This window comes from Oryza glaberrima, chromosome 1 (assembly GCF_000147395.1).
Source record: "Oryza glaberrima chromosome 1, OglaRS2, whole genome shotgun sequence".
Lineage (NCBI taxonomy): Eukaryota > Viridiplantae > Streptophyta > Magnoliopsida > Poales > Poaceae > Oryza > Oryza glaberrima.
Window position 1 is genome coordinate 3,315,464 of NC_068326.1, and position 58,938 is coordinate 3,374,401.

The 58,938-nt window shown below is 43.4% G+C and overlaps 9 protein-coding genes across 22 annotated transcripts; 2 read left to right on the plus strand and 7 right to left on the minus strand.

The window, feature by feature from the left end:
• Positions 1-1,582: 1,582 nt before the first annotated feature.
• LOC127774382 (ABC transporter C family member 3-like) lies at positions 1,583-7,835 on the plus strand. Its single transcript, XM_052300615.1, has 10 exons — positions 1,583-4,222; positions 4,342-4,428; positions 4,513-5,151; positions 5,234-5,398; positions 5,479-5,773; positions 5,855-6,069; positions 6,240-6,545; positions 6,654-6,717; positions 6,848-7,087; positions 7,265-7,835. Exons 1-10 carry the CDS (start codon positions 1,823-1,825, stop codon positions 7,366-7,368), a joined length of 4,515 nt encoding a protein of 1,504 aa, XP_052156575.1. The 5' UTR covers positions 1,583-1,822; the 3' UTR covers positions 7,369-7,835.
• A 332-nt stretch (positions 7,836-8,167) lies between these two features.
• Positions 8,168-9,548, minus strand: LOC127774391 (transcription factor HY5-like). The gene is made up of 3 exons (XM_052300626.1): positions 9,124-9,548; positions 8,632-9,017; positions 8,168-8,539 (listed from the first exon to the last, which is right to left on the minus strand). The coding sequence occupies exons 1-3, from the start codon at positions 9,242-9,244 to the stop codon at positions 8,432-8,434; spliced, it is 615 nt and encodes a 204-aa protein (XP_052156586.1). The 5' UTR covers positions 9,245-9,548; the 3' UTR covers positions 8,168-8,431.
• An 8,373-nt stretch (positions 9,549-17,921) lies between these two features.
• On the minus strand, positions 17,922-22,214 carry LOC127779610 (NADH-cytochrome b5 reductase-like protein). The gene is made up of 13 exons (XM_052306438.1): positions 21,913-22,214; positions 21,791-21,833; positions 21,050-21,125; positions 20,553-20,612; positions 20,037-20,087; positions 19,881-19,935; positions 19,686-19,756; positions 19,550-19,601; positions 19,335-19,412; positions 18,999-19,088; positions 18,795-18,908; positions 18,535-18,603; positions 17,922-18,209 (listed from the first exon to the last, which is right to left on the minus strand). The coding sequence occupies exons 1-13, from the start codon at positions 22,030-22,032 to the stop codon at positions 18,153-18,155; spliced, it is 936 nt and encodes a 311-aa protein (XP_052162398.1). The 5' UTR covers positions 22,033-22,214; the 3' UTR covers positions 17,922-18,152.
• Positions 22,215-24,769: 2,555 nt separating this feature from the next.
• Positions 24,770-27,615, minus strand: LOC127767150 (probable prolyl 4-hydroxylase 6). The gene is made up of 7 exons (XM_052292395.1): positions 27,457-27,615; positions 26,525-26,638; positions 26,276-26,333; positions 26,120-26,191; positions 25,686-25,743; positions 25,452-25,612; positions 24,770-25,309 (listed from the first exon to the last, which is right to left on the minus strand). The coding sequence occupies exons 1-7, from the start codon at positions 27,540-27,542 to the stop codon at positions 24,950-24,952; spliced, it is 909 nt and encodes a 302-aa protein (XP_052148355.1). The 5' UTR covers positions 27,543-27,615; the 3' UTR covers positions 24,770-24,949.
• A 416-nt stretch (positions 27,616-28,031) lies between these two features.
• Positions 28,032-29,033, minus strand: LOC127784123 (zinc finger CCCH domain-containing protein 1). Its single transcript, XM_052311318.1, has 2 exons — positions 28,535-29,033; positions 28,032-28,381 (listed from the first exon to the last, which is right to left on the minus strand). Exons 1-2 carry the CDS (start codon positions 29,031-29,033, stop codon positions 28,032-28,034), a joined length of 849 nt encoding a protein of 282 aa, XP_052167278.1.
• A 5,576-nt stretch (positions 29,034-34,609) lies between these two features.
• On the minus strand, positions 34,610-41,970 carry LOC127784055 (protein kinase PINOID 2). 11 transcript variants are annotated; one of them, XM_052311288.1, is made up of 6 exons: positions 41,783-41,970; positions 39,396-39,444; positions 37,401-39,302; positions 37,008-37,110; positions 36,168-36,763; positions 34,610-35,625 (listed from the first exon to the last, which is right to left on the minus strand). In XM_052311288.1, exons 5-6 carry the CDS (start codon positions 36,752-36,754, stop codon positions 34,734-34,736), a joined length of 1,479 nt encoding a protein of 492 aa, XP_052167248.1. In that variant the 5' UTR covers positions 36,755-36,763; positions 37,008-37,110; positions 37,401-39,302; positions 39,396-39,444; positions 41,783-41,970; the 3' UTR covers positions 34,610-34,733. The 11 variants fall into 11 exon arrangements, with proteins under 11 accessions (XP_052167248.1, XP_052167233.1, XP_052167269.1 ...); XM_052311273.1 differs by having other exon boundaries at positions 39,980-41,970; XM_052311309.1 differs by lacking the exon at positions 39,396-39,444 and having other exon boundaries at positions 37,401-37,781.
• Positions 41,971-42,033: 63 nt separating this feature from the next.
• On the plus strand, positions 42,034-44,757 carry LOC127784146 (monothiol glutaredoxin-S1, mitochondrial). Of its 3 annotated transcripts, none has more exons than XM_052311356.1 (7): positions 42,034-42,169; positions 42,314-42,389; positions 43,156-43,316; positions 43,457-43,556; positions 43,650-43,716; positions 44,167-44,245; positions 44,350-44,755. In XM_052311356.1, the coding sequence occupies exons 3-7, from the start codon at positions 43,290-43,292 to the stop codon at positions 44,413-44,415; spliced, it is 339 nt and encodes a 112-aa protein (XP_052167316.1). In that variant the 5' UTR covers positions 42,034-42,169; positions 42,314-42,389; positions 43,156-43,289; the 3' UTR covers positions 44,416-44,755. The 3 variants fall into 3 exon arrangements, with proteins under 3 accessions (XP_052167316.1, XP_052167309.1, XP_052167304.1); XM_052311349.1 differs by having other exon boundaries at positions 42,043-42,169; positions 42,314-42,393; positions 44,350-44,757; XM_052311344.1 differs by having other exon boundaries at positions 42,045-42,169; positions 43,140-43,316; positions 44,350-44,756.
• Positions 44,758-45,192: 435 nt separating this feature from the next.
• Positions 45,193-49,164, minus strand: LOC127784133 (uncharacterized). Of its 2 annotated transcripts, none has more exons than XM_052311329.1 (10): positions 48,989-49,164; positions 48,362-48,478; positions 48,097-48,199; positions 47,487-47,523; positions 47,299-47,368; positions 47,066-47,170; positions 46,504-46,654; positions 46,332-46,414; positions 45,711-45,804; positions 45,193-45,634 (listed from the first exon to the last, which is right to left on the minus strand). In XM_052311329.1, exons 2-10 carry the CDS (start codon positions 48,399-48,401, stop codon positions 45,544-45,546), a joined length of 774 nt encoding a protein of 257 aa, XP_052167289.1. In that variant the 5' UTR covers positions 48,402-48,478; positions 48,989-49,164; the 3' UTR covers positions 45,193-45,543. The 2 variants fall into 2 exon arrangements, with proteins under 2 accessions (XP_052167289.1, XP_052167296.1); XM_052311336.1 differs by lacking the exon at positions 48,989-49,164 and adding an exon at positions 48,566-48,908.
• Positions 49,165-55,726: 6,562 nt separating this feature from the next.
• On the minus strand, positions 55,727-56,654 carry LOC127767350 (protein THYLAKOID RHODANESE-LIKE, chloroplastic-like). Its single transcript, XM_052292667.1, has one exon. The coding sequence runs from the start codon at positions 56,492-56,494 to the stop codon at positions 56,078-56,080; it is 417 nt and encodes a 138-aa protein (XP_052148627.1). The 5' UTR covers positions 56,495-56,654; the 3' UTR covers positions 55,727-56,077.
• Between the last annotated feature and the right edge of the window lie 2,284 nt (positions 56,655-58,938).

Sequence of the window (58,938 nt, forward strand, 5' to 3'; positions counted from 1 at the left end):
TTAAAATCATATTAAATTAAAGACATGCATGCATCGCAGTAGAAAAATAAAGCATTACGGCCATGAAACATTTCCAGGTTGTTCCTTTTTAAAAATAAGATGGTGCTATATGTGTAAGTTTGTATTACTAATATATTTAGATTGGTACAGGATGAATTATATACGCAGTATAGGTATATTTTTTAATAAGTAGTTTTCATAAGCAATACATTAAAGGTAGTAGTCAATACTGTATTTTGGACATTTGGTATTCAAAAGACATCAAATCATTCAAACAGGTAGGCCATTTTACTTGCACACACATGTCTTGTGAAGTGGTATCTAGAGGACAAATGCTACATCCATCGATCCATATACTATCCTGTATTTTATTAAGGAAGAATACAAAAGAGCAACCATATTAACTATTGCTAGGTTAAAAGATTGTTTTGAAAAGATACTTAAGCAATTTATGTATAGAAAGTTTTTATAAAAAACCGTACCGTTTAGAAGAATAGGAAACGAGTTCATGATAATTTATAAGAGGGGAGGAAATAGGGGCTTAAATGTACTAATTGAATTAAAAAAAATACACTATTCAATTATATTACAATGAGATTAGACTATGACGATGTTGAGCGATCGACATAGTTGCATATAAAATTCAGTTATGTTCGAGGAAGAAAATACTCCATAACTTTTGCAAAACTAATAGTACTACTACATAACTTTTGCAAGAATCTCTTCCCGTGTAAAAGTTGGGACAATCTCACCAGCTTATGTAATCTACCAGTGTGCATTTTTAAGTTGCGCACAAACCGAAAGTTGCCCTTCCTTTTGTAAAATAATAATAATAAAAAAAATCAAAAAACAAGTGGAGCAGCACAAAAAACATACTAGGAACAAACAAAACCTGAATTTATCTAACTAATCTCGCATCTACGTCTCGATCTTCTCCGAACGACGTGCATAAACACAATCAACACCCCCAGATTTACATTTACTAAACCTTCGATCGAGAATCCACCCCACGTCGTCTCCCCCACTAATTATATTTTTTATTTTATCTCCACGGTAAAATCAAGAGATATATTTAACTAGTTACAATTGAAAATTTATCACCGAACCCGCACGTCATAGGCCGTGTTTAGTTCCTTTTCAAAAATTATTTTAAGTATATAGATACACATTTGAAGTATTAAACGTAAAATAATAACAAAACAAATTACAAATTCCACCTGTAAACTGCAAGACGAATCTATTAAGTCTAATTAATCCATCATTAGTAAATATTTACTGTAGCATCATATTGTGTAATTAGGCTCAAAAGATTCGTCTCGTAATTTACATGCAAACTATGCAATTGTTTTTTTCGTCCACATTTGATGCTCCATGCATGTGTCCAAACATTTGATGTGACAGAATTTTTATAAATTTAAAGGGAACTAAACACTGCCATATAGATAATTTAGGATCATGTATTATAGACTGTGAGATTGGTAAGTTCTTAATTGTCCCATTTAAAATTGGAAAAGAAATCGAGTCGTCTGCCCTCCCCGAGGTGTGAAAAAACAAAATAAAATCCCCAATTCGCCGTCGCGGGCCGGCGGTAAAAAGGATGCGGCGGGTGGTGGTTGCCATCCTCTCGCGGTGAAACGTGGGGACGAGACGACGAGTCGACGGCGGTGGCGGTGTCTCCCTCCCTCCCGCTGCCTTGCACCGCAAGGAGCCCCCCTCGCCGCCCGCCGCCTTTGACCGCCGCGCGCGCGCGCCTACTACTATATCACAACCCCCTCTTAATTGGCCCATCTGTTGCAAAGCTACACTGAGCCACTCACTCCCCATGCCCTTGGCCGCCGCGCCGATGCCGCTCGCGGCGATGGCGGCGAGTGGGCGAGACGACGGCGACGACGTGCCCTTGTTCTTCCTCCACGCGGTCGGCGCCGCGGCGCACCTCGTCGTCGCGGTCGCGGTCGCCGCGCGGATGGTGTTCGGCTGGTGGTGCCGCCGCGGCAAGGATGGGGAGGTGCGGGGAGGAGGAGGAGGAGGAGGCGGCGGGTTTCGGTGGCGTTGGGTCGCGGCCTCCGCGACGTGGGTTCTCGGCGGGTTTGGGGTCATCCTCGCGGCGTACGAGGGGTACCTGGGCGGTGGCGGTGGTGGTGGGTGGTCGCGTGGCGCGGTGGTGGAGGAGGCGGACGCCGCGGCGCGCGCGGTGGCGTGGCTGCTGCTCGCGGCGTACCTGCAGTTCCGGTTCGGGCGGCGCCGCGAGGAGCGGTTCCCCGCACCGCTGCGGCTCTGGTGGGCGCTCTTCCTGCTCCTCTCCCTCCTCGCCGTCGCCGTCCACGCCGTGACGGGACTCGACGGGCGCCCCGTGCCCGCGCATTCGTGGGCGCTCGACGCCGTGTCGGTCCTCGCTGCCGTGGCGCTGCTCTTCGCCGGGTTCCTGGGAAGGAGGGAGCCGGGCGGCTCTGCTATCGAGGAGCCTCTCCTGAATGGTGGTGCAAGCGCGACGGCCGCCGGTGAGAACAACAGTAACAATTGCGCCGCCGATGCGTCGATGTTCACCGGCGCCGGCTTCCTCAGCGTCCTCACCTTCTCGTGGATGGGTCCCCTCCTCGCCGTCGGACACAGGAAGACCCTCGACCTCGACGACGTCCCGGGCCTCGACCCCGGCGACAGAGTCGCCGGTCTGCTCCCGCCGTTCAAGACCAACCTCGAGGCGCTCGCCGGCGACTGCTCTGGCCGGAAGGTCACGGCGTTCACGCTCTCCAAGGCACTGGTGCGCACCGTGTGGTGGCACGTCGCGGTGACCGCGTTCTACGCGCTGGTCTACAACGTCTCCACCTACGTCGGCCCTTACCTCATCGACTCGCTCGTGCAATACCTCAACGGCGACGAGAGGTACGCGAGCAAGGGGCAGCTGCTTGTCCTCGCCTTCATCGTCGCCAAGGTGTTCGAGTGTTTGTCCCAACGGCACTGGTTCTTCCGGCTGCAGCAGGCCGGGATACGCGCGCGGTCGGCGCTCGTCGCCGTCGTCTACCAGAAGGGGCTCGTGCTGTCTAGCCAATCCAGGCAGAGCCGCACGAGCGGCGAGATGATCAACATCATCAGCGTCGACGCCGACCGCGTCGGCCTCTTCTCGTGGTACATGCACGACCTCTGGTTGGTGCCACTCCAAGTAGGCATGGCATTGTTCATCCTGTACTCCACCCTCGGGCTTGCCTCGCTCGCTGCGCTTGCTGCCACTGTTGTTGTCATGCTTGCCAATGTGCCTCCAGGGCAAATGCAGGAAAAGTTCCAGCAGAAGCTGATGGATTGCAAGGATGTCAGGATGAAAGCAACATCTGAGATCCTACGCAACATGAGGATTCTTAAACTGCAGGGGTGGGAGATGAAGTTCTTGTCCAAGATCATCGACCTGAGGAAGACGGAGACGAACTGGCTCAAGAAATATCTCTACACATCGACCATTGTTACCTTTGTGTTCTGGGGAGCCCCAACATTTGTGGCAGTGGTGACCTTCATAGCTTGCATGCTCATGGGGATACCATTGGAGTCAGGGAAGGTGCTATCTGCACTGGCCACATTCCGCGTGCTGCAAGAACCGATATACAATCTTCCCGACACGATCTCAATGTTGATTCAGACCAAGGTGTCTCTTGACAGGATAGCATCCTTTTTATGCCTCGAGGAGTTGCCGACTGATGCTGTGCTGAAACTTCCAAGTGGTAGCTCAGATGTTGCAATTGAGGTCAGAAATGGGTGCTTTTCTTGGGATGCCTCACCTGAAGTGCCAACGTTGAAGGATCTGAACTTTCAAGCTCGACAAGGTATGCGTATTGCAGTCTGCGGGACTGTCGGCTCTGGAAAATCAAGCTTGTTGTCTTGCATTCTTGGTGAGATTCCAAAGCTATCAGGAGAGGTCAAGACCTGTGGGACGATGGCGTATGTGAGCCAGTCGGCGTGGATACAGAGTGGTAAGATTCAGGACAACATACTGTTTGGCAAGCAGATGGATAATGAGAAGTATGACAGGGTCCTCGAGTCATGCTCGCTGAAGAAAGACTTGGAGATATTGCCGTTTGGTGACCAGACCGTCATTGGAGAGAGAGGCATCAACCTTAGTGGTGGTCAGAAGCAAAGGATTCAGATAGCCCGAGCTCTGTATCAGGATGCAGACATCTATTTGTTTGATGATCCTTTCAGTGCAGTCGATGCTCATACAGGATCCCACTTGTTCAAGGTATGATATGATCTTCTATTTTCAATAGCATTTCATGATTTATTCCCTACAATATCAACAAGTGCATAACCTTTGGCATGTTTGCTCGTAAATTGCTTAAGGTTTTATACCCTTTGTAGGAATGCTTGCTTGGAGAATTGGCTTCAAAAACAGTTGTTTATGTCACTCATCAGATTGAATTCCTACCTGCTGCTGATCTTATTCTGGTAATGATTTCATTGGAAAAGTTTTCATCTATATTTATTGCCATGAAATGTATGTACATGCCTAATTGACTAAGTATAATGTAGGTCATGAAAGGTGGGAGAATAGCACAGGCAGGCAAATATGACGAAATACTTGGATCAGGGGAAGAGTTCATGGAACTGGTTGGTGCTCACAAGGATGCTCTTACTGCATTGGATGCGATAGATGTCACAAATGGAGGCAACGAGGCTTCCTCTTCTAGTAAGACAGCAAGCCTGGCCAGGTCAGTGTCAGTTGAGAAGAAAGATAAACAGAATGGAAAAGAAGACGATGCCAATGCTCAGAGTGGGCAGCTGGTGCAGGAAGAGGAAAGGGAGAAAGGAAGGGTGGGGTTCTGGGTCTACTGGAAGTACCTCACCTTAGCTTACAGGGGAGCTCTTGTGCCATTCATCTTGCTGGCCCAAATACTTTTCCAAGTACTTCAGATTGCTAGCAATTACTGGATGGCCTGGGCTGCTCCTGTCTCAAAGGACGTTGAGCCTCCAGTAAGCATGTCAACCCTGATCTACGTCTATGTCGCACTGGCTTTTGGAAGCTCTCTGTGCATCCTCGTAAGAGCACTCATTCTTGTCACAGCTGCATACAAGACAGCAACTCTGTTGTTCAACAAGATGCATATGTCCATATTCAGAGCTCCAATGTCATTCTTTGATTCCACTCCTAGTGGGCGCATTTTGAATAGAGTAAGTCATGTTCATTTGCACAAATTTTCTAGAAAGCTTGGTTTATTTTCTGCGCTCGTGCTAACAGGTTTAAATTGTCTAGGCTTCAACGGATCAAAGCGAAGTGGACACCAGCATTGCTTACCAGATGGGATCTGTTGCATTTTCCATCATACAACTTGTTGGAATTATTGCTGTGATGTCTCAGGTTGCATGGCAGGTTTTTGTTGTTTTTATTCCTGTGCTTGCTGCCTGCTTCTGGTATCAGGTACTTTTGCTTTGTTCTTCTTGCCGTTTCAACTGCAAGATCAACACTCTTCAATCCTCATCGCGCTTATGGTTTTGCAGCGTTACTACATCGATACAGCCAGAGAGTTGCAAAGACTAGTAGGGGTTTGCAAAGCTCCCATCATACAGCATTTTGCAGAATCAATAACAGGATCAACAACCATCAGAAGTTTTGGCAAAGAAAACCAGTTTGTATCAACTAATAGCCATTTAATGGATGCATTTTCTAGACCAAAATTTTATAATGCTGCAGCAATGGAATGGCTTTGCTTCCGCCTGGATATGCTGTCATCCCTTACATTTGCCTTCTCTTTGATATTTTTGGTCAATCTTCCGACTGGTCTCATCGATCCAGGTATGGTGACACTATATGTACTGAAGATGATTCCAACTTTGTTAATATGAGCTTGCAGCTAATGTTGCATCTTGTTTTCAGGAATTTCTGGTCTAGCAGTCACATACGGGCTTAATCTGAACATGCTGCAAGCATGGGTTGTATGGAGCATGTGCAATCTGGAGAACAAGATCATATCAGTAGAGAGAATTCTGCAATACATGAGCATTCCTGCAGAGCCCCCTCTTTCTGTACAAGATGATAAATTGACGCAGGACTGGCCATCAGAAGGAGAAATTATGCTCAATAACGTCCATGTAATAGCTCACTCATCTTATCCTCCCATTTTATTTATTAATATTTTCCCTTTTTTGAATAAGCTGCATCGTTTCCCACTGCCAATAAGATGAACAGGAGTTCAGGTCCAATAATATGTCAAATTCAAAACCTGGTAGTACATATTTCTGAACATTTCAATTTGATGCAGGTGAGATATGCTCCACATTTGCCATTTGTTCTTAAGGGCCTTACTGTCACATTCCCTGGAGGCATGAAGACCGGTATCGTTGGAAGAACCGGCAGTGGTAAATCAACTCTCATACAGGCCCTTTTCCGTATAGTAGACCCTACCATTGGTCAGATACTCGTAGACAGTATCGACATCTGCACCATCGGGCTACATGATCTGAGATCCAGGCTAAGCATCATCCCGCAAGAGCCAACCATGTTTGAGGGTACCGTGAGAACCAACCTTGATCCTATCGGAGAGTACACTGATAGCCAAATCTGGGAGGTAGTTCCAGTCTTCACATGCTTCACCATTGTCAGCTGCCACATACTATTTGTGGACTTGCAGTGAAGTTCTATTATGATTTATGAATATCTTGCCCTTCCTTTTCAGGCCTTGGATCGCTGTCAGCTAGGAGATGAAGTTAGGAGGAAGGAGCTGCGACTTGATTCACCAGGTCCGTTCGGTTCTCTGCATCTGGACTCATTTCTTTTCCTGTTCAGAATCATGCAGTTCAAAGTCTACACTTGGTAATTCTTGGTGAATATTCTCCCGATTTGGCTTGGCTTGGCTTGGCTTGGTTGCAGTGATAGAGAACGGCGAGAACTGGAGCGTGGGTCAGCGTCAGCTGGTGTGCCTTGGGAGGGTGATCCTGAAACGGAGCAAGATCCTGGTGCTCGACGAGGCCACGGCCTCCGTCGACACCGCCACGGACAACCTCATCCAGAAAACTCTCAGGCAGCAGTTTTCCGACGCGACGGTCATCACAATCGCGCACAGGATCACCTCCGTCCTTGACAGCGACATGGTCTTGCTCCTTGACAACGGTGAGTTTAGTTCGCCTTCCAAGTCCCAAACCAATCGCAGATGCCACTAATCAAATCTCCAATTTTCTAATGACAATAACCACAGTTCCAACTAACCAATCCCAATTTATCTTACATATTCTATGGGTTTGTCGCGTCTGTCTGACGAACGAAACACCGGTGCCGATGCTGGTGCAGGTGTGGCCGTGGAGCGCGACACGCCGACCAGGCTACTGGAGGACAAGTCGTCTCTCTTCTCCAAGCTCGTAGCGGAATACACGATGAGATCGACGCACACGTAGCAGAGAAGGTCAGTGCTCCTGTTGACGCGATGGCCGTTTTGAGGCTAGCTGACACGTCGATAATGCCGAAAAATCACACTTACTAGTAGTGGATGAGATTTTAAGTAGCGAGCTGGAAAGTACCCAGTGTTAGTGCTCACAATACAGAGTGCTAGTTCTTCGCACGATCTGAAATGAAGCTCATGTTCAAGAGGGGAAAGATGCTTTTAGAGGACAACAGTAGTAGTAGTATTAAACTAGCGTTGATGTCTGAATAAAGGGTGTAAGCTGCTGATCATTAGGGGAACAACCAGATCCTGATCAGTGATCACTACTAGTACGTCGTAGAAAGGGGACTATTACACGAAAGGGAATTAGAATTTTCAGGATAATACCGTGTAACCCGATTGACGGGCAGCAGAGACTGATGCCTGGTATATAAACATGTTGACAATAATCTGAATAAAATAGTGGTGTTTGCGTGGAAACGGACATCTTGATTATTCTCATGGATCCTGATTACTCTTACAGGTTCGTGCTTTCAAGTTTCAACTTCCTGCTTCGTGTTAAGATGGTTTTATATTGTGCTTTCTGTTGATTCCTCTAAAAAAACTAATCGCGTCATGGCAGAATTTACTTCTGCTTAACGTTGACAGTCTACAGTTTGAAACGCAGGAATGAGCTGCAATTCCTACCAGAACTGTAGATAAATTCCTTGTTATTATATTATGTTAATAACCAGTTTTTTTTTTTGCGGGGAATGTTAATAACCAGTTAATCCTAGAAAAGGTTTTCTTTTGGTTTGCAAAGCTTCGATAGGTAGACTGTAAAAACACATCTAATAAAATACAAGACACAATGTTCAGCAACAGTAATTGCAACCATCACCGAAGCAGACGACGAAGCGTAGAGTAGAACAGGGAAGAAGAAGAAAAAAAAAGAAAAAGAAAAACGTCAACAACAACAACAACAACAACAACAACATCGATGATGTTTCCTAATAACAATGGTCAGATCAGATGAACAATTCAATTCCTACCACAACCCTGCCTCCGCCTCCGCCGCCGTCACCGCACTCCCTCTCCTAGCTCTTGGTGAAATGGTGCTTCTTCCCGCCGCCGCCGCCGTCGCCGCCCTTGCCTCCTCCGCCGCCGCCCCTCTTGCCGGCGTGCGCCGTCGTGTTCTTGAGTATCTAGAGGAGAGTAAGAGGAGAAATCACCATGAGAGATGATTGAGATTGAGAGGAGAATGGTGAAGCAAAGCTCTCGAGACAGGGGGTTTTACCTGGCGGAGCGTGTTGTTCTCGTTCTGGAGGGTGGAGACGCGCTGCTCGAGCTCGGCATTGCGGAGCTCGAGGTCCTTGGCCTTGGCCTCCAGCTCCGTCATGTACGCCTTCTTCCGCTCCCGCGCCTGCTGCGCCGACACGCGGTTCCGCAGCAGCCGCTTCAGCCGGTTCTGCTCCTTGTCGCCGGCGCTCCGCCCTCGCTTCCTCGCCGGCGGCGCCTGCTCCTGCCCGCCCCCCGCCGCCGCCCCGCCACCACCACCACCACCGCCCTGCTGCTTCCCGTCCTCCTTCCCCTGCCGCTCGTCCGCCCCCGCCCCCGACGACGCCGACCCGCCGCCCCCGCCCATCTCCGGCACCCGCCGTATCTCCTCGTCGCTCTCCACCCCTGCCGCCACCGAATTAATCGCTCGCTCAATTCAGCAGCAAACAACAACAAAACAAGCAGAGGAAATCCGGCGTACGGACGGCCGGAGAACGTGACGTGACGTTACCTCCTCCTTCCTTGAGGTTGTTGGGGGCCGAGCTGGAGGAGCGCTCGCTGCTCGACGGCAGCGAGCTCGTCGTGCTCGTCTTCGCCTGCTGCTTCTCCTGCTCCTGCTCCTGCGCCGCCATCTCCAACGACGACCAGATCAAGATCTCCCCCACCAACCACCTAACCACACCACACTCCACCTCCCCCCTCACCGCCGAGAAAAGGGAAGGAAAAAAAAAGAAAATCAAATCTAGAAGAAGAAGAAGAAAGAAACAAGAGACCACGACGAACACGAAGCACAAGTGTGGAAAGGAGAAGCAGATGCAGATCGGATGAGAGGAGAGAGAAATCGAGAGAGCGGAGGAGAGAGAAAACGAGTCTGTGTGCTCTGCTGCGGGATGGGAGGAGAGAGAGAGATGGGGGAAATGGGTAGGAGAGGTCGGTGGGGTTGGGGGGAGGTTTTGGAGGGCGACGTGGCCGTCATCCGGGCCGTCCACTCCGGAGCCATCCGACGGAGGGGATGCGGGGAGCGTGGCGTGCGAAGGCACCATACACGCATCCACCGCATCTGACGGTGACCTCCCCGGAAGCGTAGCGGCATCCCCATCCATCCGATTTCGTAAAAGCGTAAAACCACTTGCCTTTCTCGGACGGAACGGAAGCTGTGAGCCATGTGAGCACGCTGCGTGTAGAGAGGATTCGAGTAATATACTGGTACTTTTTTTTTTCGAAAAAAAATGGATTGTTACTCCTACCCGTGTAGAGACAAAAATGTTCTTCGAGATCGAATGGGACAAACAAATCATGGGCATTTTTAAATAAATAAAAAGGCGACCGGGCTCTCCCTTTTTTTTTTATCTCCTTTACCGTGTACCACTCAACAAGAGGACATGCCTAATATCTACGAGTGCCATCCACCCGTACTATGCTCCCCGTTCTTTCACGTGTCAATTGTGCCATACATGATTTGTAAATAATGTATATTACTCTTTCTGCATCGCATAATATAAGAAATTTTTATTCGATATAACATATCCAAATAATACGATTACTAGAATGCATTTTATTAAACCAAAATCATTTATATTTTAAAACAGGAGAATACTATGCTCCACTTTATTGATGGGAGCCATATCCACTGATAATGTGACGACTAATGCTAACTTTATCAATCTTCATCATATATTAAACTGAGTCTTCGGACATACTTACAATAGTAGGATGTGTGTTTATAGAGGTGAACGTGCACGCGTGTATACAAGTGCCTATGTATGTACCCTTTTTTGGAAAAAAAAAACACTATACTCTACCTCTTAAAATTAAAACATGCAAGTTTGTCAATTCGAAATGGTTAACCTTTAACTGAAGTTTTATATTACAAACTTTGAATTTTACAAACTAACTTTAAAATTAATTTAGTGGTTTATCATCGCCTTTTATTTTTCTAGCCATGATTTTTCGGACCGGTAAAAGTAGAAATATAAAGATCATACCCTGAATTATTGTAATTACTAAATTCAAAAAAATATTGTAATTACGTGTTTTGGTTCATATAGATACAATAAAAATGGCTCAAGTACATTGTTCAATTATAGTAAGGCATGTAGATAACGAGAGCAAGTTCAATGTAGATGACTTAACAAACTATAAGGAATTCTACATGCAGAGGAGTATTTGGTATCCACTAACAATAATTAGAAGTTAAAGCTCAACGTGCAAGCATGCCACATCATCACCCACCACTAGCAATTACTATTCTAGCCCATTTAAAATCCCATGCAAGCATGCGACATCTTTACTCACTAGTAATGACTATTCTAGTCTATTTTAAATCCCATGTAAACATGACACATCGTCTATAATATTATATTACATAGATTAACAAGTATGTGTCAAATCATCTTTCTCACATTATTTTCTCAACATTTCAACTTTTATCATTTCGACAATATTTCACATATACTCATCCATGAATTCCGCAGCAAAGCGCATGGTATCACCTAGTTTGTACTATAAATAAGTCTTTTCTACCTTATCAGAAACTGACTACCAACCAACCACTAATCAGAATGTTACGCTCCCTAATCGGATCCTTAGGGTGTGTTTAGTTCACGCCAAAATTGGAAGTTTAGTTGATATTGGAACGATGTGATGGAAAAGTTGGAAGTTTATGTGTGTAGAAAAATTTTGATGTGACGGAAAAGTTGGAAGTTTGAAAAAAAGGTTAACCAACCACTAATCAGAATGTTACGCTCCCCAATCGGATCCTTAGGGTGTGTTTAGTTCACGCTAAAATTGGAAGTTTAGTTGATATTGGAACGATGTGATGGAAAAGTTGGAAGTTTATATATGTAGAAAAGTTTTGATGTGACGGAAAAGTTGGAAGTTTGAAAAAAACGTTTGGAACTAAACAAGGCTTAGTAGCATATGATTATTGTACAAGCTAGCATTAGTTATAGCTGACATAAACTTGTGCTATAACTAAACTAACACTTGTCCTTCATCTAACTAGGAACGAAAACGGTTGGAATTGTGATCGGTAGCATTTTTTTCAAAATGATTATCTGTCGGTCAAAAATTTATCATATTTATTGATTTAACTATTTGGTATCACTAACAATACAACGTTAAAAGAAATTTTAAAAAAATTCATATATTTTCAAAATAAAAACAGTCGGTAATAGTGCCATTTATACGAAAATCACTAGGTCGGTCAAGAATTTTCGTGACCATTTTTTTCGTAGATCTAATAGCGAAGAGACCTGTTCGTCAGTCCGTCGATAGCTTGTGCTGTCTAGAAGCCACACCACATCATGTTTTTTTTTTTCATGGATGTCCATGAGAGGGGCTTGAGCTTGAGCCATAATAGTGCCAAAATGATGACAAAATATATTGGACACCCTTGCATTGACTGCCACTACCAGCTACTCCCTCCATCAAAAAAAAGAAAAAGCCAACCTTAATATGGATATGACGGGCTGGTTTGGTTTGAGACCTAAATTTGGCTTATCAATATTTGGCAATTTTAATAGTGTTTAGTATCTATTTGGTTTGAAGCCAAATTTTGGCATGCCTACGAAAATAGGCCATTTCAATAGTTAATTTAAACTATTTTGGCTTCAATCCAAATACAACTTTGTCTTCCCAAAATTTGTCATGCCAAAACTTACCAAAATTTGGCATTGTCAAAAATTGGTAAGGCCAATTTAGATCACAAACCAAACTGGCCCGACACTTTCTTATGTCCAAATTTGTTTTACTAGGAAATATCCCATCCATACCAAGGTTAGCTTTTTTTTTTGGGGGGGACGGAGGGAGTATGTGTTGCAGTGGTACTATCGGTTAACCGTCTCTCTCCCTTCTTTCCTTCTTGGAAGGCCATCTGGTAATCCAACCCATTTTCCAGTCACACGTCTCATGTCACAATACCACAACCCCTCACAAGTCACAACCACAAGAATTAGAGATAATTGTGTTTAATTAAGAAGATTTAGGTGTTAAGACATGCTCTTGGTAGACCCAAGCAACAATTAGAATGTGTCCACAGATAACTAATGGAAAACAGAAGTCTGTTTTCCAGAAGGATCCCCTTGTGTTAATGATGAGACAGCAACTTATTCCTGTAATCCGGACCCTACTGCCCTTTCCCTTTTGAATGGCTGCAAAATTAATCATGGAGCGTGCAGCTACACATATTGCTTTGACAATTTAGATAGTGCTTCAACATCACTGCTACTCAAGTAGTAGTACTTCCCAACTAATCTGATACTCCTACCTATGCTTAGCAAGTCAAGCAAAGAACTCCAATGAAACTAAACAAATATTTATATGGCCCAGAATGTCATGTCATATATTAAAGCCCAAAATAAACACGAAATTCTTCAGCGCTGAAGTTACGAGTGCCACCAGATATGTCCTTTAATGATTAGTACGAAGTACTCCCTCCGTTAAAAAAAAAAAAAAACCTAGGTTTCCGTGTCCCGTCCATCTTATTTAAAAAAATTATGATAAAAATTAAAAAGACAAGTCACACATAAAGTATTAATCATGTTTTATCATCTAACAACAATGAAAATACTAATTATAAAAAATTTCATATAAGACAGACAGTCAAACGTTAGACACGGAAACCTAGAGTTTGTCTTTTTGACGGAGGAGGGGGTACTAGACCACAGGCAGCAGCTCACCAGATAGACACAACAGTATGAGATTACAGGTTAGAAGGAGAACACAATCTGATCTGCAATTAACTTCAGCACGTACCAACACTAAAATATTGAATAAATGACCAATAATTACATAGCAATAGACCCTAATAAGATATTCCTGGTCGCAATTGATTGATTGACTCCAACAAAGCAGCAACTCAGCGATTAAAAGAAAAGGTTCACTTCTGCCTTGTCCAAAAGAAAATAGAGATGTTCTTCACAGCAAAAGTCGAAAATTATAATAAGAGCAATCTGTACAGACAGTAACTTTATAACATGATTGTATTTCCTTTCATTTTGTGCATTCACATCTTTCTCCACAAAACCTGCTTCTTTTAATCAAACAAGATCACATATTTGCATGTCCTCACTGAAGCCAATCATCACCATCAATCATAAAGTAATGCTAACATAGCCAATGCAGATTGGCACTCAAAAATTCACAAGCAAAGATCTGAAACCTAGCTCTGTTCAAAACTAAAAGAACAGACTCGATGATGTAAACATGCACACTGAAAACTGTTGCTGGCAGAAATGTAAGGCAATCTTTTTAAACAAAAGGAACAAAAAGGTTAAGAACATAATATCGTACGGCAAAGAAAAGTTGGATGTGTGGAGATAACTGGTTGGCTTTTCAAGCAATTAAGCTGAGAATGATCGTATTAAGTACCAGAAGACTTAAGGGGTGGCAGGAAGGTCGATAGCTGGTTGCGTGATCCCAAATAGGACACGACAAGGACCTACAAAAAGTAACATACTCGTATGTTTCTTGAATAATATTCTCATGTTTGATTCGACATGCAACAATGTCGCTTTTGTTTGATCTGTATCTTAGATTTCGGAGTGAGGAGGAACTTGATCTAAAATTTCTGTACTCTTTGAAATAACCTCAACTTCAACAAGCTGTCCTGATTCCAGAATTAGGGGCAATCCCTCAGTACTGCTACATATATTGCTTAGTGCTCTCTCTCACATGTATTCACAAATTTCTACCCGCAGGTATCCCGGTGATTTAATTATGACCCACTATTTGCTTGGTATAATGAGTTAAAACTGTTATCTGTCTCCTTTTTAGCAGGAAAAAAACAGTTATCTATCTCATTTTGAGAGGAAATAATCAGTTATCTGTCTATGGTCACTTCAAAGTCATTCAATATTTAAACCTTTGTCTGACAGTATCTGGACATCCATGAGATACACAAACTTTACTGACGCATTCTGTTTCTTATATGTTGGCAGTGGAAGCCAACTAATATATCTATTTGCTCCAAAGGATGAGATGAGTTTCTGGAAGTTTAAAAGGTAAGCCCAACACATATCTACACCTTTCATCGTCAGAAAAGAAATCCATAGCATGCCTATACACGGGCCTAAATCAATCCCTCCAACCAAGTGTAAATGCACTAGGTCATCTAGTCCACCTGGAAACCACTAGTGGAGAAACTTTGCTACTGCAAGTCCCGCTCCTGTTCTTCAACTATGGGCACGTACTCTTCTATTAACTTAAGTAATATCTGCATCAAACTCGATGCACCCACATGGCCTTTGAGAGTTTCCTATTTTTTCAGCTAAAAGAAAAAGAAATATACCGGAAAATAGTCTGAAATAGAAAACAGAACTTCACTACAAATTCAAAATCAGCATTTCTAACAAACGCTAGCATTCCAGTTTCTTGTGTGATTTGTATCAGCTCAAAAGAGTAGCAGCTAAAGGATTCATTAAAATAATCTCAGATTCAAAAAGAGGAGTAATGAAATGAACAATGGCAGCACTGCAAGCCATATTAACTTACAAAGTGCACATGGTTTTTGCAAGAATTTGAACATGCTAAGCCAAAAAAACAAGAGTTAAGATTTACTCCCTCCGTTCCACAATGTAAGTCATTCTAGCATTTTCCACATTCACATTGATGTTAATGAATCTAGACATATATATATATATGTCTAGATTCATTAACATCAATATGAATGTGGGAAATGCTAGAATGACTTACATTCTGAAACGGAGGAAGTATTAGACAATATTATTGTAGGACATTAAGATTATTATTTACATCGAGATCTCTAAAATCAATGTAGGACATCAGTAAAGGGAAAAAAACTCCTAGCTAGCAGCACACACAATGCTTCATCTGCTTCACGAATGTGCTTACCTACATATTTAACTTCTAGAACTCATAATTGTATGGAACTCTTAAGCCACTAGGAGAAAGACGGAAGCTACAATCAGTACAAAATTTGCAAATATTTGGAATGTTCATTGATTCTTATGGATAAGATTTAATATGACCTAATAATTGATAAGCTCACGAATTTTTTTCCTTAATAGGAACATAAACTGCAGCATAACTGCCAAAGACGTGTTTTTAAAATATTTGAAGTATCCGATAGTTCTTAAAAGAAGTAAGTTCTCGCTGGTTCATGAGGAATGGATGTACTCATAAGGAGTGGCTGTGGAACAAGACATGTACATGAAAAAGGATAGAAAACATCATACATCATATTATGTATTTATATGTACAAAGGGCTTATACATATGATACAACGATATGCACATACTCTATTATGTACATGATGGCAGAGGGGGTATTCTAGAATACAGCTGCTAGCTAGTGTTGAGCTAACAAGAGGGAAACCAGTAAACAAAAAAAAAAAACAGAACAGTAGCATAAAAAGAAGAAAGCTCACAACAAATGCAACTATATGACTTACTACTTACATCTATACATGATGGACCTGACTACAAAGCCACAAAGAAAAAAGAAACTGATATCTCTGCACAGATAGTTGAGAAGAGCACAAAAGGCTAGAACCTTCTTGGTTTAGATGGCTCTGAAAGCACCGGCTTCCTAAAAATTCCACAGAAGATGCATCCAGGAACCTTGGGTGAAGGAGGATCCTGTGCTGGGGGCATACGGCGAGTATGGAACGCCTGGCTGTTGTTGCACCTGGTGTGCCCTGCACCATCGCCATGCCTACGCTGCAGCCCAATCGACCCAACACTACGGGAGTGTCTCAGCTCTAAGGCTCCATCTTCTTGATCTCTCTCGCTATGACCATCTAACATAAGCCTCTCATCCCAGACCAAGCCAGATGAACCGGACCTTCTAAATGTCTGCGAAGATCTCTGCAGCCCAGCCATCTTCCTCCGGTGGTTCTCTATCTAGGTATGTTCTATGGTATGCAATGAAGACTAAGGGAGCAAGAGAATGGTATGACCAAGGCTAAATAGCATATATATCCACGAATTGGAAATATTGCAAGTTGAAGAGATATGAGTCAGGTGATGGTGACAGGCAGATAAGGGCAAGGATGAGGAAGGTTTGCCCGCACACTGAATTAGCATCTGAGCAATTGATTGATAAATCGACAACGCAACAGAATCATTTATCCTCTTAGACTAGTGGTGCTAATATAACTACGAATTTGGCTCTTGTGCATGTAAGACAAGCAAATAATCATGCAAACTACTGTACCAACCAGAAAAAATCAGTAGTAAATTCTTAATTAGAATTCCTTGTGCTAACACAGCATGGCTTAAATATTTTTTTATGTGATATTGTCACCTGGATGTAGCTATCCATACACTACAATCATGCGCATTTTTAATGCCGGTCCTAGACATCACAATCACCTGATCACTGAGAAGTGCCAGGCACCAGGATGGAGCAATCTAGACAGGATTATCAGGGAGATTAAGGCGAGGGTTCCAGCTGCGCTGCCCCCCCCCCCCCCCCCCCCCTAATTCCCCAAACCCTAGCACGCAACAAGCCAAAACGAGTGGCCGTCTTCTCTCCTCGCTTTCCACACGAATCCCATCCCAGAAGAGGAGAGAGGAAGCCAAAGCCTCTCCTAGATGCTACTTCATGGTTCCAGTCCCAAACCCTACCACCCCGCCGACGGCGACATCCACTAAGCCGCCGATGACGAAAACGATCCCGAGTTCCCCTCGGCACCACGGCCGCGCAGCCGCAGGCGCAATCAATGGCGGGCCGTAACCCAAGCACTCCGCGCGCCGCGGCGGCAGAGCACCATGGGTGCGCGCGGATCCGTGTGGCGGGCATGGGGTTCGCATCGCACGCGTACCTTGGCGAGAAGCGGCCGCGCATGGCGGCCCAGCCGGAGACGCGCCCCTCCCTCTCCGTCTCCCCGCTCCGCCGCGGCGAGGAAGAAGAGATGGAAGCGGCGACGAAACGAGGCTGAAAAATAATTTGCGAATAAAATTTTGATATAGTACGTGTTTTTAACGATCTTAAAGCAAGGATTGAAAAATCAAAAAAAACCCTAAAATCAAATTTGACTGAAAATTTAAATTTTAGCTTATAAGTATAAGCGAAAAGATGAGGCTCGATAACTGTTTTGCTTTTAGAGATCTTTTAGCTTGTTTGGTTTAAATTTTAAAAACAAACCCTCTAAAACTTGGTTTTCAAAACTAAACCTTTCTAATCGTCGTGCTACTGTGGTTCTGCGGCAACTAAAATTCCAAACACGTTTAATTTTCACCTCTCCAGCTCTCCTTGTATGAATTTGCTGTTTCGTCAGGTAAAAACATGAAATGCAGTGCACAAGGTAGTCTCAAATCTGTGAATGGATCTATGGATCTATCTCTGTAAGATCATCCACGGCAATTCCAGACCATCTGATAAACGTCTGAAGCAATGCAAATCCAGGTGCATGGGCCGCAAGAACATTATTGAGAAAGGTCAAAACTTTTTCAAGTCTGGAACCCAACTGCTGTGGCATAATAAAATAAGTATTCAGCTGTGGTTTATTTGATCATTGCCATGGCGCCATTGCAGCAACAGCAAGCATGTCAGCATTCTAACGTCTTGAAGAAGCACTCAGAACTTGTATACCATGTCTGCCGTGTATCCTAACTCTTTCAGAATTCCGGTGAGCTGCAGAGTAACCAAATTGACGATCAGTAAAACATTAACATGGCCAAGCAAAAGAGGGCAATAAAGGATAAAACGAATGTCATGCTGTAGTGATTTTAATGCAAATCTAGGATACAACTGGGATATTTAGATCACTGGAATGCTCCCTGGCTAGCTTTGACAGGTCTGTTAGCTGGAACTCGGCAAGCAAAAATTGTCACTTTTAGCTAGGAATTATCTTAGTATGTTCATCCAGATATCATTCTACTGTTTTCATCCAATTAAGAAGGATAAGAAATATGACACTAACTACAATCAGAAAAGGTAGATAGTAACTTCACATTACCTCGCCCTGTGATCTATCCTTTGCCTTGTCACCGGATATATGATTCATCATACCTGGAGGACCACAAACCTGACCAAGCAAAAAGCATTGAATGACTGATGCTTCCTTACATTCCAACGTTAATAATCATGTTTATTCTACACATGAATGAAGATAATGTTGATGGATATTATAAGTGAGCTTTAAAATTGTATAAACTCTTGTCAAAAGCTTAAAAAATATCAGCAGAACTATAAGAAGAAATGACAAAGACTACTCACAAGGATCAGAGAATCCTCCCCTGGCCGTGGCAAACCTTTCAAGGCCATGTCCTTGGATATGTAGCCAACACCACCCCTCCAGTCATTTGATGGTTTGTCCACCGTGTAGAATACCTAGAGAAAAATTACAAGGGCGTGTTACACTAACAAAAAAAATCCCATGTAATCAGATCAAAATGAATGAAACCCTGTAGTAATACCAACCTTGAAATTAGGATAGCTACTGGCAAGTCTATCTAATTCCCTTTTCAGCAAGATATCATCTGGTGACACATTGGCATAAATTAAGGAAACCTAGAAATACCAAGAACCATAAATCAGATTAGAACAAAACATTAGTCAAACATTATATAGCTAATAATGTTATTTGTGGTAGCAGTATGAAAGTAGATACATTGATCTGTTCTGTCATGTCAGCATGCCTAACAAAGTTACGTGGTATAGCAATATCGTTCACATAAAATGATAGTTTCTCAAAGGGATGTCACAAGGGTGCAAGTCGGTGCAAATAAGTTCAAAAAAATTGTGATGGCAACAGACCTGAGTGTTGTCATCACGGTTTTTTAGGATAGCCCTGACAACCTGCAGCATTGGTGTTATGCCAGTCCCACCAGCGATCTGAAAGCATATATATACATTTTGTTAAAATTAAAAAGAAAGGCCAGCTTGATAACTTCAGAATTTTTCTAGCTTTGGGCTTGCTAAATTGAATTGGCAAACATAGACACTTGGCTAAGGTTGAAGTCATGTCTTACCATGCCAATTTGTTTCTTCATATTTGGGCTATATCTGAGCTTTTCAATGGGCCTGGGAAAAAAAAAGAGAAAGACATCAATTACAGATATCCAATAACATGCATAGAAAACTCAACGGATTTTCACATCACATTACCCTTTGACCTCAACAACATCTCCTGGTTTCAGACTTGCGAAATACTGACTCATTTTCCCATCAGGATAAACCTGCAACATACATATAGCACAAAAATAACTCTCCTTTCAGTACTACCTTACACTGGTCTACAAGAACTGCTGATTTAAAAGCAACTAGCATGTTCTGAACTTCAGACATTAAACTTTGTGTTACCTTGATTAGCAGGTCAAAATATCCTTTAGAATCTGGATCGGAGATAGGTGTGTACCTGCAGAAAACATGTTAGATACCAATAAAAATCTAATCAAACAGTCGTACTAACATATGTTATATATGCAATAATGGATAACTATTTTTGTCTCTGCTTACGGGCGAATGACAAATTTTCTTCTTCCCTCCACTTCCTCTCCTATTGGAGCCCTGAGATGAATTAATGGTTTTAGAGTCTCCAAGGTAAGAAATAAATATAAAAATACTAGCTCATACTATCAGAAAAGTAGATGCAAAATGATTCACGCCTATAAAAGATTGAGGAGATAGAAGGCCAAAATATTAAACAAGTTGCTGCTGAAATGTACAGAATGGTATATAAAAGCCTCTCTTTTCTGAAACGGCTAACTGCTAAACAGTAACATTTAACATAGTGGAAAAAACATGAACTATTTATTCATTTAACATAAAGTGGTATTTTGCTTTGCACAATATTTGTTACAGGCTAGTAGCGACAACAATAATAATTAGCTAGAACACTGTTTCAGCTAAGGTTATTAACACAGAATCTGCATCTATACACATACTTTAAAAAAAACAATTATTTCGTTTAATTTATATAAATGATTCTCAGAGTAGAGGTATTCTAGAATATGCCAGAAAGTAAAGGGATACCTTGTTATGAGACATGAAGCAACATGTAGACCCAACTTAGTGGATGGGTCAAACGAAAATCTGCAAGATCAAATCACATGCATAAGCCTTCAATTAAGACAAAAGCATACAAAACAAGATAGAATGATTCGAATTAATACTCAAGACAATAAAATGATTTGAAAATTTCAAACATGCCAAAGGGAAAAATACGATGCACTGAATAATTTATTATCTTGAACATTGATATATCTGTTTTGAAAGTTGAGAACAATTAACAAAACATGAGGAGGAAAACAAAGACACTAACGTGAACTACGGGAAATTGATATGGGTGCAATTAGTCAAAATACAGAAGCATTACATAGCAATATACTACATATGCTAGCAGAGAATCTATACATTTACAGGATAATAGTCTATGGTTTCATGCAACAAAGACAAATTGCAGTGTACGTAGCAGGAAAAAATATTCCAGCAATTTGTTGTCCAAAAATGTATAATTTTACCAATATTACCTAAATAACTGTGAATTGTGGCTAACTGTTGCCTTCTCCTGGAGCTTGAACTCTAGCCACTTGTCTGGGTTAAGCGCTGAAAAGCAAGAAAAGAATTGTCAGTTGGAAGAAAATACAGAAATGAAACAGTAAAGACGTATAAAGAATTAACTAAATTGCTAGGAAAATAATTTAAATTATCACAAAGCTTGCAAGCTGCAACCAGAGTCTGAAGAGGATTCTTTAACTTTGTACATCAACACATTGGTGATCAGATGAGATTATAGGCAACAGAACCACTTAAAAAACAGTATCTAGGACACAGCAATGTAGAGGATCCAAATTATGGCATGAAAACCATACAAAGCACTACTAAAATGCCTACATGACCCTACACAGCACCATTTTTATCCGACCATGCCAAAATCCACAATCAGATAACATATTGATGTGCATTAAGTATCTGACAGTAGTATGCCTGAAGGAACACATTTACACTTGGCCTTGTCCATAACAAATGGAACATATATGAAAATTTCCATTTGCACTTGGCTGACTATTCTGTTCCTAGAAATTCGCCTTAAATTCCTACGCTACGAACAATTTGGACTACTGTCCATTCAGGCGTTCGCATCATTAGCCACCCCCAGCCTCTGGTAGGATGCAGAAAATACCGTAAAATAACAGACAAGACAAAAAATAGTCCATGAGGACATAAGAACTGTTTCTATTAATCCACACATCCATGAAACCTAGGCTCACCAACTTTAGTAGCGGCATCCTCGCCCTTCTCCTCCATGAGCGCCTGCAATCATTCGGCACCAGTGAGACAGAGAAAGCAAAGCTGCAGGAGAAATGGAGCCGGTGAGGAGGTTCGCTCGTACGATGATTGGGGGAGACGAGGCGCAGAAGAGCGCCGCTCCACCGGCGACGGCGGCGGCGGCGGCCAGAGGCACGCGGCCGCGGTGGGTCCCGGCGAGCCGACGCAGCAGCAGCGCCGCCATGGTGGAGGAGGAGGAGGAGTCGACGGCGAGCTCCGCGGCGGCGGGCGGCGGAGTGATTCCGAGATCTGACACAGGTGTGAAAGCTCGAGTGATTTCGCCCGGATGGTGGGAGGAGAGAGAGAGAGAGTGAGGCTGACAGTGTGGGCCCACGGCGCAGTGATCTCGCCACAAAAGCGACTCCTCTTGTTCGGTCTTCTCCACTCTTCTTCACTGCCTCCGGCTCCGGCGTTATTACCGCAAGTGATAGTTGAAAAATCACAACTTGACAGTGGAATTTCATATTCTCTTTTTCTTTATTCCAAATAATGTATCTTCAGATTATATCAAATCTGCTGGGTTGAAAGTCCAAGGTTTGATTTAAACTTTCAAACCAACTACTTCCTCTGTCCCACGAAGGATATCGATCTAGGTATTGTCAGCCAAATTAGAGTTAGGTGAAAATGATCATATTGCCCATGTTTTATAGGAATGTAGCTAATCATGCGGAGGCTTGAGAGTAGTACGTTGCAACACTGCAATAATCAGTTATACTGCCACATCTACTTAAAAAAATATTTAAAGCATGATAAAATTAATTAATAGCTAGTGCTTGCAGCAGCGGTACACATTGGTACCAACTTTATAGATTATAGTAATCCAATCGGTCCCATCAATTAAAAAACTTCATTAGCTAATGTCACTTTTCTGCGCTACTACTAGCTGATGGGAAAGTTCAGCATCGAGTATTTTGGGGCATTTGCTACTGAGCAAAGCGACTTCCTTTGTGGGACGCAGGGAGTAGATAAAGTTATGATTTTTTTTTTCACATAGTATGGAAGATCTTTCAATTGTGAGTTTAAATGAGTTGGAATTTCAGATTTCAAGTTTCTAGTCGAAAGTTATAAGTTATCAGAACACTTCTTCAGAAAAATGAAAGTAACTGCTACATCCGCACTATAGGAAAGGCAAGTCGATGAACTATGAATCGGTATGACAATGTCTGATAAGGGATGAACTCTTTTCATATTAGCATATTTTTTTAGAAACCATAATCATTACAATACAACGGTGAAATGTTAAATACATGTTCAAGGAAGAAATGATGCCACAATTAATAAATTATTTATTCAAAAAGTGGGTTGCTTTTTCAACCGTCAGATTATCCCCTAGCGTATGAAATTCATGATGTGTCAACCTAACCCTAATAGGCCACTTTTCCTCTTGTTATTATCCCCTCCCCTCCACCTATCGCCGCCACGGCACCACCGCTCCTCTCTTGCATCTCCATCTTTCCCCTTTCAATAGCCATTGTACCACCACTTTTCTATTCTCGTGTCATTATCACTTCGTTCGTCGATCCCCTCCATCTATTTTCGTCGCCAATCCTCTCCCCATCTCCATCTCCACCCCCTCCCCCCAAGACCGCCGCTGCCACTCCTCTATCACATCTCCATCTACGCTCCATCCGACTACCGCCGCCCCTCCTCTCTCACATCTCCATCTCCATCCTTCCGCCCACCGCCGCCGTGGCTCGTACGCCTCGCGCCATGCTACCAATTGAAACGGAGAGGAACACAGATCTAACCTAATCCTTTAGTCGATTATCCGCCGCCATCTATCTCTACCAATCGTCGCCACCTTCCTTGTCTTTGATGCTACCATGGGTACATCTATGTCAATCCACCGCCGTGAGAGGTAATCCACTTTCCTTCATATTATTAGATCTGCATCTTGCGACTGCCATGTTAACCATTAGATCTAGTGTTGCTTCCAGTGGGCAAAGCGCTTGAACCTCGCGACTAATAGCATTTTTTAATGTGCGGCCACTTTTTGTAGACACGGAAGCCAGTTGGCAGTTGAGAAGCAATGACGGAGCCTGGGAGGTCACCTGACCTACCCGAGAGATGCTCCACCACTGGTTGCTACTCTTGAACCCTAAAGATCCCAGAGGGGATGGCCGATGGTGAAGTAGGCATGATAGCCCTCTAAATTTGGGTACCTATCATTGTGATTATTTGAGATTGTTTCAGGCAAAACACTCGTATATATCTTATATATGTAGTACGTACAATTTTGAGTATGCATTCACAGAGTATTAGGTAATACCCTTTGAAACTTTCTTCAAGTAGCAAGTTAGTTAATGAATTGAAACAGTAAACTTCAACTAAAATTCTAAGCAAGCTTAGAAATAGGCAAAAATATATGGTAGAAGTGATAAGAATCATCTTTCACCAGGGTGTAATAGAAACACCCATTTAACAACCACTTTTGTATATATGGTCATCTTTTAATTCTCTAGCTTTCAAAGAAAATAGATAGATATGGCAAATATCTCCTGTTTTAATATGCAAGGCTTGCTAGCGTTTGGTATAACCTTTTTGTTTGTATAATAGACAAGTATTAGTGTGTAACTCTGTATGTATTGCACATAGCTGTAAGTGGAAATGGTCATAAATAAAAGCTAAGGCAGTGAGCTGTAAGAATATCTCCTTTAATTTTCTCACTGTATTTTATTTATTTCAGGAGTACAGCCGAGAGTTATAAATGAGGTGCCAACTGCCAAGTATGATGGTGTCTTTACATGGAACGGCAATTTGGTAAGTTATATCTGGCGCCTTGCTTACTTACCATTTCTCATGTTATAATCTTCTCATGATTATATGCTGAAAGAATAAGGTTAGATAACCCTGAAAAAGGCCAACAATATAAGCTACAATCATATCACGATTAATTATGATGTGCATATATCATTATCATCTGATGGAACAAAATTATTTTCCATAATTTGGGAACGGTGGTCAATCCATTAACTCCAAATTAAATTTCCTAACAAACGCAAAAGTAAATCATAAAAGAAAAACGGGCAACATATACAGTTTGTTACACCATTCTCTGCCCATGACATCAATATTTCTACTAGCAAAAAATTGCAAAATAATCAGCACACTCGACAGCTCTTTCGGCAAGAGCCATAGTAGTCTGAGCTTCCTATCATAAACACCGGATTCCTGTCACACTCACCACTAGCAGCCCAACGCACACACCTATCATCTTCATCTGTGCACTCATCCTCGGATGCAAGTGATGATTTTGGAGAATCCAATTTTCTCAAATGTATATGTTTTATGGCTAGCCATTTCTCTCCTTCAAGGACAGGACATTCTTCATATTGGCTATCCTTATCTATTTCTCCATCAGGCCTTAAATTGAACAGCAGGATTGCATTGCCCTTGGCTGGTCGCACTGCATAACCAGAACATTGAGATGGTGCCCCCTCCTTAGCTTGAGCATCCTTCATCTAAAATCATAGTTTAGTATAAGATCTTCTGCTCAAATGAATCAAACCACTTCAAGAAATTACATGTGCCTAGACTATAAACAGTGCATGATTATTCTGATAAGGTGTTCTGAAAAAGTAGGCCTGGTGAGGATATAATTACCTCAGATCTGGGGAAAACTGTTTCACCACCTTGCTTGACATCAGAAAGATATATCAAAATGGTCGCAAGCCAATGGCCACCAGTGCTTGATTTAGGTTCCTCCTTGATACTGCCACGTCTGTTCACTCCATACTTCAAGACCTGAATGTTCTCTCCATTTTCTGAAGACCAGCAGGAATGTCAGCAGCCAGTACACAGCATGCAATGTTTCTGTGTTGTCGAGTGAGTGATTACCTTTTGGAAGAAAGCTCCATAACGATATCCTGTCCTCAATCTTGGAAACAACTATATCCTTCAAGAGTACAACAATATAGGTGTTTAGAAGTAGCACAGTCCACGGCTAATAGTACTTCATACAGTAGATCATAAGTTCATCCTTTTAAAAAATTCCACAAGTTTAACACCTACAGTAAGCTACATATCCAAAAGAATGATGAAGAAATAAATATCAGGAAAGGTATATAACTTCAATTTCATTTAACTGCAGCCACAGCTAACCATCAAATTACAGGCTAAATCATACTAGATTGTCAAATATAGGGATTGGAGGTTTCTCTTGTATTTATTTCAATGAGAGTACATTTTCTGCATGATTCCAAAATACCACAAATTATGAAAAACGGATGTATGCTCACTTCGCTATTAGCTAGGTACACTTTGAGGCCTACCTCGATATTGTTATACGAACTATTTCTATCACCATCAGTAAATGCTAAAGATGACTCCATATTACCACGTCCCTGTGATAATGAAAACATAAGCAGATAAGCTTCGATAACACAAATGCAAATAATAAGCTGTGATAACAGTGTTACAAAAATTACCGTAGATACTAAATGGTCGCACTCCATGTCAGAAAGAAAACCTTCATACAAGAAGATCCTATATTAAGGTAAGAAATGGGATTTGCCCACCACGTAAAGAAGAATAAAACAAGACATATCTGAAAAATTAAGATGTTTAAGAGAGTTTGAAGTACATGACTATAAGAACCCAAGTTCTCATAATAGGATATGTAAACACATCAGTGGAAGTGGGATAAATGATCATCATATCAAGTTGACAAAACCGACCTTGGATGCCATGAGAGTCTCTTTGATTTTGAAGGATAAACAAGGTGTGAGCTTGAAGCAGTTGAGCCACCTGTGGAGTTCACTAACTTTTCTTGTGCAATACTCAGATCAAACCTGAAAGGAGTAATACATGAATTCCATAATATAAGTTCTGCTAAGAAAAATAACTCAAAACAGTGTTTTCCTTTTTAAATCTCAGTTTCCTGTTCTTATCAATGATAGAACATTTTCTCCTCCATTCTCTCCTCCTTCGTAAGCTTTTTTATATTTATTAGTGCCTTCCAGTCCCACATAAAAAATTTAGAAAGAACATCCATAGACAAAATAGAAGTCTCTCCCTTCTCTCATGGCCCTCATACCATTTTTTAGATGACAGGCTTTACCATTTCCCCCATCTATGTTGCCCCTTCCCCACTGCCTCTTGATTGTAATAATTTAATTGGTATGGCCTCAGTTTTATGATAGGAATCTCACATATGCCATCAAATGGTTGCATCAACCCACGATAATCAAAGCGATTCATCCAAAGTTTTATACTAACAACACCAGCATTCAGATAATGCTCTATTGCTCTTTACATTACATAAGACCTTCTAAATTGATCATAATGCATCAATACCGTGATCATAATCAACACAAGATCATCAGGGAACAATATAAGACAGGCAACATTATACTTCAGACTTCAAAGGCATGTTTTTGTTCACTACCACTAGCCTACAATGTTCTTCCTCTTGAGCGTGCGGGTGGGTCAAAATTACCCACAACAGCAACTGTTGCAAAAGACATCAACACTCATGAAAACCCAATCTTGAGAAACTGAATCATGCTAGCCACACACAATTCCTCCCTAAACACAAGCAGATTTCTTGGGCGCCAAATCCAATCAGAGAACCTTACATCAAAATTAGCAAGAGCAAGAAGAGCAATACCTGCGCGAAGAAGCCAGAGCACCAGGCGGCGCAAATGCTAGCCATGCCGCAACAAGCACCAGCACGGCTCCAATCCCAGATCCCATCCTCCCCTCTTCCCCCTATTCCGGTCTCCTCCTCTTCACCTGCAGTTCGGACTGAGCTCTTCTCCTGCAAAAGAACACCCAGATCTGCATCTCTCTCCCCCGGCATATACAATTCCTTCGGCAAAGGGATGGTCTGCAAGCCCATTGGGCTGCGTTGCCACCAAACAGGAAACGGCCCAAGGCCCCAAGCCACCACAGAGGAAGACGGAAGGGCACAACACAATCTCACAACGATAAAATTGTTCCAGTTCTTACGACACGACGACAATGCAATGCAGGTCTGCTTACACGCACAGAATTCAACAACAGTTTAAGACACATACAAACATGAGTCCGACAGACACGGATGGTAAATAAATTAAATATAAAATTGTTCTGGTTCTTGACGATCGATGAGAGCTAAGGTAGCAACGCGAAATGATCGATCGATGCATGGCATGGCAGGGTGGAGATCGATCGATCATGGCGAGCGAGAGATCGACGATGGGTTTATGGATGCTCATACCCCTCGAGCCAGTCGCCGTAGATGCCGGTCATCTTCTTGAGGCTGAGCATCTCCAGGCGTGTCATCTTCCGGCCTCCCTGCTCCGGCGGCGGCTGCTGGGCGACAAGGTTGGCGTCGCTGGCGGCGGGCGGCGCCGCAGCGGCCATGGATGCCGCGTTGTAGCCGCTGCTGCTGCTGCTGTTGTTGTTGACACGGTAGTGGGGCGGCGGCGGCGGCGGCGCCACCGGCGGCACGGAGACGAACGTCCTGGGCACGGTCACCGCCACGCTCCTCCGCGCCGGCATCTCCCACGACGACGACGACATCGACGACAGCCTTGAGCCCTGGCGGATCTCTGCGTCGAACACGTACGCGAGGCGGCGAGGAGACGGGTCAGGTGTAGCCGTGATCCGCGAGATCCCGACGTGAGATCGGCCATGCACGCGCACGTACGTGTGATCGATCGAGCTAGCTAAGCTAAGCTATGGCGATCGAGAGCGAGCGTTACCTGCAGCGGAGACGTGGGGGAAGGCGCAGGTCTCCCCGAAATAGCAGGTGCCCTTGTCCCTGAACTCGAAGCACACCTTGGTGATGGCGCGGTGGCCGCCGCCGGAGCCGGATCCCCTGGCGAGGAGCTCGTGCACGACCTGCGCCGGCGGAGGCGTCGGCGCCACCGCCACCGCCACGGGAGGCGCCGCCAACGACGGTGAGGGCTTCCTCCAGCCGCCAGCGCACGCGGTGAGCGAGGGGCGGAGCTCCTCGTCGCCGTGGGCGAACGTGCAGCCGTCCTCGAACATGCATCGGCCGCTGGTCACGAACGTCTCGCACACCCTCGTCTTGTAGAACAGCTTCTCCGGCGGCTCGTACGCGAACCCGCCGGAATCCGGCTCCACCGCCTTCACCGGCGGTGGCCGCCTCCTCGCCGGCGGCCCCGGCGACAGCACGATCACGTCCTCCGCATCCCGCCGCCGTCCCACCTCCCACTCCATCCCACCCCTCCCCGCCATCGATCCCGATCCAAACCCTAGCTCGATCTACTACTGGCTCCCGCAGCGCCGCCGCCAACCAAGTGAAGAGAGAGCAGCACAAGAGAGAGTGGTGGATTTATAGCGAGAGATTAAGTGAGGCAAAAAATGGATCGATTTGGGGGCGCCGTCTCCGTCGCAATCGGGATCGGGTCAGAAAATTTAGCTCCAGATCGATCGATCGGTCGATCCACCGGCTGCGATTTGGCACCATTTGGGGGCGGATTCATACGCTCCAGTGCTCCACGCAGTGTAGGTGCAATAAACGGTTGCCTCCTTTGCTCCTCCTCGTGCTCTCCTCTCTCGTCGATCGCGTGGGCAACGTGACGCTCGCTTCCGCCTCCGCCGCGCGGCGAGCTGGGCTGGCTCTCTCTCGAGCACTTGGCCCGCCGCCGGCGAGCTGGGCCGCATCCGCGGCGGCGACATGGGCTTAGATAGTTATTATCTTGGGCCGAAGAGCTGGGTGTTTTGATGGGCCGGAGAGGTGGGTTTTCTGGAATCTTGGGCCTTGGTTAGTGTAGCACGTTGAGCAATGATGGAGGCAGGGGTGCAGTGCAGGAGAAGCTCATGATGATCCGTTCCGTAGCCGTTCATCATCATTCGGCAGTGCAGTGCCCTCTCAGGCTCTCACCGTCTTCTCACATGCGTGCAGCGAATCATGCATGCACATGGAGATCGAGATAGAACTACCAAATACAATAATGCAGCTGATGAAAAGGAGTTGCAATGGTCTTTTTTTTTTTTTTTTGCTTAGAACTACACAGAGACTCACAACGCATGCAAACTCTACCTCTATAAGCGGTGACAGGCGTCTCGCTATCATCGATTACGTCACCTACCACTGAAAGCACAAGGCCGTTAAATCCTGAAAAATTCACTCTCATAAGAAGTCGAACCCATGACCTAATATGCTACTAAGGTTCTTTTAACCACTAGCCTACGTACCTTTTTACAGTTGCAATGGTCCTTGATTCTCGCCATGACCAAAACAAACACAGCACCAGCCGGACTTGCACACATGCTACTACTGCATCCGCTACGAAACACTACGAGGGCTCGTTCATTTGTAGAAAAATAAGGATTTGGATTACTAACAATTAATTCCTATTAGTGTCATTCGGTTTGTAGGATTAAAGTATAGAAAAAACAAAGCAAAAATTATTTTCCTACAGAAAACATATGATTTTTCCGTCCACTCAAATCTCTTGAAAAAATTTCTCTGGATTGATGTGCGCAAACAATGTTAATCCTCCATTTTTCCTATTCATATAGATTCAAATTCCACCAAATCGAATAAACCCTAGGCATTTCTGCATATTTTTCAAAATTTATCAAGACATCCTTATGTGCAGATATATCTATCTATTATCTATCTATTATATACTAAAAGTCCATTAAACTTCCTACAAACGCTCTCATGCCGCCACATGGTGCTCTAAAAACGCTCTCAAGCTGCCACATGGCGCAATAATAAAATAGAAAAAACTTAGAAATTCTAAGAAAAAAGAAAAAAATCTAGCCCTCGATTTTTATTTAAGTTGGTGGACCCATTAGAACCCCTCCTAATTTACCGAGCAATACTTTCCATAAAAAAATTGATTAGAAAAAGCTGAGAAGGCATACGTACGTATGGATTAACAGCCACGGCCGAGAAAAGAAGAAATGATATACAGAAAAAAAAACTGTATACGTACGTACTACTGGAAATTAAAAAAAACATCGCTTTTTTTTAAACGTGGATTTGCACTTCTCTGTATTTTTTTATTTTATGACGGCCAACGTTAAATATTTAGTGAAACTACCAAAAGAAAACGCTCTTTGTACTTCCTTTGTATTTTTTATTGTTTTTTATATATTGATGACCAACGTCATATATTCAGTGAAGGTGGTAGTATAAGAAAAATATATTACTTTACAAACTTGCACAGCCAAAAGTAGATCTATATTATATTATAAAATATTAAATAAACGTATATTGATAGTTCAAGATGAAATAATGAGTAATTAAAATATTACCCAGGACATATTGTAAAAACAGAAATAAATAATGTATTGTTTAAAAATTATGCCTCATTTAAACTACTAAGCTGCGCATGTTGTGCAAATACATTCTATACATTTTTTTAAAAAAAAGCTATTTTCATCTTTGTAATATTTAATACTTAATTAATAATGCGTTAATGGTCTATATCGTTTTGTGTGCCCTACATAAGCTCAACCAATGAGGTCGAATGTAGCCTAAGTAGGAGATAAATTAGATTATTTACTATAAAATTTAAAAGTAAAGAACCAACTATATTATTAAAAAAATTCATTACTTTGGATCAGATATATATTCTACGACTAGCTATTGTTCACTAATCCATATATTTTTAAGAAAAAAATCAAATAGATTTTGGCGTTCCTTCCCTCTCTCTTAGCTATAAAACTAAAACAGAAACAATCAATAATATTGGAAATCTCTTAAAAACACAGCGTCTATGCACCCTACCCCTTTAGTACCTCCAAAAGACTGAGCCGACACATTTTAAGATTAAAGAAGTTATCACGGCGTCTCGCTATCGATGGATACGTCACCTACCACTGAAAGAATAATTAATCGTAAATGTCAACACCCATATCAAATCTAGGACTTGAACCCGGGTGGGCAAGTTCCACCACAAAAAATCTAACCAGTTGAGGTGCACTCACTTCGCAATAACATTGAATATTAAAACAACCATAATTTTTAAGCTACATTCTGCAATACTCATGTGCCTTTTAAACCGGTAAACTATTAGTTATAATCGTTAAATCTATCTTACATAAAAAAAGAATGTATTCATGGTACATGATATTTTCAAAATATTACCGCGCAATTATATTTCGTCGTTATCGTATTCATGTTAGGCTGCATGGAGCCTCTCACCCACCCTACATGAAATGTTCATATATGGATTGCCTCTCAAACTACATCAACCATATTAGACTATATAAACCCAAAAATTTAGTGGAGCTTCATCTTCCACCTAATTAATCCTTTAATGAACTATGGTCCATAGATATGTAATTTCAAAAACACCATATTTTTACTTTCGTTGACATGTTTTCTTAAAAAAAATAAGTCTACCTTAATTTTAAATGATAAAAAAGATTATAAATAATTTCTTATAGATATTATTTAAATATGATACAATATAAAACTAATAGGTCATAAAATTATAAAAGCAATTAATGCCGATGAAAATAATTTATGGAGAAATTGTGCTAGATGTTCTCCGTTTAATATTTTGCTCTTATAGATATCTCAAACTTAGCTTACAACACATGTCCGCGCGAATGCGCGGTCTACCTTCCTAGTTTTAAAAAAACACGCAAAAATAATGCTTTCGAACGTAGGTCATAATAACTGATGAAAGAGAACTACGAATGGTGTGATTGATATCTCAATCAGCGAACAGCCATTTACATGCATGCATCATATCCATGTCATGGTGTGTATATACGCCATCGAATCATATCGTACTCCGATATGTATGGAGCTAGCTCAATCTATACTACTACTAATAATCGATCATCAACTACTCCATCCTCATCATGTCGTCGATATTGAGCTAAATATAGTTTATTTGCTTAATTAAACGAATCACACTCACACGTGAGTATAACCATCAAAAAAGAGAATCACACGTGAGTGATTTTATCATTCCATCCGATTTGTCTAATCGAATCGAAGGAAGAATAGTCTACTACTACCAGTCCAGTCTACCGATACCGATGGATCGGGTGAGAGATCACATCAACGCACGTATATGCTACACGAGCGAGTGACCGGTCGATGGCTACGAATGCACATGCTAAGCTAGGCAGTTTCGTGGGCGATCGACGTGATGGATCAGGTGGCTCCGAGAGGGTGGAGCCAAAGCGCAAGGATACATCATACTCCCTCCGATTCATTTTAAGCGCAACCATAATTTTTCGAGTATAATTTTAACCGTTCTTCTTATATAAATTTTTTAAAATTTTTTTAAAAAAACATAAGTCATATATAAAGAAGTATTATTTATATTTTATCATCTTATAACAATAAAAAAATTAATTATAAAAAAATTTTAAATAAGACAAACAATTAAAGTTAGGTATGAAAACTTATGATTGCACTTAACATGGATGGAGGGAGTATATCCGAGAGCTTGTGCTACCGCTGCTGCTGCTACTCCAGTTTGCTGCCTGTTGAGCGAAGACGACGGCGTACGGACGGCGAAACTCCGGCGACTATATATGCAATGCACCTGGCTATTTCAACCCCTGAGCATTCATGATTTCATTAATTCCGGTGTGTGTGTCCATTTCTGTATTGCGTTTTCGTTCGGTAAATTGGTGGTACTACTAGTAGCTGTCAGTCGTGAGACGTGGTTTGTTGGTTACTAGTAGATCGTGCTAACTAATCAATCAATCAAACCATTATATGCTTACATTCTCGATAGCTCTGACCCACCATGACACTTATACGTGCCTGCCTATATATATTCCTTTTGTCCACCAAAATCCATCTTGGATGTGTTTCGAGTTGATTCTTTTTAATACTTTGAACATCACTATTATTTTTAGCTACTCTCCTTACCTATTTACTTGTCATCAGAACTGTTTGCAACTTTGGCCATTAGTGACCTCTTAAACTATTGGCAAAATTGCTTCCATAGATCGGAATTCAAGTTCGCATTTTCAATTTTATAGCAAAATTTAGCATTGCCATCATTGGCACCGTTGAACATAAATTGTATGGCTAGCTGACACTCAGCTGGTTATGTTCCGAGTAGTTATATTTATGGTTAATGATTCTTTTTAGTGACATGCTATATACCTATTAATAATAAGCCGTTCAGTCTAATCTTTTACGGAGGCATGTGCATTGCATGTGTACAATTATATAGATAGTGAGTGTACGTTTGCACTTGGTTTTAGGGGAAAAAAGCCTACCAGAAAATTTTTTAAGCGTGAGCAAATTTCAATATAACTAGTATTTACTATAGAAATAGAAATTTTATTATCGATTTACTCATCAGTATTAAAATTTAGCGGAGTTTTTGTCAACTAGTCCGGGCGGCCTAAGAAGAGACATGCTTGACATGTTTCCATGATGAGTATAGAGTATACTCGCTCCGTCCCAAAATATAAGCATTTTTAACTATAAATCTAGACAACTGAGTGTCTAGATTCATAGCCAAAAGTTGTTATATTTTAGGGGGATAAGGCAGTAGACACTTCGCGGGATGGGGCTGGCTTTATTTCCGCGAAAGGCGGCACAAGAAATTGCGCGCAGGCGCAGCGGCGAGATCGGCTGGGAGATGCGCGCACGGTGTCCGGGGCCACGCAAAGAAAGCTGCAAAGCTACTGATGCTTCACCGATCGATCGATCGATCGACCGAGGCAACTGGTGGGGGCTCGTGTCTGCCGCGCACGGGTAGCAGCCGACTAGCCCAACCCAGTGACGAACCGCGCGTGCGCAACCGCGCCATGAGAGCAAGCATGCAGACCCCCACCACCCATGGCCGCCTGCCACTCACTCACTCACTCACTGAGAAACTAACACTGGTTACTCATTGATTAGCACTCTATGTACACTACTAATCTCCCCTCTTACAAGTGATTAATTAACTAATTAACCAAGATGCATCATGCTCATGCATGGCAGCTACTTGATCAGAAGTAATCGAAGTGATCTTCCGGTCGGTAGTTGTACGGCTCCTGCCGCTCCTTCTTGCTCATCATCATCACCTTCTTCGGAGCCGGCGCCGGCGGCGCAGGAACCTCCGGTGGCCGGACGGACCTGACGAGTGCCCAGTTGACGCCCTTGAAGAAGGGGTGCCGCTTCACCTCGGCGGAGCCCATGGTGCTCCCCATCCGCTTCTTGGGGTTCTTTGCCAGGAGCTGCAACATCAGGTCCTGCGCCGTCTTCATCTCCTCCCATTCGCCGGCGGCGGCGGCGGCGAGGCGAGGGAAGGTGACCGGCTGCTTGATGATGTTGATGAGGGTCTTCTCGTTGCTCTCGCCCTTGAACGGCGTCCGGCCGTGCAGCATCTCGTACATGAACACGCCGAGCGTCCACCAGTCCACCGCGCTGCCGTGGCCCTGGCCGGAGATCACCTCCGGCGCCAGGTACTCGTGCGTGCCCACGAACGACTTGGACCGCGCCGCCACCGGCTCCACCACCACCACCTCGGGCTCCGCCGTCTCGGTCTCCGCCTCCTCCTCGTCGCCGTCGCCATAATTACCCGCCGCCGCGCCGCCACCGGCGCACTCCTTGGCGTGATGGCACTTGTGCACGCCGCGGAAGATGCACGACAGCACCGGCTGGATCGTCGGCGGCACGCACGACGATGGCGGCGGCAGCGGCGGCTTGCCACCAGCGCCGGCGCTCTTGGCGGGGCGGAGCAGCTTCGGGACGACGTCGCACTTGAGGGAGAGGTCGAAGTCGGAGAGCATGATGTGGCCGTCGCCGCGGACCAGGACGTTCTCCGGCTTGAGGTCCCTGTACACCACACCCATCATGTGCAGGTACTCCAGCGCCAGCACAGTCTCCGCCACATAGAACCTGCCATACACAACACAATGTTAATTCGTTTTCAGCAACATCAGTCCACTGTCCGACAAAGATAATCCATCTACAGTAAGAGACTAGGAATGTTTAATAACCCCAAGATTCTCTTCTCTCTTTTTTTCCCCCTCTTGTGAGTATCAAAAGCTTAAGCTGCACAATGGTTTGGGTTTAAATCTTACTAAATCATTAGCTTAGTATGAACCCCAAGTGGTGCCAACAAATCTGTTTAGATTGGCACAGCAAGACAAAAAGGAGTTGGATGAAAGCCCCAATGCAACATGGAAAGACGATCACTAACCTAAAGCTGAGGGCTAAGCTTTTGCAAAAGTGACACTGAAACAAAGCTTGACCCTGGAACAGAGCTTTTCTCCCCCACACTTCAGATCTTCAGATACATTCATTCAGACCACAGTAGTAGTAGTGGTAAAACAAAGAAAAAGGCTAGTGGAGCAGTAACTAAACATGAAAGGGTCATGGGTGGGGGCACACATGCATTCACACGTTCGACGTGGGTGTGGAGGTGGAGGTGTACGAACCTGGTGGAGGAGATGGTGAAGCGGCGGCCGGGCTGGCGCTGGCGGGCGACGTGGAGGTCGCCGCCGGGGCAGAACTCCATGACGAGGCAGGCGTAGTGCGACGCCTCGAAGTCGGCGTACAATGTCGGCAGGAAGGGGTGGTCGAGCGTGCGGAGGATGTCGCGCTCCACCTCCGCGCGCCGGAGCTTCTTCCTGAACGCCAGCGCGTCCTTGTCCACCACCTTCATGGCGTAGAGGCAGCCGCCCGCCGTCGTCGTCATCGACGACGATGACCATGGCTCGCGCAGCCGGCACAGGTAGACGTTGCCGAGGTCGCCGCTGCCGAGGCGGCGGACGAGCCGGAAGTGCTCCAGCCCGACGCGGCCGGCGCCGGCACGGAGCCGCCGGATGGCCTCCCACTCGGCCTGGTTCGCCTTGTGGGGCTTGTACCGGCATGACGACGCCGGCGTGTCGCCGCCGCCGCCGAAGGAGCGCGCAGAGACCGAGCTGGAGCTGCCAATGTCGCTGATCCAGCTCCGGCGGGAGTCCGGCGCCGTCAGCGAAGACCGGCTACTGTCGTAGTCGGATTCCTCTTTGATGGCAGCCATTGAAACTAGCTGCAGAGAAGTGAAACAATGCAGTTTGCAAGTGCAGAAATAAGGAGGCTTGCTAGCTACTAGTTCTTCCAGCTCTCTTCTTTGCTATATAAGCAGCTGTTGTGACCTTGAGAGAATGGATGGCATGGTGGCAAGAGCTCAAAAGACTATAAAGCCACACAGCCCAGCTTTTCTACTGTAGAGTAGTATCTGCTTGCCAAGTATATACTAACTATTCTCCAGGATCTAGAGTTTTGATTGTCACCTTTTTTTTTCTCCACTTGGATGGATGATTATGTGCAAACAATCATTACATCATTGGACCCCCAAGGATAGTTGGAACTACCTGGCTCAGTGTCCACAAGCAGCTGCACCAAGTGAAAGCCAAAGCAGTAAGTATTACATGGGTAGAAGTGTAGTATATATGCATAAATAACAGAACAGAAACTAGAGGGGAAATGGAATCATGCTATGCACAGTGAAGTGTAAGCATGGTGACACTTTGCTTTATGCCTGGATGGAGTCACATGAAGAGGAGCCAAGGGCAAGTAGGTTTGCTTTGGTATTAAAGAAAGATGGAGATAAGTAAAGCTTTGCAGTTGAAAGTTACAAGCACTGCATGCATCGCCCGTGCAGCGGTAACGCCAAACTGACTAACCTCACAACGGCTGAAACTAAAGGAGATGCTTCTCCTTTTTCATCTCTCTCTTTTGGTGCATACCTGCTTCAAGGGATAATCACCTCATGTGAGTCCATTTAGTGGCCACGTCGCACTGTACATATCAGCTGCCTTCCTGCCATCTGTTCCTCCCATGCCTTAGATGCTGCCTTGCCTGCCTAAGCCTCTGTTCATCAGCTGTTTGCCTGAAGTTAACAGCAAGGCAAGAACATGAACAGCATCAGGTCATGTCTTGTTCGTGCTAAGTGCTAACAACTGTCCCCTTTGAACCATTGCTAGTGCTGATTCTTGCATCAAGCAGTTTCTTTGGAGGTGATATTGGAGCAAGCAGGCAAAAGCTTTGATACGACCTATATGCACCTGCGAGAAACAAGACAGTCAGATGAGAACAAAAGAGTATATGTACCAGGAAAAAGTTCAAATGTCAAGTCAGACAGAGGTAAGTAGTAGTGGTAGTGGTAGTTCAGTTCTCTATACTTCTACTCCCATATAGCGTACAGGGACCATGATGTTTCATTTGCCCAGATTTTTCTATGCCTTTTTATAGTGTGTTTTTGCTACTGCCAGTACAAGCACAAGGGCCATATGTCATATTTTCGTCATATCAGGTCAATGTTTTGTACAATCCTGTCTAGCAGGATTCACTGAGACATTTGCAAGTGGAACTGTGGGAACATTCAAAGCCCACATATCTCGATGGCAGATCCTGCCCAGTCACTTTGCAGAAAATGCATTGCGATTGCAAACATATCAGATCATACTTAGGCCTCCTTTGATTCAAAGGAAATTCATAGGAATTTTAGAGGATTTCATTCCTATAGGAATTTTTCCTACAAAGCCCTTTGAATCAAAGGAATGAACCCTATGGAATCCTATAAAATTCATATGGAATGCCTCTTCCTATACAAGTTTTGGAGGAATTTTAACAAGAGGTAGAACCTCATGGAAAAAATCCTTTGAGTCTTATCTCTCATCAAATTCCTGTGTTTTTCCTGTGGTCCAATCAAATGATCATTCCTACGTTTTTCCTGTGTTTTGCAATACTCTGTTTTACACTTACATTCCTATCAGAATCCTATGTTTTTCCTATTCCTCCGTTTCTCCATTCCTGTGATTCAAAGGGGCCCTTAATTTACGTAGTTACGAGGAGCAGGGGTGCAGCTAACAAGATTATGTATGTATCAGAAGCCACAAAAACTCTTAATTATGTGCTGCAAATACATGTAGATCCCTGCATAATGTTACTCGGTTGGTTTGAATAGAGTCGACCAAAGATAAGAAGCAGTAACCAGTAAAGCACAGGTAGCAATTTAACACTTCACCATATCAAGAATAGTTCAAGTGTTAAGGAGATGAACTAAACTATGTATACTTATACATGGAAAAAAAGTTTAAACAAAACAAGAAGAAAATGAACATGAAAACTCAAGCTCTATTTGTAACAAACCAAGCCAACCTAGTGATTCCACAGTTTTAAAATGAGCCAAGCTATTCAAGGGCATTGTGCATGGATTGGAACAATGCAAACCTTGCAGTTATGACATAATATAAGCTTGCAAGATACTGTTCAGCACTTCAACTAATATTGTATTATCCAAAAAAAGCACAATGACATTATGCAGAATATACAGTACCATAGCAGTGGATCACTATCTAGTGCCACCTTTTACCTTGGAGACCGAAACCATTGGGTAGCACCAAGAAGAAAAGGGTTCTTACTGTAAAGCATAGCACATTGGAATCATTGCCAAACGAGTCCAATTCAAAAAAGGTTCTGATCGGGGTGAAAAAGTTTTGTTTCCCGCAATTATACCAACACTGTAGACAGCCAGATACCATTACCCATGGCTTGGAGAAGAGCTGGAGAAAGGAATGGCCTCACTGCAGGTCCACAAACAAAAGGTAACAAGACAATAATAGAAGGGAATATCCATAGGAGGCGTCTAATCAACAGGATAGTGATATAGACTAAACCTTGCATTCAGGATGGTTATTTGATCGTGGCTTGCCTGCCACCGTTCACCTGTATTAGTATAACAGCATGGATGATTGTTCTCTTAAAATGAAATGGAAAAATGTATGTGATTATCGACAGCTTGAGCAAGCAGGTCCCAGGTTAACAGTGCATAAAGTTTGTTTTTAGTGATGCACAACAGTTATTTGCAAAAAGACTTGAATAATTAGAATCATTCTGTCATGGACCAGTGCTGTAGCCCGTGAACATCAGTGTTCACTTAGTACCACATTTCCGACTTTGTCTAGGTCGGTGGTCCACAGAAGGAAAATGTCTCAATTGCAAACAGGTTTAGAGACTTGCTTTGCCTACAACTCGACTTGCTTTGCCTACAACTCATATAATATCCAGTGCTCCTACCCTGAGGTCCCATTTAGTCAAGGCTAGAGTAATAATATTACTTAACGCATCTCTTGAGCTTGGGTGATTAACCACATTTTTTTATAAGTTAGTTCAGTTCTCGCCTTCTCCGCAAACAAATGCATGTCTTCTCGTTAATTTGCATATTCTGTCCAAGAGGTATAGAAGAATGAATAGGACCCACCTATGTACTCTCATTAGAGTGGACAATATGGAAGGAGCTCAATGCGCGCGGTTTTGAGAAACAAGATGTCATCAATACAAATTGTTCTCGAGAACATGCTCCAAGAACTCCGAGTTTGGAGGGGCACTGGGTCGTCGAAGTGCAAAACCATTATGCAAGATCTAAATCTGTAAAAGGAACAAAAAAATATCTTTGGAGCCTGTGTGCTCCCAGTTTTCTTGTTGTGTAATCAACTTAATTTCTGCTCTAATGGAATGACATGCAAAGCTTTTGTGTTCCCCCCTGCAAAATTTTTATTATACTCATCCCCTGAAGGCCTGAACCTAAACCAAACACAGATAGCACTATAGTGCAAATATGCAAAAACAACATCCCTTACAATGTATTCGCAATGATAAATAGCAGTACTTAGTAAATGAACACTGATAACGGTATTAATGTATGCAAGAAAAAGGGTCCAATGTGGCTGCATTCCAGATAAAGGAATGGAAATTGCAAATCAGGCTTTACAAGCATGCCCTACGTTATCTCTTGCTGAATGGAAATTGCCAATGGGATATAGTAACAAGTAATTCTTACTAAATCAATTAAAAGGATAATTGGCCTAAGTTTTACCTAAATCCATTAGCCTGCAAGAAACAAAGGGATGCACTTAGGCAGAAACCGAGTGCATCAGCAATCAAGCAAATGCAAATGTAACACGAGCAGGGTTTTCAATTTCAAAATTGGTTTTTATGCTGCGGGGGGGGGGGGGGGGGGGGACCGAAATTATTTGAAATTTTGACTGATTTTGAATAAAATTTGACCAAATTCACAAAAAAAATCAGGTGAGATGTCGGGGGGCAAAATTACCGAAATTTCGAACCCTGAACACGAGACCAGCACACTAGATACAAGATGGTGGAGCATGTGTATCATTTTCAACAGAAGTGGTGTGTAAAGACCGGCAATGTTCATTTGGCGGTGATTTTTCATATATATGTACTGAGAAGCTGCAGCTCTAATAAATTTGTGAACTCATAGCTGAAATCTTTTGCATGATACGCCTAAAACTGGGAATGCTATAGAACTAAGAACAGTCATTCATAAAAAGCATGAAGTATAATTCCTTCGTCATAGGAAACTCTTTTTTAGACTACAGAAGAAGCACTTAAAAATTGAAACTACATGGCCTCTACTCTCTACAACGGTCTCATGTGGAAACCACATAAGAAATCCCAGTTACAGCACTCGAGATGTAAACTAATCACACTCCTTAAGAAAAAAAAAATCTAGTGTTCCGCCCTGTCTAATCTACCAATCTACATTACGTATGTGCTTTGTGTATCCCACTGTACCAGTTAGGTTCAGGCTGTTAGTTTAATAGACTAATACTGCTAACAGCTACACAACAAAGACAAAGCGCAATATATACTTATATAGCAACTTCCCGATGATACTTCCGAATAGACTACTACCTCCGTTTCAGGTTATAATACTTTCTAGCATTGTCCATATTCATATAGATGTTAATGAATCTATGCATACATTCATATAAATGTTAATGTTAATGTAATATGTTTATATATTGTACATGTGAGTTGTGATTCTGTGAGGCACACCGATGGCAACCCATGGATCAGACCGCCACGGCCGGCCACCGCAGTCGCCGGGAAAGGCGGACGGCAACCCTTCCCCCCCTCGCCTCATCCAGCATCAAATCGATACCAACATCGCCGGGATTACACGCGACGCGGAGCAGCGGAGGCGGCGCCCGCAAGGCCACAGAAACACCACGCGCGCCGGCCAGAGCAGAGCACGAACCTGAACTCCTGAAGGAGGCGGAGACCGCAGGTAGAGGGAAAATGCCCCGTCGCGCGAGACCTGACCGCGCCGGCCGGCCTCCTCCTCGCCGCCTCACCGACACCGGCGCCGGGGAAGGAAGCAGCTTCGCCGCCGATCCGACGAAGCCCGAGACAAATCCGGAGTAGTTTTAGTAGGCCTCAACATGGGCTAAAATTCGGCCTCGAATTGGGCCTAAAACTTTTGGGCTTTTGAGGCCCAATGTAATAAAACAGAAGCAGTTGCCGTGATCCAAGCACGAGCACATCCGGCGGCGAGGCGGCGGCGTGCTCTCCCTACCCTCCTCCGTCCATCGCCGGCGGCGCCTCCGACCACCGTAGGGCTCCGCTCCGCTCCGCCGCCGCCCAGGTACTCGCTGCAACCTTCACACCGTAGCCGCGGGTTAGCTGTGGGTGGGGATGGGGATGGGACTTGATTTTTGTGCCCTTTTTTTTGGTAGATCGAGGGGGGTTCATGCGTTTGATTTAACATTTTTCTTCGTTGTTGCTGCAGGGGAGTCATGGCGAGGTTGGTGTCGACCGCCCTCATGAGAGGGCTCGTGAGATCGAGCCGCGCGCCGCGAGTAGCTGTATGTGAGACTATCTTGCCGCGTCCTCTTAATCGATAGTTTGGTGCATTTTGTCTGCCTTGTCTGTTCATTGAAGTGATTCTGTGATGTAATTACTCTATAGATTTCGTTTTGGTCTTCGTGTCCACCCCCGATTTATCTGATGAGAACACTGTATCTAGGGTTTGGAATGTGAATTGCTCACCCAATTTATCTGATGAGAACGCTGTATCTAGGGTTTGGAGTATGGATTGCTGTGCCCTCTAGTCTTGTGCGTTATTAGTTTTTGAGTAAATTTCATAAAACCCCGGGTTGTATTCAGTAACTGTGTGTAGCTTCCGTCTGGTGGACAAAATTGTTTTAATGGGATGTGGCGGCAATCTGTTTAGTTATCATGTAGTACGTGTTGTATTCTTCTCACGGTTTAGGTTTGATCCCATGTTAATGCTTTAATTTGGTGCAAGGCATATGGTTCTCTGGCCATTGTCTTCCAGATTTCACCTGTGTTGTTAACCTTCCATTCCTGTGTTATATAGTTCTTAGGTTTTCTTACACTTCCAATGTATTAGACACTAATTTTTCACTGTTAAAGTTCTGCAAGCAAATTGTATAGCTTTGCCTGTTACGTAGTTATGCAATATGGTGTCATTTTTCCCGTAAAATGTTGGCAATGTTCTATTGGTGTTTATTATGCTACCTTGGTAATAAATATTACCTATTGATCTCATGTTTGCGCGACATACTTGTTTTTCATGATAACCGGAATAATAGGCTGTGTCACAACCAGCTATCCAGCAGTTTAGGAACTACTCATCAGGGCTTGGTGGTGATTCTAGTGCAAAAGGGGACTCAAGTTCAACACGAGTAGCTGCTGATCCTGATACACATCAAGATTTCCAGCCTACAAGCAAAAGTTCCAACATGTCTTTTGATGACATTGTTGCTCGGGTATTAACATTTATAAATGAACTTTTGGAATATTTAAATTGATGAGATGAGCTTATTTTTCTAGAAAGGCTAGGCATATCTTAAAAGTTTCATCATGTGTTTCTGCCATTTGTTAATGCTGCAACACAATCATTGTGCAGGATATCAAAGAGAACCCAGTCTTGATCTACATGAAGGGTTTTCCTGAGTCTCCTATGTGTGGATTTAGTGCATTAGCAATTAAAGTCCTCAAGCTATATGGTAAGTTAACACTGAGTTCTGATTTGTTTGAAATACAGCTGATGATACGTGGGTGCTCCATAAATTCTTAAACCATATCATAATCTATTGCAGATGTCCCTATCAGTGCTAGAGATATTTTGGGAGACCTCAAGCTCAAAGAGTGTGTCAAAGCCCACACGTAAGTGGCTTCTTCTCATGCCCTTCTGTTTTTCAACATGGGAAGGAACTAGACTGGTAGATTAAATTCTTCATGACATGAACACAGTATGATGTTGTGTGGTAAAACTTGAGGTCATAAAAACAGCTTCAAGAAATGATTATGCTAAAAAAATCTTATGGCTTAAGCTAACCACAACCCAAGATGAGTTTTGGCTATTAGATTGTCATAGGTTGATCCATTGAGGCTTTATGCACAGCCTTCTCTTCCAGAAAATATTATCAGAGGCACCAGCCTGTGTTCCATACAATATTATGGAGCTCCACTTGCTGAAGGCTTAGTTTTCATTGAATTGAAATCTAGTGTATCATATAAGACATGGATTGGCATGTGCCTTTCAGCTGTTTCATAGAAACAGGCAACTGTTTATTTTTCGACAAATTCACTACTTATTCTATTTTGTTTGTGCAGCAACTGGCCTACGTTTCCACAAATATTTATCAAAGGAGAGTTTGTTGGGGGGTCTGATATCATATTAGATATGCATCAGGCAAGTGAGCTTATTGTCCCCAGGTTTTATTACCAGGTGTATTCATCTACAATCTTAATTCTTAACTCAGTAACTGATTCCTTATTTTGTATAATTTTCTTCAGAAGGGTCAGCTTAAGGATGTGCTTGGCGATATTGCACAAAAGCATGAGCAAAAAGAATCATCATGAAGATAACAATAAGTACGCCGTTTTTGTCACGTGAGCTTTAGCATCAGTATGGGAGCTGGGAGCTGGATTCTTCCTTTCTGAATTTCCGTTCCCGTTTCATGGAGTATGGATTTGCTTTCTCCTATCGTTTGGGCTTTTCTTGTCAAGGATGGTGAAAGAAGAATAATCCTCTGTTCCAGTTGTATCCAAGCCCTTTTTCATGATAAATAAATGCCACTTGTCGTTGTATTGTTTCGGGCTAAGCTGCGACTATAAATAATTAGGGTCTTATGTACTCTTATGTATGTACCATTGTGTTCTACTCCTTCCGTTTTATATTATAAACCATTTTTTCCTTTTATAAATCAAAATTCTTAAAAGTTTGATCAAACTTATAAAGAAAATAGTAACATCTAAAGCACCAATTTAGTTTGATTATATCTAATATTGAACATATTTTGATAGTTTCTTTGTTTTGTGTTGAAAATATTGTTTTTTTTTTTATGAACTTTATCAAACCTAAAGAATTTTAATTTTTTAAAAAAAGTCAAAACAACTTATATAATATAAGGAGGGACTTGTATAAACGGAGGTAGTACCACTTTGCCTTGGGATTATTAACCAACCAATTCTCAGCACTAGCGCATATAAAGGGTTTGCTGCGTTATCCGATATCATCCTCGTGCGACGGTGTGAGTTACACACATCGTATCTCATGCTTATATTTCACCACAACCGAGCACGCATATCGTCTGATTGATGAGTAATGAAAAATATATGCATTGTCATACTAACAGATGAACCCAAACTCCCAATGCATCTCATAACTCATAAAGGCAACATACAACTGACCCAATCGGAAGAACACACGGCGTACCAAACAAAAACATCCGTGCTAACCAAAACAAATAATACACCACGATGCCGTCCCCTGCTTTAAAGAGGGAAGGGAAACAAACAAAGAGCCAAACTGTGGAAATTATAAGAGTTCTAGTTAAGATGCCGTGAGGCATGTCCGCATGATGACACGCCAGGCTACCCCATGGCCGTATACCCAAGCCCCAAGTTCTTCGCTATCCATTCAACCATTTACCTCTCAATTTTGTTTGGAACAACCACAGGTATTATTCGGACAGCTCAATTCTTCAATCAAGCCGACGATGAGCTGCTGACCCCCAAGTTCGCGGTGAGCCATTTGCAGACTTCATCCATCTCCTCCGGAACAGTGTAGTGTCCAAGTCTTCAAGAGGGAGCAACCAGCATGTAAGTGATTAGAATTGGTACGTTAAATAAGTAAATAGGGAGGGGCATCAAACCTGTTGTAGGACTTGAACACCACATTTGAAAATCCAGTTGTCTTCAGTGCGTCAGCAGATTTCTCACCATGTTTGTAGAGAACTACATCGTCAGCTGCATAGAATCAAAACAAAACACTAAATAATTCGGATGGATGGTTTGTTTTCTGGGAGTAATTCCTTATATGCCAATCAGATTGTAGATGGTGAGAGCATATATCGGTTTCACAGTTGGTGAGAAAAATCCTTACATATGCCACTAAATAACTATGACCTCCCATTCAGTGAGATGTTAGCACACATTGTGAACATCTGTCATATGAATAATAGAAAACGATAAAAAAAAACACCTATATTAATTTAAAATTAACTTTCCAAATTCAAATTTTGGCTGTGGATTATACGAATTTCGTGTAGCCTTTCTTTCCTAGGAATAGTGCCATGCTATTGTCAAAACTCAGAACCTGGTATAGTAGGTTATGCCTTCAGCTAGCATAGAGCAACGATACAAGTATAAACCCCAAACTACCTCAAGTTGAATGCTAGAACAATGCCAACTGATTTGGTTATGCCATTACATATAAATGTAACATGTAACAGAAACTTAATATACTAATGAAGGTCATAGAATAGTTTATGCACCTTTTCCATGACAAAGCAAAAGAGGTATGGATGAAGCCTTTTGTGCAGCCTCCTGCGAGCTTTCAATTTTGTTCTTCAAAGACCTGTGGTGACCAACAAGTATATCAGTCAATATCATTTACAGGGCAGAAATTTCAATGATACCTAAACACGTGAACATACTAGGACAAACCTGGCACAAGGAAGCCAGCCACTGAGACCAACAGACACAGTTAAGTTCACAGGATATGGATTACCATTTCCATATTTTCCATGAGCATAGCAGGTTGCAGAGTAAAGGGCAGTGGCAGCACCCATGCTAAAGCCACCAACACCAAGTTTAACTGCAATGGTCAATGTGATAGGACAAAATGTTAAGAGATAAAGGCTGGTCTGAGTGTTGCATTATTGCGGGGCCTCTGTCTGTTGCATTATCAATTTAAGAGGTCAAATTAGTTTGTTTCTGGGGAATAATGTGTGAGCTCCACAGTACATCCCTTTTTTGACAAAGTTCTACATAGGAGATAAAGTTTTTAGCTTTGATATCCCTGGTGGCTGGGTAGTTATTTAATTCTCTCGCATAGCTTCTTTCCATGTCATACGCCATATTCACAAAAGAAACATATGTGATCTCATGTGTCGCATTTGCTTGACAAAGTAGGTTAAAAAGATCATGTTATGACGAAATAAATGAAAAAACTGGAGAATAAATTTAGTCAAAAAAAAAAAACTGGAGAATAACTCGGGAACCATACTGTCAGCGGGCTCAGTTGATAATAAGTTTGCAACATGTGCAGCTGAGGCATCCAATCCCTCAACATCATCAGGAGCGTCTTCTGAAAGATCAGCAACATCAAACCCTACAAATTCAAAAAAAGGTCAAAGTTCTGTATGGAATACCAGTGCATGCATACCAGAGCAATTCCGAAAGGTTGGTAGAAGTATGACCAAGAGGAAAGGAGGAAATTAGACAAAATATGAAACTTACACGCAGTTGATGGGAACCCACCAAACACTGCCACCGGCCTTGTAGGCGCGGTGGGGCAAATCCATTTTATCTGCAGTTATACAAAATACGCTATGAGGGGGGAAAGCTACTGGATTTATACACAAAGAAAATAATCACAAGAACAACTTGGAGTAGGATAGACATTTGAAATCTAGGTCCAAACTTACATTGGGAAGGGGAAGGGTTTCCAGTAGTTGAGACCAGCTGCAAACATGACATAAAATCCATTGTTTATATGGGTATCTCCCAAATTTTAACTTGTAATGATGCAGTACAGAGTTTTTTTTTTCGAACGCACGAAAGCTTTGCACATCACAATCAGAGTTATTATCATCTAAGCGTGGTTTCATACAATCTACCTCTTTCGCCAATACTAATAAATCTTGTGCGTGTTAACAAGATAGTACAGTGGTGGTGGAATTTGGGAAGAAACCATCAGAAAAATCACTCCAACATAAACAGAGCAGGATATTTGTGTACACGGTACACTACTCCAATCAGATTACTTGAGCAATCAGGTGGGGCTATAAGAAAGGAAAATTGACAATGAGAAACTGCCATCGTTGGCATTTGGCAGTAAGCTAACCGGATGCCCTGATGTCAATAAATTGACAGTTATTTGTTGACAGTTGGAAAAAAAAAAGTGCGTTGGCTATTGTTCATCTACGAATCCGATAAGCGCAATAGCGCATCGATCACAACGAGAGGATCGATCGCGACGAGAGAGAGAGAGAGAGGATGGACGGCGGCGGAATTGGGGAGGAGGGGGTGGCGTACCTGGCTCCGTTGTCCCCGAGGCCGTGGAGCCAGACGATGGTGGCCTTGTGCGCGCCCTTGGGCCTCACGACATGCGTCCGCCCGTACTCGAGCCTCTTCCCACCTGCATCCAACCATCCAATCCCACCCCCATTTCACGATTCGATCCCAAATCCCCCCAAACGCATTCGAATCAAAATCAGAACGCAAATCAGATCACAGCATCAATCCCATCCCATCCCATCCCATTTCACGATTCAATCCCGATCAATGGAACGAAACGTACCACCGGAGGCGACGGAGCTGGTGCCACCGAAGCTGCTCATCCCGCGAACAATAGCCGCCGCCGCCGCCGCCGCCCCTCCGCGTCCCCTCGCGGCCACGCTCGCTCCACCACCCAACTCTGCAAACAAAAAAAAAAAATACCACGGTGACAACCCAAACACCACCACCACCACCAGATAAAGGAGAGGCGAGCGCGCGAGCGTACGAGGGGGGAGAAGTGGAAGTGGCAGTGGCGACCCGACGCGACGCGACGCGATACAAGGGGAAAGGCGGATTTGGGCGGCGGAAAGGGGAGCAACTTTTCCTGGTTCTCTCGCGTGGGAGTGCGTGGAGTAGGGAATCTACCAGAGATCGCAGGAGGAGCGAGCAGGAGGAGGAGGAGGGCACCACCACCACCACCACCACCACTGCGCTGCGCTGCGCCACATGAGCCCGTGATGGCGGTGGCAGAGAGCCCCGGTGGCGCCACAAATGGAACAGTGGAACTGTACGAGATTGGGGGAGCCCTTGGCTGCACGGATTCGGCAAAAAAACAAAAAAAAAAAAAAAAAAAAAAAAAACAGCCGACCCGGCGCCCGATTGGCCGCGCGAGAGAGAGCGAGAGAAGGGAGGGGGAGGATGCGCGCACCTCGCCGGCGGCGATGGGGGGAGGTGTCGGTGGTGATGCGGCGGCCGGCGACGAGGTCGACGAGGCGAGGGCCGAGTGAGTCCTGATCCTTCGGCTCCGCGACGCTGGGGGCCTTCTCGCGATATGGTAGGTCTGTTGCTGTGTGATGTTTTTGCTGGCCGTGGGTTCGGTGGTGATCCCGCGCCGTGGTATTTGTTTATGGTGGGGATCGGTAATAAGTAGTACTCGTAGAGATCAGGTACAATAGCTTGCTATTAGACAGCTATAAACATATTTTAATAAGATAAAATATGAGAGAAAATAGCAGCGGACTATAAATATGTAGCCAACTATAGAACGGACTTCAAGACGTGATGTGTGTATGAAAGATAAGACCATATATTAATATTATAATAAGTAATTATTGTATAGATGGTCTATAATTCAGAATTGAGGAGAGTAGTAGTAGGTTATCCTATTAAACTTGCTCTAAGTCGGTCTCCTGCGAATCTCGATGGAGAATATATTTTTGCCCTGCTTTTTGCTGGAGCGCGAAAATCTATCGTAAAGTTTGTTCACAAAATTGCATGATTGCATCAGTGTATCAATATAGCATCAGTATCTTAGCTTTGATAGGTGCAGCTACAACTGATTAGAGAAAAATAATAAGTCCAAAATTAACTATCCTGTTAGTAAAAACAATTAACTATCCATGTATTTCATTTAATCTGAGTATGTACTTTTTTTAGGAACCGACGGCAGGATCTCCTGCCGGAATTTATAGAAGAAGAGAATTGGCCCAGTTAATAAGGGAAACCGGGCCCGAAAACCAAACAAGCACGGTTAATTAAACGGGAAACCGGCAAAAACCTATACAGAAAAGAAAAGAAACAACTAATGAGACCTCACAAAAGTCGTCGTTACCGAGCTTACCAAAAGGCAAGCAGCTTCGACAACATAATGACGAGATCTCCAGAACCACCAAACATACAGAACCACCAAACATACTCTAGTGGAGCAGAAACCTTCTGAGCGAAGCCTTCAACAAGGAAACAACATCAAGGATGTTGTCAACGCCCGTTCCGAAAGGAACCCGGTTTTCACCTGAAGGAAGAGAGAACCAACATGACGACACCTCCAAGGAGGAAACGGCGCCTGCAAGCGTCGATATCATCAATCTAGGATAGCACTAGGCAAGGTTTTCACCCAAGTCTCTCTCAAACTGCTCCACCTCAAAACCCTCGTCGCGTTGCCGGGACGTTCGTTGAGGGTCATCGTTGCCGAGCTTGCAAGACAAGCAGCTCCGACTCCACCTCAACAGCCAACCTTGCAGCTCGACCAGAGACCACCTCACACCCAGGAACCCAGCTGAAGGAAACCAACGGCGCGGCCAATGACCAGCGAACAGGACGCCGAAACAACTCTGCACGCCACCCCTACCGAACCACGAAACTCCCCGGCATCGACTGGAAGCAGCTTAGCCTAAGAAGGGAGGAGCACCTAAGAAGAGGGGAGCGGGCGCCGCACCGTCAGAGAGCATCGGAAGAACAACTACTGAAGAAGGGGAGAACTGGATCTGGAGGACCAGAAGGGAGGGAGATGGAGGCGCCTTCCCCGTCGCCGGCAAAAGCCGCAGCAGGCCAGCAGGCCGGCCAAGACCACGCAGCAGCCGGCACCGGAGCGCGCTCTGCAAGAGCACCGCCGGCCGACCGGACGAGCCACCGCCGGCCGACCGGAGAGCCGCCGCCGACCCGGTGCTGTCGTCGCCGACGAAACCGCGCCGGAGCTGCTACGTCCGAGGGCGCCGGCGTCGATCAAGACCGTCGCCGGCCACGCCAAGACCCGCCGCCGCGCCGCCATCGTCACCCCGGCCAGATCTGGCGGGGCGACCGGATCTGGCGACGCCCTCGACGGAGCCGCGCCGCCATCGCCGCGGGGAGCTCCACCACCACGCCGTCGCCACGACCTCGCCGTCCCGCCGCTATCATCGCCACACCCGCACCGGGGCAAGATGGAGCCGAGGGAGATGGCCCTGCCGCCGCCATCCCAGCGCGTCGCCCGGCTTTGCCGGCGACGAGCTCCGGCGGCGGCAAAGCAGGGAGGAGGGAGGAGGAGGGGCGGTGGCGGCTAGGGTTTCGCCCCCAAGCCGCCGCGCGAGGGTGACGTGAGGGCAGAGCTCTGCTTGCATGTGAGTATGTAGTGAGAAAGAATAAAACAACATGCATACTATAACTCCCCATATGCACAAGAAAATGAGTGCTTAACTACTCCTAAATACTTATTTCCTCCGTCTCAAAAAATGATGTATCTTAATACAACAAATCTGGATAGACTAAATTCGTTGTATTATGATATATCACATCTAATTTTTGGGTTTTTTTTTTACGAAAGGAGTGCGTGCATGTGTTCTAAAAAAAAGTATGTGCATGCACGTATACTCAATTTGCATGCACAGAAAAAAAAAACATTGTGCGTCAAACGAAGAGACCAACGTTATATGATGATCAATTTAATTTTTTTTTGACTTTTAGTTATATGATGATCAATATAGGACGCAAGGAGTATAAATTTTAGTAGAGCTAATAACTCAACAAAACATATGATGGTATCCTTATAGAGCTACAACTGAAAGATCAACCAGTTTTGAATAATGTGGATTTAATGTTAGGGTTAATTTACAAGTTTCTTTACCACTTTCATCGATTGGGTTTGGCTTTTGAATCATAAAAAGTGATAATATATAAAGTATTAACTTCAAAATTGGTAGTTCCTTACGTTACGTGTCTTTGATTTATAAGCATTAAAAATGCTTTTGATATAGACCCTATGTGATTATATGAAACTATTGTCTTTGTCATAAAATACAATACTATGAAGTTTTTAGGGTTAAACATGGCTATTAAAGATTTGCGTGGCATGGCTATAGCATCCTCCCTGATCCACACCCTATTTGAATAAGTCAGAGGAGTGGAATAGAGTTTGGCAGCTCCACAACTCCACCCCAAAGTCCGCTTCAGGAGTTATATTTAGGTGTTAGAGTCCTACTAAACATGTTTAAAGAAAAATAGGTGAAATTAAATGGGGAAAATGTTGAAATTCATTGAGAAAAATAAGGTATATGAAGAAATTAAATAGCAAATGTTGTGACCGATTGAGAAAAAAAACATACTCCATGTATGAAGAAGTTGTTGTATTTTAAAATAATTTTTCAAATGCTATAAGTTATTACTATCACCGTCTTAAAATACATAAACACTGTACTAAATGAGATACATCCGGTACTGCGAATGATTTGAATAGATGTGCCATGCTTGTGTTACATTCAGTTCTATTTCCTCTATTCCATGAAAAACAATAAAGATGTATGTTACAATATATTTTAGGATGAAAGGGTATATTTTAAAACGGAGGGAGCAGATTCGTGCGGGCGCTATCAATGTTGCGCGATAGAGAAGAGATGTGCATAATTGCAAGCTGGCCAGAGACAAAGTTGAGTGAAGTTTGCGAAGTGGCAGTGTCAGAGCAGATGGCATGCCCAAGCTAAGGCAGGCAGGACCGGACAACTAGCCAAATGGGCTGGGCCTACGCTGCTCAAATCCTCATATCACTGCGCCTGCGCCACTCTGAAAAATGGCCCAGTTTCTGCCACCATTAGTGAAGCATAATCACGCGCAGCTTAGACAAAGTTACGAGACGGTCGGGCCTCATATTTTCATCTGTACTTAAACTTCTAAAATTTAAACTTTTAACCTTAAATTTAGAGCTAATTTTATTTTTTTAATTATAGTTTGTTTTTCAGCATTTTCTTTTAGATCGTAAGAACATGTATATAAAAGTTTTATTCATAAATTATTTTTTATTTGTAAATATGACGTTTCGCTTATGCTTATAAACAGCCAACCGATGGGGCCGGGTGTAGATCTCCTCTATCCAAATATACTATTCCCTCCGTTCCTTATTATTATAAATCATTTTAGTTTATCCTAAGTTAAACTATTTTAAGTTTGTTCAAGTTTATATGAAAAAGTAACAACATTTTCAATGCAAAATACATTCAACAGTGGATTTAATAAAACTATTTTGATACTGTAGATGTCGTTATGTTTTCTACAACATTGATCAAATTTAAATAATTTTGACTTAGAACGTACCAAAAAATGCCTTGTAATAACATATCACATAAACGTCAGTTTGTTTTGAATTCTACATCCAAGAAATCAAATTAAGAAAAATACAAATATTTTTCCCTTGCTGTCTCTCAGAAATAAATTTCGGTTCGACCTGGCTGACGCGCATTCAAAAAATTAGTGGATATAGCTGCATAAATTTGTTGGTCTTTCAGTTTTACACTGTGCTGTCACAACAAATTAAAAGCGAAAAATGAAGAAGAGCAGCTTTCATCAAGGCCCTGTGTATGTAGGATGTAAGGTCCTGTACGTTAAGGGAAAGCCCAACAAAAGGGCTACACATTTAGGCCTTCCTGGCCCAGCAGAGCCCATCCATTTCTTCCCTTTCCTGAGACTTCTGCTATTGGATCTTGAAGGATGTTTCTGTGAGTAATCAAAAATATAAGCATATATAATGTTAAGTAGTGTACACTAGTCTGATCAAGCAGTGGTAATATGTTAAAAAATACTATTGGATGTTTAATTTCAAACATATACACAAGCTTTTGCTTGTGTCCAACGGTTCGTCGTTTTGGGAGAGTTTCTGTGCACTTCGCGTCGGAAAGGCAAAACCGCGGCGATGATCGAGTTCAACCGCAGCAAAAAATTAAAATAATAATAATAATAAAGGGTTCCACGGCGTAGGTGTTCTCGTAACCAGTCTGCCGCCGAACAACGGCTCAGAATTGGTACTGCTACTGCATGTTTAAACTGAAGAATTTAAATTCTGAATCTTATGCAGTGCCTATGGACTATGGTTCTTCCGAATGGCTAAATAATTTTGTGATCACTACTGAAGAGCAGTACAACTGAATGGATTTAATTAGTTGCCCACAAAATTCATATACAACAGCGCAACTAGAACGCACCATATAGAACAGCGCAACTAGAAATCATTGTTTTAAAATTTTCGTATTTGATTGGTTTTTCTAACTCTAAAATCTACTAGTGGCCGGTTACGGGATTCTAGAGAAACCAGCATCCAATTCCAGTGGCCGGTTCCTGCAAGTCTGCTCCATTTCTGTCCTTTTTGATACGAGTACTCAATTATTCCGACGGTGCCTTTCTAGATAAGCGGAGCTGACTGCTGACGGGGCTCTTGGTCATGTGGGCCCGCTTGCCTGTAGAAGAAAGAAGCCCTTGACATTGGAGCACACCGTCTTGCCGAATTGCCGTGCTTCTAGTGAACTTGTAGACGAAGCAGTTGATGGCGTCGTCATGTCCAAATCTTCTTCTCTTATATTGTACTAAAGCTTTTAAGTCTCTATCACATAGGATATTTGGATACTAATTATAAATATTAAACATAGATTATTAATAAAAACCCATCCATAATCTTGGACTAATTCACGAGACGAATCTTTTGAGCCTAATTAATCTATAATTAGCCTATGTGACGCTACAGTAAACATTCTCTAATTATGGATTAATTAGGCTTAAAAAATTTGTCTCACGAATTAGCTTTAATTTATGTAATTAGTTTTGTAAGTAGTCTATATTTAATACTCTAAATTAGTGTCTAAATACAGGGACTTAACTTTAGTCCCTAGATCCAAACACCACTTTAATCTCAAGTTGGAGTGTTCCACTAGCCTTTGCTTGATGTCGGTTTCAGTGTCTCTGCTTAATTGAGTGAGTTGAGCCATAGCTTGACAAGTAATAAATGATTAGTTAAATGGAGTAGTATACCACTATGATGTGTGACGTGTCTTAGGCATCGTTTAGATTCAAAAATTTTTGACAAAAATGTCACATCAAATGTTTAGAAATATGTATGGAACATTAAATATGGAAAAAAAATCAATTGCACAGATTGCATGTAAATTGCGAGACGAATCTTTTGAGCCTAATTACGCTATGATTTTGACAATGTAATGCTACAGTAAACATTTGCTAATGACGAATTAATTAGGCTTAATAAATTCGTCTCGCAGTTTACAGGCGGAATCCATAATTTGTTTTGTTATTGGTATACATTTTGTTTGTCGTATACTTTAAGAACTTTACACCAAAAAACTAAACAGACCCTTAGGATAAGTTAGCACAAAATTACTACTCCCTCCATACTTATAAATGAAGTCGTTTAGGACAATGTTTAAGTTTAAGTCAAACCTTGGGAATATAAATCATGAATAACTCTCAAGTTGTTGAGTTTGAAAATATAAAAATTATATGAATAGATTTGTCTTGAAAAATACTTTCATAAAAATATACATATATCATTTTTCAATAAATATTTTATAGGAAAAAGAAGTCAAAGTTATGTTTTAGAGACCGTGTTGCTGTCAAAGTCGTGTATGGAGGGATTACTTATCTTAGTGACTCACACGGGGACACAAAGTGCAATCATGTTATGTGATCAGGAGGACATCAATTATGCGTTCAAAGATGACAAATTTATAGGAGCCTTTTTGATAGATCGAAGTTTATAGCAGTAGATCAAAAGTGACACCAATTATGCGTAAAAAGATGACAAATTTAGGAGCCTTTGATGATCAAGTTCTTCGATCTTAGATGCTGCACATATCTTGGAGAAGAAAAAGGAATAAAAAAACATTGAATTCTCGAAACTTTCAGAGATAAAAAATGAACACTGAAATTTCTGAAAATTTCAGAGTGATTGTGATGTATATAGTACAGAAGAAGCCATGGTTGAAGAAACCAGATTAAATTTCTTGTTACAACAACGTTTAGATGCATTAGCTGCTATACTATGAGTTACAGAAATGGAGATATTAGGATGAAATCATCCCATCTCCATGGAATCAATCCGACAAGCACGCCGCCGTCGAGGCCTCATACTAATACTTCTCCGGCCATTGACGGCGTCGGCGGCGGCGACGTTATTGATACCAAAACGACACAACAACATCATCATCATCATCGGCGTTGGATGGCGGCGCGGTATGTGCAGAGGCGGGGAGCCATGGATGGCGGCGGCGGCTCAGTGCTTGCCGTCGTCGGCGGGGGCGGCGGAGGCGAGGCGGGAGGCGATGGCGGAGTGGTACATGCAGTCGTGGAAGCTCTCCGTCTCCATCATCCGCGCGCGCAGCTGCCGCGCCTTCTCCTCCGTCAGCACGCCGAACCTCTTCCCGCCGCCGCCACGCTGCTCCGCCGCCGCCATCGGATTCGGCCGCGCCTCCTCCCGCGCCGCCGGCTGCGCGTCGATGTAGTCGGGCTGCCCCGACCACCCCAGCAGCGGCGCCCACCACTTCCCGCCGCCTCCGCCTCCGCCTCCGCCACCGCTCCCATCGCCGCGGAACCTCGCCGCGCCGGCGGCCGACGCGGACGCCGCGACGCACGGCCTCGCCGCCGCCGGCGAAGGCCTCACCGAGAAAGCCGCCCCCGATGCAATCGCCATTGGATTTGCTTCTCCTCCAACAACAAATCAATCAAGAATATCCCCCCCAAGCTTCTTCGATTCGATTCGATTCGATTTGGATTCCTCCCTCCAAGTTTTGAAGTGGATCGACGAGGCTGTGGATTGGAGGAGGTGTGATTTTATTGCGGGGGGAAGAAGAGGAGGAGGGAGACGAACGGGTGGATAAGGTTGCCGGGGGGGGGGGGGGGGACACGTGGCGCGCATCGAGCGGTGCGCTTTTTCACGCGGGCCGTCGCTTTTGCGGTGGGGATGGGGGGGAGTGCGCTTTTGGGCAAATGGGACCCGCTCCGTTCGTTGGTTTATCCCGTGGGCAACGGCACGGGGTTTTCGGTTGTTTTTTTTTTTTCCGGTGGTTTTGTTTTCGCCTCTGGAAATTTGGCTGGAGAGGAAAAAAGAAGCACGTTTATCGGCAGGGAGAAGGCCAAGGATGGGGTTTTCTATAGTTTGAAAATCTTTCTTTAGAAATCGAAAACGAGTGTTTTTCTTGTTCTTTTAGTGAATGGTTCACATCTTGGTAATGAAAAATGTTCACGTACAGTAGGGTTGTCTTTCTATGATTGCAATGTTCAAATATAGAATAAGTTACTGTCTGTTTTTTTTAAGTGGATTTTAAAAATATACATGTCAAACGATGCATACCCAAAATGAAAGCTTTTTTATTATTATTTTGAGCACCAAAATAAAAGTGAATATCAAGTGATATAGTAGCAACAGTTACTGATGCATCCCATGGCCTATCATGGCCGAGTTTAGATTCAAAGTTTTTTTTCAGACTTCTAACTTTTTTATCACATTAAAACTTTTTTACACACACAAACTTCTAACTTTTCCGTCACATCATTTCAATTTCAACAAAACTTCTAATTTTGACGTGAACTAAACACACCCTTGCTTAAATTCCATTTCGCGAAACTGAGTCAGGCTTAAATAACCGGGGGAAACAGAAAAGCGTAAAACGGAGGACGGATAAACTTAACTAATCAAGCAACCAAGGACCTATTCACTTTGATGCCAAAAAAAACCTTATCAAATTTTGGCAATGGCATAGTTGCCAAAATTTTGGCAGGATTTCTTATATATTTACCAAAATTTGGCAGCAAACTAAATGTAACCATATTTTTTTTTAACTTTATTAAAATTTGGTAAGGTTGAAAATGGCATCAAAGTGAACATGCCCCCTAAGTAAGCAGCGCCGCGCCCCTTCTAGATCCCGGCGTTTTGGTCCGTAGCTCGCTCGACGGCGACACCGGCCATCGACGACGCGGACAGATATTTCGGTCCCCGGCGCACGCGGGGCGTGAACCGGTCCAGCGCACCCGCGCCACCGGTCTCCCTCTCCTCTCCTCCCCTCCCGCGCGCCGCGAGAGCAACCTCCCGTGTCCGCTAGCTCGCTCGCGGTCTTCTCTCGCCGTCGCTGCAAATGGCATAGTACGTACACTTCTGCTCCCGCCTGGAAGGTGGCTCACGGATCGATCGGCACGCACCGGCCGTTTCCACGTACGCGACCGTTTCCGGCCGCGTCGCGCTGTTCATATGTACGCCTGCCTCGCCCGGCCGTGTCGATCGTCGTCGTGGAACTTGTGGAATAATTCGCTCAACGAAGGGGGGATCGATCGATGGACTGGACGGCGAGGTTCAAGTGGGTCGCGTCGTCGTCCCCGTTTGGAACCAAAACTGGTGCAGCTGCGCGGAAGATCTTGTTTGTTTGTTTGTTTGATTGAATGCTTCTGGTTCATGCATGTGGGTGGCCGATCACACGCTGTCTGAACCGTACAACTACGGTAGAACCGTGGTATATGCTGGTGGGGTAGGAGCCGGTAAGGTAAAGCATATGCCGCGGTTGGTACAGTGGACCGTCGTCGATCAGTGTGTGTGTGTGAGAGAGAGAGAGATGGAATGAAATACGTGCAACTCCAAGCCACAGGGGGACGTCTTTTTCCAGGATAGATAAGATAACGCAACGAATTCACGTGCTGCTGCTTGGCAAGTGGCAACGCAACGGGAAGCGACGCTTTCAAGCAAACTTGGAGCTGATCTGGAACGCCCATCTCAAACACGCACGGAAGCGGACCGGTGCACTGCACACGACTTGGTTGCGGGGGCTCCCTAGCGCGTGCGCGCGGCTAGGGAGCACCTCCCTTTGACCACATCTATTAATATATTAGTTAACACTTAACACTAATGATACTAGTAGTAATTAGAAAAGATTCTGAAAATTTTTGGGAGATCTTTTTACAAACATATTGAAAATTTTTTAAGTTAGATTTGAAAACTTTTGATTTAAGTTTTAAATTTTAAAGTCAAAATTTAAAAACTTTCAACTCAGATTCGAAAACTTTCAAGTCCAGATTCGAAAAATTTGAAAACTTTCAACTCAAATTCGAAAATGTTCACTTGAGATTTGAAAATTTCAAGGCCAGATT

Bases quoted from the DNA above. Each gene is read 5' to 3' on its own strand.
- LOC127774382 (XM_052300615.1), top strand. From the start codon at position 1,823: ATGCCCTTGGCCGCCGCGCCGATGCCGCTCGCGGCGATGGCGGCGAGT. The intron at 4,223-4,341 runs GTATGATATGAT...TACCCTTTGTAG, and splicing joins CAGGATCCCACTTGTTCAAG to GAATGCTTGCTTGGAGAATT. The intron at 4,429-4,512 runs GTAATGATTTCA...AGTATAATGTAG, and splicing joins CTGCTGCTGATCTTATTCTG to GTCATGAAAGGTGGGAGAAT.
- LOC127774391 (XM_052300626.1), bottom strand. From the start codon at position 9,244: ATGGCGGCGCAGGAGCAGGAGCAGGAGAAGCAGCAGGCGAAGACGAGC. The intron at 9,018-9,123 runs GTAACGTCACGT...CGGTGGCGGCAG, and splicing joins CAACCTCAAGGAAGGAGGAG to GGGTGGAGAGCGACGAGGAG. The intron at 8,540-8,631 runs GTAAAACCCCCT...ACTCTCCTCTAG, and splicing joins AGAACAACACGCTCCGCCAG to ATACTCAAGAACACGACGGC.
- LOC127779610 (XM_052306438.1), bottom strand. From the start codon at position 22,032: ATGGCGGCGCTGCTGCTGCGTCGGCTCGCCGGGACCCACCGCGGCCGC. The intron at 20,088-20,552 runs GTATCCCTTTAC...AATTCATCTCAG, and splicing joins GCTTCATGTCTCATAACAAG to GGCTCCAATAGGAGAGGAAG. The intron at 18,210-18,534 runs GTAATGTGAAGT...GTTACTCTGCAG, and splicing joins AGGATAGATCACAGGGCGAG to CTCACCGGAATTCTGAAAGA.
- LOC127767150 (XM_052292395.1), bottom strand. From the start codon at position 27,542: ATGGGATCTGGGATTGGAGCCGTGCTGGTGCTTGTTGCGGCATGGCTA. The intron at 25,613-25,685 runs GTAATCACTCAC...GCTGGTCTTCAG, and splicing joins ATGGAGCTTTCTTCCAAAAG to AAAATGGAGAGAACATTCAG. The intron at 25,310-25,451 runs GTAATTATATCC...CTATGATTTTAG, and splicing joins CAGTTTTCCCCAGATCTGAG to ATGAAGGATGCTCAAGCTAA.
- LOC127784123 (XM_052311318.1), bottom strand. From the start codon at position 29,033: ATGGCGGGGAGGGGTGGGATGGAGTGGGAGGTGGGACGGCGGCGGGAT. The intron at 28,382-28,534 runs GTAACGCTCGCT...TGTTCGACGCAG, and splicing joins CCCCCACGTCTCCGCTGCAG to AGATCCGCCAGGGCTCAAGG.
- LOC127784055 (XM_052311309.1), bottom strand. From the start codon at position 36,754: ATGGCTGCCATCAAAGAGGAATCCGACTACGACAGTAGCCGGTCTTCG. The intron at 35,626-36,167 runs GTTCGTACACCT...TGTGTATGGCAG, and splicing joins TTCACCATCTCCTCCACCAG to GTTCTATGTGGCGGAGACTG.
- LOC127784146 (XM_052311344.1), top strand. From the start codon at position 42,321: ATGGCGAGGTTGGTGTCGACCGCCCTCATGAGAGGGCTCGTGAGATCG. The intron at 43,317-43,456 runs GTATTAACATTT...ATCATTGTGCAG, and splicing joins TTGATGACATTGTTGCTCGG to GATATCAAAGAGAACCCAGT. The intron at 44,246-44,349 runs GCAAGTGAGCTT...AATTTTCTTCAG, and splicing joins TCATATTAGATATGCATCAG to AAGGGTCAGCTTAAGGATGT.
- LOC127784133 (XM_052311329.1), bottom strand. From the start codon at position 48,401: ATGAGCAGCTTCGGTGGCACCAGCTCCGTCGCCTCCGGTG. The intron at 46,415-46,503 runs GTTTGTCCTAGT...TGGTCACCACAG, and splicing joins GGCTGGCTTCCTTGTGCCAG to GTCTTTGAAGAACAAAATTG. The intron at 45,635-45,710 runs GTTTGATGCCCC...TCCCTCTTGAAG, and splicing joins GTGTTCAAGTCCTACAACAG to ACTTGGACACTACACTGTTC.
- LOC127767350 (XM_052292667.1), bottom strand. From the start codon at position 56,494: ATGGCGATTGCATCGGGGGCGGCTTTCTCGGTGAGGCCTTCGCCGGCG.